General features: G+C 58.4%; 2 protein-coding genes across 4 annotated transcripts; both read left to right on the top strand.

Annotated features, from left to right (window-relative positions):
* Positions 1-50879: 50879 nt before the first annotated feature.
* LOC129196567 (sperm-associated antigen 4 protein-like) lies at positions 50880-57069 on the top strand. 2 transcript variants are annotated; one of them, XM_054804289.1, is made up of 11 exons: positions 50880-51329; positions 51579-51663; positions 52232-52299; positions 52898-52959; positions 53147-53178; positions 53433-53526; positions 54112-54187; positions 54756-54868; positions 55442-55612; positions 55978-56067; positions 56877-57069. In XM_054804289.1, exons 1-11 carry the CDS (start codon positions 51047-51049, stop codon positions 57006-57008), a joined length of 1206 nt encoding a protein of 401 aa, XP_054660264.1. In that variant the 5' UTR covers positions 50880-51046; the 3' UTR covers positions 57009-57069. The 2 variants fall into 2 exon arrangements, with proteins under 2 accessions (XP_054660264.1, XP_054660266.1); XM_054804291.1 differs by lacking the exons at positions 50880-51329; positions 51579-51663 and adding an exon at positions 51686-52067.
* A 4882-nt stretch (positions 57070-61951) lies between these two features.
* LOC129196568 (sperm-associated antigen 4 protein-like) lies at positions 61952-68153 on the top strand. 2 transcript variants are annotated; one of them, XM_054804292.1, is made up of 11 exons: positions 61952-62413; positions 62663-62747; positions 63316-63383; positions 63982-64043; positions 64231-64262; positions 64517-64610; positions 65196-65271; positions 65840-65952; positions 66526-66696; positions 67062-67151; positions 67961-68153. In XM_054804292.1, exons 1-11 carry the CDS (start codon positions 62131-62133, stop codon positions 68090-68092), a joined length of 1206 nt encoding a protein of 401 aa, XP_054660267.1. In that variant the 5' UTR covers positions 61952-62130; the 3' UTR covers positions 68093-68153. The 2 variants fall into 2 exon arrangements, with proteins under 2 accessions (XP_054660267.1, XP_054660268.1); XM_054804293.1 differs by lacking the exons at positions 61952-62413; positions 62663-62747 and adding an exon at positions 62763-63151.
* Positions 68154-68694: the final 541 nt, after the last annotated feature.

Below are 68694 nucleotides of genomic sequence, written 5' to 3'. Positions count from 1 at the left end.
CGGCCCTCGCACAGACCCACGCACATTGGGGCTGCGGGCTCGCCTACCGGAGCAAGGGCTCAACATAAAGCCTTACGTCACCCTCGTCAAAAAATCAGCTTCCATCCTCAAAACTGTAAACATCCAGCCCCTGCTCCCAGGCCAAAGCTGACAGCCCCAAAAGGCCTGTCTGCCCTGAAACCTCCCTCAGCGGCCCTCGCACAGACCCACTCACATTGGGGCTGCGGGCTCGCCTACCGGAGCAAGGGCTGAACATAGCGCCTTATGTCACCCTCGTCAAAAAATCAGCTTCCATCCTCAAAACTGTAAACGTCCAGCCCCTGCTCCCAGGCCAAAGCTGCCAGCCCCAAAAGGCCTGCCTGCCATAAAACCTCCCTCAGCGGCCCTCGCACAGACCCACTCACATTGGGGCTGCGGGATCACCTATTGGAGCAAGGGCTCAACATAAAGCCTTACGTCACCCTCGTCAAAAAATCAGCTTCCATCCTCAAAACTGTAAACGTCCAGCCCCTGCTCCCAGGCCAAAGCTGACAGCCCCGAAAGGGCTGCCTGCCCTGAAACCTCCCTCAGCGGCCCTCTCAGAGACCCACTCACATTGGGGCTGCGGGCTCGCCTAGCCGAGCAAGGGCTCAACATAGCGCCTTATGTCACTCTCAACCAAAATCAGCATTCACGATCAAAACGGCAAAAGTCCAGCCCCTGCTCCCAGGCCAAAGCTGCCAGCCCCAAAAGGCCTGCCTGCCCTGAAACCTCCCTCAGCGGCCCTCGCACAGACCCACTCACATTGGGGCTGCGGGATCACCTATTGGAGCAAGGGCTCAACATAAAGCCTTACGTCACCCTTGACCAAAATCAGCTTCCATCCTCAAAACGGTAAACATCCAGCCCCTGCTCCCAGGCCAAAGCTGACAGCCCCAAAAGGGCTGCCTGCCCTGAAACCTCCCTCAGCGGCCCTCGCACAGACCCACTCACATTGGGGCTGCGGGCTCGCCTACCGGAGCAAGGGCTCAACCGATAGCTTTATGTCACCCTCGTCATAAAATCAGCTTCCATCCTCAAAACTGTAAACGTCCAGCCCCTGCTCCCAGGCCAAAGCTGACAGCCCCAAAAGGCCTGCCTGCCCTGAAACCTCCCTCAGCGGCCCTCGCACAGACACACTCACATTGGGGCTGCGGGCTCGCCTACCGGAGCAAGGGCTCAACAGAGAGCTTTATGTCACCCTCGTCAAAAAATCAGCTTCCATCCTCAAAACTGTAAACGTCCAGCCCCTGCTCCCAGGCCAAAGCTGACAGCCCCAAAAGAGCTGCCTATCCTGAAACCTCCCTCAGCGGCCCTCGCACAGACCCACTCACATTGGGGCTGCGGGCTCGCCTATTGCAACAAGGGGGCAACATAGCGCCTTATGTCACTCTCAACCAAAATCAGCTTGCATGCTCAAAACTGTAAACGTCCAGCCCCTGCTCCCAGGCCAAAGCTGACAGCCCCAAAAGGCCTGTCTGCCATAAAACCTCCCTCAGCGGCCCTCGCACAGACCCACTCACACTGGGGCTGCGGGCTCGCCTACCGGAGCAAGGGCTCAACCGATAGCTTTATGTCACCCTCGTCAAAAAATCAACTTCCATCCTCAAAACTGTAAACGTCCAGCCCCTGCTCCCAGGCCAAAGCTGACAGCCCCAAAACGGCTCCCTGTCCTGAAACCTCCCTCAGTGGCCCTCGCACAGACCCACTCACATTGGGGCTGCGGGCTCGCCTAGCCGAGCAAGGGCTCAACATAGCGCCTTATGTCACTCTCAACCAAAATCAGCATTCACGATCAAAACTGTAAACGTCCAGCCCCTGCTCCCAGGCCAAAGCTGCCAGCCCCAAAAGGCCTGCCTGCCCTGAAACCTCCCTCAGCGGCCCTCGCACAGACACACTCACATTGGGGCTGCGGGCTCGCCTACCGGAGCAAGGGCTGAACATAGCGCCTTATGTCACCCTCGTCAAAAAATCAGCTTCCATCCTCAAAACGGTAAACGTCCAGCCCCTGCTCCCAGGCCAAAGTTGACAGCCCCAAAAGGCCTGCCTATCCTGAAACCTCCCTCAGCGGCCCTCGCACAGACCCACTCACATTGGGGCTGTGGGCTCACCTATTGCAACAAGGGGGCAACATAGCGCCTTATGTTACTCTCAACCAAAATCAGCATTCACGATCAAAACTGTAAACGTCCAGCCCCTGCTCCCAGGCCAAAGCTGACAGCCCCAAAAGGCCTGCCTGCCCTGAAACCTCCCTCAGCGGCCCTCACACAGACCCACTCACATTGGGGCTGCGGGCTCGCCTACCGGAGCAAGGGCTGAACATAGCGCCTTATGTCACCCTCGTCAAAAAATCAGCTTCCATCCTCAAAACTGTAAACGTCCAGCCCCTGCTCCCAGGCCAAAGCTGACAGCCCCAAAAGGCCTGTCTGCCCTGAAACCTCCCTCAGCGGCCCTCGCACAGACCCACTCACATTGGGGCTGCGGGCTCGCCTACCGCAGCAAGGGCTCAACCGATAGCTTTATGTCACCCTCGTCAAAAAATCATCTTCCATCCTCAAAACTGTAAACGTCCAGCCCCTGCTCCCAGGCCAAAGCTGACAGCCCCAAAAGGCCTGCCTGCCCTGAAACCTCCCTCAGCGGCCCTCGCACAGACCCACTCACATTGGGGTTGCGGGCTCGCCTACCGGAGCAAGGGCTCAACCGATAGCTTTATGTCACCCTCGTCATAAAATCAGCTTGCATGCTCAAAACTGTAAACGTCCAGCCCCTGCTCCCAGGCCAAAGCTGACAGCCCCAAAAGGCCTGCCTGCCCTGAAACCTCCCTCAGCGGCCCTCGCACAGACCCACTCACATTGGGGCTGCGGGCTCGCCTACCGGAGCAAGGGCTCAACAGAGAGCTTTATGTCACCCTCGTCAAAAAATCAGCTTCCATCCTCAAAACTGTAAACGTCCAGCCCCTGCTCCCAGGCCAAAGCTGACAGCCCCAAAAGGCCTGTCTGCCATAAAACCTCCCTCAGCGGCCCTCGCACAGACCCACTCACACTGGGGCTGCGGGATCACCTATTGGAGCAAGGGCTCAACATAAAGCCTTACGTCACCCTCGTCAAAAAATCAGCTTCCATCCTCAAAACTGTAAACGTCCAGCCCCTGCTCCCAGGCCAAAGCTGACAGCCCCAAAACGGCTCCCTGTCCTGAAACCTCCCTCAGTGGCCCTCTCAGAGACCTACTCACACTGGGGCTGCGGGCTCGCCTAGCCCAGCAAGGGCTCAACATAGCGCCTTATGTCACTCTCAACCAAAATCAGCATTCACGATCAAAACGGCAAAAGTCCAGCCCCTGCTCCCAGGCCAAAGCTGCCAGCCCCAAAAGGCCTGTCTGCCCTGAAACCTCCCTCAGCGGCCCTCGCACAGACCCACTCACATTGGGGCTGCGGGCTCGCCTACCGGAGCAAGGGCTGAACATAGCGCCTTATGTCACCCTCGTCAAAAAATCAGTTTCCATCCTCAAAACGGTAAACGTCCAGCCCCTGCTCCCAGGCCAAAGCTGCCAGCCCCAAAAGGCCTGTCTGCCATAAAACCTCCCTCAGCGGCCCTCGCACAGACCCACTCACATTGGGGCTGTGGGCTCACCTATTGCAACAAGGGGGCAACATAGAGCCTTATGTCACTCTCAACCAAAATCAGCTTGCATGCTCAAAACTGGAAACGTCCAGCCCCTGCTCCCAGGCCAAAGCTGACAGCCCCAAAATGGCTCCCTGTCCTGAAACCTCCCTCAGTGGCCCTCTCAGAGACCCACTCACATTGGGGCTGCGGGATCACCTATTGGAGCAAGGGCTCAACATAAAGCCTTACGTCACCCTTGACCAAAATCAGCTTCCATTCTCAAAACGGTAAACGTCCAGCCCCTGCTCCCAGGCCAAAGCTGACAGCCCCAAAAGGCCTGCCTGCCCTGAAACCTCCCTCAGCGGCCCTCGCACAGACCCACTCACATTGGGGCTGCGGGATCACCTATTGGAGCAAGGGCTCAACATAAAGCCTTATGTCACCCTCGTCAAAAAATCAGCTTCCATCCTCAAAACTGTAAACGTCCAGCCCCTGCTCCCAGGCCAAAGCTGACAGCCCCAAAAGAGCTGCCTATCCTGAAACCTCCCTCAGCGGCCCTCGCACAGACCCACTCACATTGGGGCTGTGGGCTCACCTATTGCAACAAGGGGGAAACATAGAGCCTTATGTCACTCTCAACCAAAATCAGCTTGCATGCTCAAAACTGTAAACGTCCAGCCCCTGCTCCCAGGCCAAAGCTGACAGCCCCAAAAGGCCTGTCTGCCATAAAACCTCCCTCAGCGGCCCTCGCACAGACCCACTCACATTGGGGCTGCGGGATCACCTATTGGAGCAAGGGCTCAACATAAAGCCTTACGTCACCCTCGTCAAAAAATCAGCTTCCATCCTCAAAACTGTAAACGTCCAGCCCCTGCTCCCAGGCCAAAGCTGACAGCCCCAAAACGGCTCCCTGTCCTGAAACCTCCCTCAGTGGCCCTCGCACAGACCTACTCACACTGGGGCTGCGGGCTCGCCTAGCCGAGCAAGGGCTCAACATAGCGCCTTATGTCACTCTCAACCAAAATCAGCATTCACGATCAAAACGGCAAAAGTCCAGCCCCTGCTCCCAGGCCAAAGCTGCCAGCCCCAAAAGGCCTGTCTGCCCTGAAACCTCCCTCAGCAGCCCTCGCACAGACCGACTCACATTGGGGCTGCGGGCTCGCCTACCGGAGCAAGGGCTGAACATAGCGCCTTATGTCACCCTCGTCAAAAAATCAGCTTCCATCCTCAAAACGGTAAACGTCCAGCCCCTGCTCCCAGGCCAAAGTTGACAGCCCCAAAAGGCCTGCCTATCCTGAAACCTCCCTCAGCGGCCCTCGCACAGACCCACTCACATTGGGGCTGTGGGCTCACCTATTGCAACAAGGGGGCAACATAGCGCCTTATGTCACTCTCAACCAAAATCAGCATTCACGATCAAAACGGCCAAAGTCCAGCCCCTGCTCCCAGGCCAAAGCTGACAGCCCCAAAAGGCCTGCCTGCCCTGAAACCTCCCTCAGCGGCCCTCACACAGACCCACTCACATTGGGGCTGCGGGCTCGCCTACCGGAGCAAGGGCTGAACATAGCGCCTTATGTCACCCTCGTCAAAAAATCAGCTTCCATCCTCAAAACGGTAAACGTCCAGCCCCTGCTCCCAGGCCAAAGCTGACAGCCCCAAAAGGCCTGTCTGCCATAAAATCTCCCTCAGCGGCCCTCGCACAGACCCACTCACATTGGGGCTGCGGGCTCGCCTACCGGAGCAAGGGCTCAACCGATAGCTTTATGTCACCCTCGTCAAAAAATCAGCTTCCATCCTCAAAACTGTAAACGTCCAGCCCCTGCTCCCAGGCCAAAGCTGCCAGCCCCAAAAGGCCTGTCTGCCCTGAAACCTCCCTCAGCGGCCCTCGCACAGACCCACTCACATTGGGGCTGCGGGCTCGCCTACCGGAGCAAGAGCTCAACCGATAGCTTTATGTCACCCTCGTCATAAAATCAGCTTCCATCCTCAAAACTGTAAACGTCCAGCCCCTGCTCCCAGGCCAAAGCTGCCAGCCCCAAAAGGCCTGCCTGCCCTGAAACCTCCCTCAGCGGCCCTCGCACAGACCCACTCACATTGGGGCTGCGGGCTCGCCTACCGGAGCAAGGGCTCAACAGAGAGCTTTATGTCACCCTCGTCAAAAAATCAGCTTCCATCCTCAAAACTGTAAACGTCCAGCCCCTGCTCCCAGGCCAAAGCTGACAGCCCCAAAAGAGCTGCCTGCCCTGAAACCTCCCTCAGCGGCCCTCGCACAGACCCACTCACATTGGGGCTGTGGGCTCACCTATTGCAACAAGGGGGCAACATAGAGCCTTATGTCACTCTCAACCAAAATCAGATTCCATCCTCAAAACGGTAAACGTCCAGCCCCTGCTCCCAGGCCAAAGCTGCCAGCCCCAAAAGAGCTGCCTGCCCTGAAACCTCCCTCAGCGGCCCTCGCACAGACCCACTCACATTGGGGCTGCGGGCTCGCCTACCGGAGCAAGGGCTCAACCGATAGCTTTATGTCACCCTCGTCATAAAATCAGCTTCCATCCTCAAAACTGTAAACGTCCAGCCCCTGCTCCCAGGCCAAAGCTGACAGCCCCAAAAGGCCTGCCTGCCCTGAAACCTCCCTCAGCGGCCCTCGCACAGACCCACTCACATTGGGGCTGCGGGCTCGCCTACCGGAGCAAGGGCTGAACATAGCGCCTTATGTCACCCTCGTCAAAAAATCAGCTTCCATCCTCAAAACTGTAAACGTCCAGCCCCTGCTCCCAGGCCAAAGCTGACAGCCCCAAAAGGCCTGCCTGCCCTGAAACCTCCCTCAGCGGCCCTCGCACAGACCCACTCACATTGGGGCTGCGGGCTCGCCTACCGGAGCAAGGGCTCAACCGATAGCTTTATGTCACCCTCGTCATAAAATCAGCTTCCATCCTCAAAACTGTAAACGTCCAGCCCCTGCTCCCAGGCCAAAGCTGACAGCCCCAAAAGGCCTGTCTGCCATAAAACCTCCCTCAGCGGCCCTCGCACAGACCCACTCACATTGGGGCTGCGGGATCACCTATTGGAGCAAGGGCTCAACATAAAGCCTTACGTCACCCTCGTCAAAAAATCAGCTTCCATCCTCAAAACTGTAAACGTCCAGCCCCTGCTCCCAGGCCAAAGCTGACAGCCCCAAAACGGCTCCCTGTCCTGAAACCTCCCTCAGTGGCCCTCTCACAGACCAACTCACACTGGGGCTGCGGGCTCGCCTAGACGAGCAAGGGCTCAACATAGCGCCTTATGTCACTCTCAACCAAAATCAGCATTCACGATCAAAACGGCAAAAGTCCAGCCCCTGCTCCCAGGCCAAAGCTGCCAGCCCCAAAAGGCCTGTCTGCCCTGAAACCTCCCTCAGCGGCCCTCGCACAGACCCACTCACATTGGGGCTGCGGGCTCGCCTACCGGAGCAATGGCTGAACATAGCGCCTTATGTCACCCTCGTCAAAAAATCACCTTCCATCCTCAAAACTGTAAACGTCCAGCCCCTGCTCCCAGGCCAAAGCTGACAGCCCCAAAAGAGCTGCCTATCCTGAAACCTCCCTCAGCGGCCCTCGCACAGACCCACTCACATTGGGGCTGTGGGCTCACCTATTGCAACAAGGGGGCAACATAGAGCCTTATGTCACTCTCAACCAAAATCAGCTTGCATGCTCAAAACTGTAAACGTCCAGCCCCTGCTCCCAGGCCAAAGCTGACAGCCCCAAAAGGCCTGTCTGCCCTGAAACCTCCCTCAGCGGCCCTCGCACAGACCCACTCACATTGGGGCTGCGGGATCACCTATTGGAGCAAGGGCTCAACATAAAGCCTTACGTCACCCTCGTCAAAAAATCAGCTTCCATCCTCAAAACTGTAAACATCCAGCCCCTGCTCCCAGGCCAAAGCTGACAGCCCCAAAACGGCTCCCTGTCCTGAAACCTCCCTCAGTGGCCCTCTCACAGACCCACTCACACTGGGGCTGCGGGCTCGCCTAGCCGAGCAAGGGCTCAACATAGCGCCTTATGTCACTCTCAACCAAAATCAGCATTCACGATCAAAACGGCAAAAGTCCAGCCCCTGCTCCCAGGCCAAAGCTGCCAGCCCCAAAAGGCCTGTCTGCCCTGAAACCTCCCTCAGCGGCCCTCGCACAGACCCACTCACATTGGGGCTGCGGGCTCGCCTACCGGAGCAAGGGCTGAACATAGCGCCTTATGTCACCCTCGTCAAAAAATCAGCTTCCATCCTCAAAACGGTAAACGTCCAGCCCCTGCTCCCAGGCCAAAGCTGCCAGCCCCAAAAGGCCTGTCTGCCATAAAACCTCCCTCAGCGGCCCTCGCACAGACCCACTCACATTGGGGCTGTGGGCTCACCTATTGCAACAAGGGGGCAACATAGCGCCTTATGTCACTCTCAACCAAAATCAGCATTCACGATCAAAACGGCAAAAGTCCAGCCCCTGCTCCCAGGCCAAAGCTGCCAGCCCCAAAAGGCCTGCCTGCCCTGAAACCTCCCTCAGCGGCCCTCGCACAGACCCACTCACATTGGGGCTGCGGGCTCGCCTACCGGAGCAAGGGCTCAACATAAAGCCTTACGTCACCCTTGACCAAAATCAGCTTCCATCCTCAAAACGGTAAACGTCCAGCCCCTGCTCCCAGGCCAAAGCTGACAGCCCCAAAAGGCCTGTCTGCCATAAAACCTCCCTCAGCGGCCCTCGCACAGACCCACTCACATTGGGGCTGCGGGATCACCTATTGGAGCAAGGGCTCAACATAAAGCCTTACGTCACCCTTGACCAAAATCAGCTTCCATCCTCAAAACTGTAAACGTCCAGCCCCTGCTCCCAGGCCAAAGCTGACAGCCCCAAAAGGCCTGTCTGCCCTGAAACCTCCCTCAGCGGCCCTTGCACAGACCCACTCACATTGGGGCTGCGGGCTCGCCTACCGGAGCAAGGGCTCAACAGAGAGCTTTATGTCACCCTCGTCAAAAAATCAGCTTCCATCCTCAAAACTGTAAACGTCCAGCCCCTGCTCCCAGGCCAAAGCTGACAGCCCCAAAAGGCCTGTCTGCCCTGAAACCTCCCTCAGCGGCCCTTGCACAGACCCACTCACATTGGGGCTGCGGGCTCGCCTACCGGAGCAATGGCTGAACATAGCGCCTTATGTCACCCTCGTCAAAAAATCACCTTCCATCCTCAAAACTGTAAACGTCCAGCCCCTGCTCCCAGGCCAAAGCTGACAGCCCCAAAAGAGCTGCCTATCCTGAAACCTCCCTCAGCGGCCCTCGCACAGACCCACTCACATTGGGGCTGTGGGCTCACCTATTGCAACAAGGGGGCAACATAGAGCCTTATGTCACTCTCAACCAAAATCAGCTTGCATGCTCAAAACTGTAAACGTCCAGCCCCTGCTCCCAGGCCAAAGCTGACAGCCCCAAAAGGCCTGCCTGCCCTGAAACCTCCCTCAGCGGCCCTCGCACAGACCCACTCACATTGGGGCTGCGGGATCACCTATTGGAGCAAGGGCTCAACATAAAGCCTTACGTCACCCTCGTCAAAAAATCAGCTTCCATCCTCAAAACTGTAAACATCCAGCCCCTGCTCCCAGGCCAAAGCTGACAGCCCCAAAACGGCTCCCTGTCCTGAAACCTCCCTCAGTGGCCCTCTCAGAGACCTACTCACATTGGGGCTGCGGGCTCGCCTAGCCGAGCAAGGGCTCAACATAGCGCCTTATGTCACTCTCAACCAAAATCAGCATTCACGATCAAAACGGTAAACGTCCAGCCCCTGCTCCCAGGCCAAAGCTGCCAGCCCCAAAAGGCCTGTCTGCCCTGAAACCTCCCTCAGCGGCCCTCGCACAGACCCACTCACATTGGGGCTGCGGGCTCGCCTACCGGAGCAAGGGCTGAACATAGCGCCTTATGTCACCCTCGTCAAAAAATCAGCTTCCATCCTCAAAACGGTAAACGTCCAGCCCCTGCTCCCAGGCCAAAGCTGCCAGCCCCAAAAGGCCTGTCTGCCATAAAACCTCCCTCAGCGGCCCTCGCACAGACCCACTCACATTGGGGCTGTGGGCTCACCTATTGCAACAAGGGGGCAACATAGCGCCTTATGTCACTCTCAACCAAAATCAGCATTCACGATCAAAACGGCAAAAGTCCAGCCCCTGCTCCCAGGCCAAAGCTGCCAGCCCCAAAAGGCCTGCCTGCCCTGAAACCTCCCTCAGCGGCCCTCGCACAGACCCACTCACATTGGGGCTGCGGGCTCGCCTACCGGAGCAAGGGCTCAACATAAAGCCTTACGTCACCCTTGACCAAAATCAGCTTCCATCCTCAAAACGGTAAACGTCCAGCCCCTGCTCCCAGGCCAAAGCTGACAGCCCCAAAAGGCCTGTCTGCCATAAAACCTCCCTCAGCGGCCCTCGCACAGACCCACTCACATTGGGGCTGCGGGATCACCTATTGGAGCAAGGGCTCAACATAAACCTTACGTCACCCTTGACCAAAATCAGCTTCCATCCTCAAAACTGTAAACGTCCAGCCCCTGCTCCCAGGCCAAAGCTGACAGCCCCAAAAGGCCTGTCTGCCCTGAAACCTCCCTCAGCGGCCCTTGCACAGACCCACTCACATTGGGGCTGCGGGCTCGCCTACCGGAGCAAGGGCTCAACAGAGAGCTTTATGTCACCCTCGTCAAAAAATCAGCTTCCATCCTCAAAACTGTAAACGTCCAGCCCCTGCTCCCAGGCCAAAGCTGACAGCCCCAAAAGAGCTGCCTGTCCTGAAACCTCCCTCAGCGGCCCTCGCACAGACCCACTCACATTGGGGCTGTGGGCTCACCTATTGCAACAAGGGGGCAACATAGAGCCTTATGTCACTCTCAACCAAAATCAGCTTGCATGCTCAAAACTGGAAACGTCCAGCCCCTGCTCCCAGGCCAAAGCTGACAGCCCCAAAAGGCCTGTCTGCCATAAAACCTCCCTCAGCGGCCCTCGCACAGACCCACTCACATTGGGGCTGCGGGATCACCTATTGGAGCAAGGGCTCAACATAAAGCCTTATGTCACTCTTGACCAAAATCAGCTTCCATCCTCAAAACTGTAAACGTCCAGCCCCTGCTCCCAGGCCAAAGCTGACAGCCCCAAAAGGCCTGCCTGCCCTGAAACCTCCCTCAGCGGCCCTCGCACAGACCCACTCACATTGGGGCTGCGGGCTCGCCTACCGGAGCAAGGGCTCAACAGAGAGCTTTATGTCACCCTCGTCAAAAAATCAGCTTCCATCCTCAAAACTGTAAACGTCCAGCCCCTGCTCCCAGGCCAAAGCTGACAGCCCCAAAAGAGCTGCCTATCCTGAAACCTCCCTCAGCGGCCCTCGCACAGACCCACTCACACTGGGGCTGTGGGCTCACCTATTGCAACAAGGGGGCAACATAGAGCCTTATGTCACTCTCAACCAAAATCAGCTTGCATGCTCAAAACTGTAAACGTCCAGCCCCTGCTCCCAGGCCAAAGCTGACAGCCCCAAAAGGCCTGCCTGCCCTGAAACCTCCCTCAGCGGCCCTCACACAGACCCACTCACATTGGGGCTGCGGGCTCGCCTACCGGAGCAAGGGCTCAACAGATAGCTTTATGTCACCCTCGTCAAAAAATCAGCTTCCATCCTCAAAACTGTAAACATCCAGCCCCTGCTCCCAGGCCAAAGCTGACAGCCCCAAAAGGCCTGCCTGCCCTGAAACCTCCCTCAGCGGCCCTCGCACAGACCCACTCACATTGGGGCTGCGGGCTCGCCTACCGGAGCAAGGGCTCAACATAAAGCCTTATGTCACCCTCGTCAAAAAATCAGCTTCCATCCTCAAAACTGTAAACGTCCAGCCCCTGCTCCCAGGCCAAAGCTGACAGCCCCAAAAGGCCTGCCTGCCCTGAAACCTCCCTCAGCGGCCCTCGCACAGACCCACTCACATTGGGGCTGCGGGCTCGCCTACCGGAGCAAGGGCTCAGCATAGAGCCTTACGTCACTCTTGACCAAAATCAGCATCCATCCTCAAAACTGTAAACGTCCAGCCCCTGCTCCCAGGCCAAAGCTGACAGCCCCAAAAGAGCTGCCTATCCTGAAACCTCCCTCAGCGGCCCTCGCACAGACCCACTCACATTGGGGCTGTGGGCTCACCTATTGCAACAAGGGGGCAACATAGAGCCTTATGTCACTCTCAGCCAAAATCAGCTTGCATGCTCAAAACTGTAAACGTACAGCCCCTGCTCCCAGGCCAAAGCTGACAGCCCCAAAACGGCTCCCTGTCCTGAAACCTCCCTCAGTGGCCCTCTCAGAGACCTACTCACATTGGGGCTGCGGGATCACCTATTGGAGCAAGGGCTCAACATAAAGCCTTACGTCACCCTCATCAAAAAATCAGCTTCCATCCTCAAAACTGTAAACGTCCAGCCCCTGCTCCCAGGCCAAAGCTGACAGCCCCAAAAGGCCTGCCTGCCCTGAAACCTCCCTCAGCGGCCCTCGCATAGACCCACTCACATTGGGGCTGTAGGCTCACCTATTGCAACAAGGGGGCAACATAGAGCCTTATGTCACTCAACCAAAATCAGCTTGCATGCTCAAAACTGTAAACGTTCAGCCCCTGCTCCCAGGCCAAAGCTGACAGCCCCAAAAGAGCTGCCTGCCCTGAAACCTCCCTCAGCGGCCCTCGCACAGACCCACTCACATTGGGGCTGCGGGATCACCTATTGGAGCAAGGGCTCAACATAAAGCCTTACGTCACCCTCGTCAAAAAATCAGCTTCCATCCTCAAAACTGTAAACGTCCAGCCCCTGCTCCCAGGCCAAAGCTGCCAGCCCCAAAAGGCCTGCCTGTCCTGAAACCTCCCTCAGTGGCCCTCTCAGAGACCTACTCACACTGGGGCTGCGGGCTCGCCTAGCCGAGCAAGGGCTCAACATAGCGCCTTATGTCACTCTCAACCAAAATCAGCATTCACGATCAAAACGGCAAAAGTCCAGCCCCTGCTCCCAGGCCAAAGCTGACAGCCCCAAAAGGCCTGCCTGCCATAAAACCTCCCTCAGCGGCCCTCGCACAGACCCACTCACATTGGGGCTGTGGGCTCACCTATTGCAACAAGGGGGCAACATAGAGCCTTATGTCACTCTCAACCAAAATCAGCTTCCATCCTCAAAACTGTAAACGTCCAGCCCCTGCTCCCAGGCCAAAGCTGACAGCCCCAAAAGGCCTGTCTGCCATAAAATCTCCCTCAGCGGCCCTCGCACAGACCCACTCACATTGGGGCTGCGGGCTCGCCTACCGGAGCAAGGGCTCAACAGATAGCTTTATGTCACCCTCGTCAAAAAATCAGCTTCCATCCTCAAAACTGTAAACGTCCAGCCCCTGCTCCCAGGCCAAAGCTGACAGCCCCAAAAGGCCTGCCTGCCCTGAAACCTCCCTCAGCGGCCCTCGCACAGACCCACTCACATTGGGGCTGCGGGATCACCTATTGGAGCAAGGGCTCAACATAGCGCCTTATGTCACCCTCGTCAAAAAATCAGCTTCCATCCTCAAAACTGTAAACGTCCAGCCCCTGCTCCCAGGCCAAAGCTGACAGCCCCAAAAGGGCTCCCTGTCCTGAAACCTCCCTCAGTGGCCCTCTCAGAGACCTACTCACACTGGGGCTGCGGGCTCGCCTAGCCGAGCAAGGGCTCAACATAGCGCCTTATGTCACTCTCAACCAAAATCAGCATTCACGATCAAAACGGTAAAAGTCCAGCCCCTGCTCCCAGGCCAAAGCTGCCAGCCCCAAAAGGCCTGTCTGCCCTGAAACCTCCCTCAGCGGCCCTCGCACAGACCCACTCACATTGGGGCTGCGGGATCACCTATTGGAGCAAGGGCTCAACATAAAGCCTTACGTCACCCTCGTCAAAAAATCAGCTTCCATCCTCAAAACTGTAAACATCCAGCCCCTGCTCCCAGGCCAAAGCTGACAGCCCCAAAACGGCTCCCTGTCCTGAAACCTCCCTCAGTGGCCCTCTCAGAGACCTACTCACATTGGGGCTGCGGGCTCGCCTACTGGAGCAAGGGCTCAACATAGCGCCTTATGTCACTCTCAACCAAAATCAGCATTCACGATCAAAACGGTAAAAGTCCAGCCCCTGCTCCCAGGCCAAAGCTGACAGCCCCAAAAGGCCTGCCTGCCCTGAAACCTCCCTCAGCGGCCCTCGCACAGACCCACTCACATTGGGGCTGCGGGATCACCTATTGGAGCAAGGGCTCAACATAAAGCCTTATGTCACTCTTGACCAAAATCAGCTTCCATCCTCAAAACTGTAAACGTCCAGCCCCTGCTCCCAGGCCAAAGCTGACAGCCCCAAAAGGCCTGCCTGCCCTGAAACCTCCCTCAGCGGCCCTCGCACAGACCCACTCACATTGGGGCTGCGGGCTCGCCTACCGGAGCAAGGGCTCAACAGAGAGCTTTATGTCACCCTCGTCAAAAAATCAGCTTCCATCCTCAAAACTGTAAACGTCCAGCCCCTGCTCCCAGGCCAAAGCTGACAGCCCCAAAAGAGCTGCCTATCCTGAAACCTCCCTCAGCGGCCCTCGCACAGACCCACTCATACTGGGGCTGTGGGCTCACCTATTGCAACAAGGGGGCAACATAGAGCCTTATGTCACTCTCAACCAAAATCAGCTTGCATGCTCAAAACTGTAAACGTCCAGCCCCTGCTCCCAGGCCAAAGCTGACAGCCCCAAAAGGCCTGCCTGCCCTGAAACCTCCCTCAGCGGCCCTCACACAGACCCACTCACATTGGGGCTGCGGGCTCGCCTACCGGAGCAAGGGCTCAACAGATAGCTTTATGTCACCCTCGTCAAAAAATCAGCTTCCATCCTCAAAACTGTAAACATCCAGCCCCTGCTCCCAGGCCAAAGCTGCCAGCCCCAAAAGGCCTGCCTGCCCTGAAACCTCCCTCAGCGGCCCTCGCACAGACCCACTCACATTGGGGCTGCGGGCTCGCCTACCGGAGCAAGGGCTCAACATAGCGCCTTATGTCACCCTCGTCAAAAAATCAGCTTCCATCCTCAAAACTGTAAACGTCCAGCCCCTGCTCCCAGGCCAAAGCTGACAGCCCCAAAAGGCCTGCCTGCCCTGAAACCTCCCTCAGCGGCCCTCGCACAGACCCACTCACATTGGGGCTGCGGGCTCGCCTACCGGAGCAAGGGCTCAGCATAGAGCCTTACGTCACTCTTGACCAAAATCAGCATCCATCCTCAAAACTGTAAACGTCCAGCCCCTGCTCCCAGGCCAAAGCTGACAGCCCCAAAAGGCCTGCCTATCCTGAAACCTCCCTCAGCGGCCCTCGCACAGACCCACTCACATTGGGGCTGTGGGCTCACCTATTGCAACAAGGGGGCAACATAGAGCCTTATGTCACTCTCAGCCAAAATCAGCTTGCATGCTCAAAACTGTAAACGTCCAGCCCCTGCTCCCAGGCCAAAGCTGACAGCCCCAAAACGGCTCCCTGTCCTGAAACCTCCCTCAGTGGCCCTCTCAGAGACCTACTCACATTGGGGCTGCGGGATCACCTATTGGAGCAAGGGCTCAACATAAAGCCTTACGTCACCCTCATCAAAAAATCAGCTTCCATCCTCAAAACTGTAAACGTCCAGCCCCTGCTCCCAGGCCAAAGCTGACAGCCCCAAAAGGCCTGCCTGCCCTGAAACCTCCCTCAGCGGCCCTCGCATAGACCCACTCACATTGGGGCTGTAGGCTCACCTATTGCAACAAGGGGGCAACATAGAGCCTTATGTCACTCAACCAAAATCAGCTTGCATGCTCAAAACTGTAAACGTTCAGCCCCTGCTCCCAGGCCAAAGCTGACAGCCCCAAAAGAGCTGCCTGCCCTGAAACCTCCCTCAGCGGCCCTCGCACAGACCCACTCACATTGGGGCTGCGGGATCACCTATTGGAGCAAGGGCTCAACATAAAGCCTTACGTCACCCTCGTCAAAAAATCAGCTTCCATCCTCAAAACTGTAAACGTCCAGCCCCTGCTCCCAGGCCAAAGCTGACAGCCCCAAAACGGCTCCCTGTCCTGAAACCTCCCTCAGTGGCCCTCTCAGAGACCTACTCACATTGGGGCTGCGGGCTCGCCTAGCCGAGCAAGGGCTCAACATAGCGCCTTATGTCACTCTCAACCAAAATCAGCATTCACGATCAAAACGGCAAAAGTCCAGCCCCTGCTCCCAGGCCAAAGCTGACAGCCCCAAAAGGCCTGCCTGCCATAAAACCTCCCTCAGCGGCCCTCGCACAGACCCACTCACATTGGGGCTGCGGGCTCACCTATTGCAACAAGGGGGCAACATAGAGCCTTATGTCACTCTCAACCAAAATCAGCTTCCATCCTCAAAACTGTAAACGTCCAGCCCCTGCTCCCAGGCCAAAGCTGACAGCCCCAAAAGGCCTGTCTGCCATAAAATCTCCCTCAGCGGCCCTCGCACAGACCCACTCACATTGGGGCTGCGGGCTCGCCTACCGGAGCAAGGGCTCAACAGATAGCTTTATGTCACCCTCGTCAAAAAATCAGCTTCCATCCTCAAAACTGTAAACGTCCAGCCCCTGCTCCCAGGCCAAAGCTGACAGCCCCAAAAGGCCTGCCTGCCCTGAAACCTCCCTCAGCGGCCCTCGCACAGACCCACTCACATTGGGGCTGCGGGATCACCTATTGGAGCAAGGGCTCAACATAGCGCCTTATGTCACCCTCGTCAAAAAATCAGCTTCCATCCTCAAAACTGTAAACGTCCAGCCCCTGCTCCCAGGCCAAAGCTGACAGCCCCAAAACGGCTCCCTGTCCTGAAACCTCCCTCAGTGGCCCTCTCAGAGACCTACTCACACTGGGGCTGCGGGCTCGCCTAGCCGAGCAAGGGCTCAACATAGCGCCTTATGTCACTCTCAACCAAAATCAGCATTCACGATCAAAACGGTAAAAGTCCAGCCCCTGCTCCCAGGCCAAAGCTGACAGCCCCAAAAGGCCTGCCTGCCCTGAAACCTCCCTCAGCGGCCCTCGCACAGACCCACTCACATTGGGGCTGCGGGATCACCTATTGGAGCAAGGGCTCAACATAAAGCCTTACGTCACCCTCGTCAAAAAATCAGCTTCCATCCTCAAAACTGTAAACATCCAGCCCCTGCTCCCAGGCCAAAGCTGACAGCCCCAAAACGGCTCCCTGTCCTGAAACCTCCCTCAGTGGCCCTCTCAGAGACCTACTCACACTGGGGCTGCGGGCTCGCCTAGCCGAGCAAGGGCTCAACATAGCGCCTTATGTCACTCTCAACCAAAATCAGCATTCACGATCAAAACGGTAAAAGTCCAGCCCCTGCTCCCAGGCCAAAGCTGACAGCCCCAAAAGGCCTGCCTGCCCTGAAACCTCCCTCAGCGGCCCTCGCACAGACCCACTCACATTGGGGCTGCGGGATCACCTATTGGAGCAAGGGCTCAACATAAAGCCTTATGTCACTCTTGACCAAAATCAGCTTCCATCCTCAAAACTGTAAACGTCCAGCCCCTGCTCCCAGGCCAAAGCTGACAGCCCCAAAAGGCCTGCCTGCCCTGAAACCTCCCTCAGCGGCCCTCGCACAGACCCACTCACATTGGGGCTGCGGGCTCGCCTACCGGAGCAAGGGCTCAACAGAGAGCTTTATGTCACCCTCGTCAAAAAATCAGCTTCCATCCTCAAAACTGTAAACGTCCAGCCCCTGCTCCCAGGCCAAAGCTGACAGCCCCAAAAGAGCTGCCTATCCTGAAACCTCCCTCAGCGGCCCTCGCACAGACCCACTCACACTGGGGCTGTGGGCTCACCTATTGCAACAAGGGGGCAACATAGAGCCTTATGTCACTCTCAACCAAAATCAGCTTGCATGCTCAAAACTGTAAACATCCAGCCCCTGCTCCCAGGCCAAAGCTGACAGCCCCAAAAGGCCTGCCTGCCCTGAAACCTCCCTCAGCGGCCCTCGCACAGACCCACTCACACTGGGGCTGCGGGCTCGCCTACCGGAGCAAGGGCTCAACATAGTGCCTTATGTCACCCTCGTCAAAAAATCAGCTTCCATCCTCAAAACTGTAAACGTCCAGCCCCTGCTCCCAGGCCAAAGCTGACAGCCCCAAAAGGCCTGCCTGCCCTGAAACCTCCCTCAGCGGCCCTCGCACAGACCCACTCACATTGGGGCTGCGGGCTCGCCTACCGGAGCAAGGGCTCAGCATAGAGCCTTACGTCACTCTTGACCAAAATCAGCATCCATCCTCAAAACTGTAAACGTCCAGCCCCTGCTCCCAGGCCAAAGCTGACAGCCCCAAAAGAGCTGCCTATCCTGAAACCTCCCTCAGCGGCCCTCGCACAGACCCACTCATACTGGGGCTGTGGGCTCACCTATTGCAACAAGGGGGCAACATAGAGCCTTATGTCACTCTCAGCCAAAATCAGCTTGCATGCTCAAAACTGTAAACGTACAGCCCCTGCTCCCAGGCCAAAGCTGACAGCCCCAAAACGGCTCCCTGTCCTGAAACCTCCCTCAGTGGCCCTCTCAGAGACCTACTCACATTGGGGCTGCGGGATCACCTATTGGAGCAAGGGCTCAACATAAAGCCTTACGTCACCCTCATCAAAAAATCAGCTTCCATCCTCAAAACTGTAAACGTCCAGCCCCTGCTCCCAGGCCAAAGCTGACAGCCCCAAAAGGCCTGCCTGCCCTGAAACCTCCCTCAGCGGCCCTCGCATAGACCCACTCACATTGGGGCTGTAGGCTCACCTATTGCAACAAGGGGGCAACATAGAGCCTTATGTCACTCAACCAAAATCAGCTTGCATGCTCAAAACTGTAAACGTTCAGCCCCTGCTCCCAGGCCAAAGCTGACAGCCCCAAAAGAGCTGCCTGCCCTGAAACCTCCCTCAGCGGCCCTCGCACAGACCCACTCACATTGGGGCTGCGGGATCACCTATTGGAGCAAGGGCTCAACATAAAGCCTTACGTCACCCTCGTCAAAAAATCAGCTTCCATCCTCAAAACTGTAAACGTCCAGCCCCTGCTCCCAGGCCAAAGCTGACAGCCCCAAAAGGCCTGCCTGTCCTGAAACCTCCCTCAGTGGCCCTCTCAGAGACCTACTCACACTGGGGCTGCGGGCTCGCCTAGCCGAGCAAGGGCTCAACATAGCGCCTTATGTCACTCTCAACCAAAATCAGCATTCACGATCAAAACGGCAAAAGTCCAGCCCCTGCTCCCAGGCCAAAGCTGACAGCCCCAAAAGGCCTGCCTGCCATAAAACTTCCCTCAGTGGCCCTCGCACAGACCCACTCACATTGGGGCTGCGGGCTCACCTATTGCAACAAGGGGGCAACATAGAGCCTTATGTCACTCTCAACCAAAATCAGCTTCCATCCTCAAAACTGTAAACGTCCAGCCCCTGCTCCCAGGCCAAAGCTGACAGCCCCAAAAGGCCTGTCTGCCATAAAACCTCCCTCAGCGGCCCTCGCACAGACCCACTCACATTGGGGCTGCGGGCTCGCCTACCGGAGCAAGGGCTCAACAGATAGCTTTATGTCACCCTCGTCAAAAAATCAGCTTCCATCCTCAAAACTGTAAACGTCCAGCCCCTGCTCCCAGGCCAAAGCTGACAGCCCCAAAAGGCCTGCCTGCCCTGAAACCTCCCTCAGCGGCCCTCGCACAGACCCACTCACATTGGGGCTGCGGGATCACCTATTGGAGCAAGGGCTCAACATAGCGCCTTACGTCACCCTCGTCAAAAAATCAGCTTCCATCCTCAAAACTGTAAACGTCCAGCCCCTGCTCCCAGGCCAAAGCTGACAGCCCCAAAACGGCTCCCTGTCCTGAAACCTCCCTCAGTGGCCCTCTCACAGACCTACTCACACTGGGGCTGCGGGCTCGCCTAGCCGAGCAAGGGCTCAACATAGCGCCTTATGTCACTCTCAACCAAAATCAGCATTCACGATCAAAACGGTAAAAGTCCAGCCCCTGCTCCCAGGCCAAAGCTGACAGCCCCAAAAGGCCTGCCTGCCCTGAAACCTCCCTCAGCGGCCCTCGCACAGACCCACTCACATTGGGGCTGCGGGATCACCTATTGGAGCAAGGGCTCAACATAAAGCCTTACGTCACCCTCGTCAAAAAATCAGCTTCCATCCTCAAAACTGTAAACGTCCAGCCCCTGCTCCCAGGCCAAAGCTGACAGCCCCAAAACGGCTCCCTGTCCTGAAACCTCCCTCAGTGGCCCTCGCACAGACCTACTCACACTGGGGCTGCGGGCTCGCCTAGCCGAGCAAGGGCTCAACATAGCGCCTTATGTCACTCTCAACCAAAATCAGCATTCACGATCAAAACGGTAAAAGTCCAGCCCCTGCTCCCAGGCCAAAGCTGACAGCCCCAAAAGGCCTGCCTGCCCTGAAACCTCCCTCAGCGGCCCTCGCACAGACCCACTCACATTGGGGCTGCGGGATCACCTATTGGAGCAAGGGCTCAACATAAAGCCTTACGTCACCCTCGTCAAAAAATCAGCTTCCATCCTCAAAACTGTAAACATCCAGCCCCTGCTCCCAGGCCAAAGCTGACAGCCCCAAAACGGCTCCCTGTCCTGAAACCTCCCTCAGTGGCCCTCGCACAGACCTACTCACATTGGGGCTGCGGGCTCGCCTACTGGAGCAAGGGCTCAACATAGCGCCTTATGTCACTCTCAACCAAAATCAGCATTCACGATCAAAACGGCAAAAGTCCAGCCCCTGCTCCCAGGCCAAAGCTGACAGCCCCAAAAGGCCTGCCTGCCCTGAAACCTCCCTCAGCGGCCCTCGCACAGACCCACTCACATTGGGGCTGCGGGCTCGCCTACCGGAGCAAGGGCTCAACATAGTGCCTTATGTCACTCTTGACCAAAATCAGCTTCCATCCTCAAAACTGTAAACGTCCAGCCCCTGCTCCCAGGCCAAAGCTGACAGCCCCAAAAGGCCTGCCTGCCCTGAAACCTCCCTCAGCGGCCCTCGCACAGACCCACTCACATTGGGGCTGCGGGCTCGCCTACCGGAGCAAGGGCTCAACAGAGAGCTTTATGTCACCCTCGTCAAAAAATCAGCTTCCATCCTCAAAACTGTAAACGTCCAGCCCCTGCTCCCAGGCCAAAGCTGACAGCCCCAAAAGAGCTGCCTATCCTGAAACCTCCCTCAGCGGCCCTCGCACAGACCCACTCACACTGGGGCTGTGGGCTCACCTATTGCAACAAGGGGGCAACATAGAGCCTTATGTCACTCTCAACCAAAATCAGCTTGCATGCTCAAAACTGTAAACATCCAGCCCCTGCTCCCAGGCCAAAGCTGACAGCCCCAAAAGGCCTGCCTGCCCTGAAACCTCCCTCAGCGGCCCTCGCACAGACCCACTCACATTGGGGCTGCGGGCTCGCCTACCGGAGCAAGGGCTCAACATAGTGCCTTATGTCACCCTCGTCAAAAAATCAGCTTCCATCCTCAAAACTGTAAACGTCCAGCCCCTGCTCCCAGGCCAAAGCTGACAGCCCCAAAAGGCCTGCCTGCCCTGAAACCTCCCTCAGCGGCCCTCGCACAGACCCACTCACATTGGGGCTGCGGGCTCGCCTACCGGAGCAAGGGCTCAGCATAGAGCCTTACGTCACTCTTGACCAAAATCAGCATCCATCCTCAAAACTGTAAACGTCCAGCCCCTGCTCCCAGGCCAAAGCTGACAGCCCCAAAAGAGCTGCCTATCCTGAAACCTCCCTCAGCGGCCCTCGCACAGACCCACTCACATTGGGGCTGTGGGCTCACCTATTGCAACAAGGGGGCAACATAGAGCCTTATGTCACTCTCAGCCAAAATCAGCTTGCATGCTCAAAACTGTAAACGTCCAGCCCCTGCTCCCAGGCCAAAGCTGACAGCCCCAAAACGGCTCCCTGTCCTGAAACCTCCCTCAGTGGCCCTCGCACAGACCCACTCACATTGGGGCTGCGGGATCACCTATTGGAGCAAGGGCTCAACATAAAGCCTTACGTCACCCTCATCAAAAAATCAGCTTCCATCCTCAAAACTGTAAACGTCCAGCCCCTGCTCCCAGGCCAAAGCTGACAGCCCCAAAAGGCCTGCCTGCCCTGAAACCTCCCTCAGCGGCCCTCGCACAGACCCACTCACATTGGGGCTGTAGGCTCACCTATTGCAACAAGGGGGCAACATAGAGCCTTATGTCACTCAACCAAAATCAGCTTCCATCCTCAAAACTGTAAACATCCAGCCCCTGCTCCCAGGCCAAAGCTGACAGCGCCAAAAGAGCTTCCTATCCTGAAACCTCCCTCAGCGGCCCTTGCACAGACCCACTCACATTGGAGCTGTGGGATCACCTATTGGAGCAAGGGCTCAACATAAAGCCTTACGTCACCCTCGTCAAAAAATCAGCTTCCATCCTCAAAACTGTAAACGTCCAGCCCCTGCTCCCAGGCCAAAGCTGACAGCCCCAAAAGGCCTGCCTGCCATAAAACCTCCCTCAGTGGCCCTCGCACAGACCTACTCACACTGGGGCTGCGGGCTCGCCTAGCCGAGCAAGGGCTCAACATAGCGCCTTATGTCACTCTCAACCAAAATCAGCATTCACGATCAAAACGGCAAAAGTCCAGCCCCTGCTCCCAGGCCAAAGCTGACAGCCCCAAAAGGCCTGCCTGCCATAAAACCTCCCTCAGCGGCCCTCGCACAGACCCACTCACATTGGGGCTGCGGGCTCACCTATTGCAACAAGGGGGCAACATAGAGCCTTATGTCACTCTCAACCAAAATCAGCTTCCATCCTCAAAACTGTAAACGTCCAGCCCCTGCTCCCAGGCCAAAGCTGACAGCCCCAAAAGGCCTGTCTGCCATAAAACCTCCCTCAGCGGCCCTCGCACAGACCCACTCACATTGGGGCTGCGGGCTCGCCTACCGGAGCAAGGGCTCAACAGATAGCTTTATGTCACCCTCGTCAAAAAATCAGCTTCCATCCTCAAAACGGTAAAAGTCCAGCCCCTGCTCCCAGGCCAAAGCTGACAGCCCCAAAAGGCCTGCCTGCCCTGAAACCTCCCTCAGCGGCCCTCGCACAGACCCACTCACATTGGGGCTGCGGGATCACCTATTGGAGCAAGGGCTCAACATAGCGCCTTATGTCACCCTCGTCAAAAAATCAGCTTCCATCCTCAAAACTGTAAACGTCCAGCCCCTGCTCCCAGGCCAAAGCTGACAGCCCCAAAACGGCTCCCTGTCCTGAAACCTCCCTCAGTGGCCCTCGCACAGACCTACTCACACTGGGGCTGCGGGCTCGCCTAGCCGAGCAAGGGCTCAACATAGCGCCTTATGTCACTCTCAACCAAAATCAGCATTCACGATCAAAACGGTAAAAGTCCAGCCCCTGCTCCCAGGCCAAAGCTGACAGCCCCAAAAGGCCTGCCTGCCCTGAAACCTCCCTCAGCGGCCCTCGCACAGACCCACTCACATTGGGGCTGCGGGATCACCTATTGGAGCAAGGGCTCAACATAAAGCCTTATGTCACTCTTGACCAAAATCAGCTTCCATCCTCAAAACTGTAAACGTCCAGCCCCTGCTCCCAGGCCAAAGCTGACAGCCCCAAAAGGCCTGCCTGCCCTGAAACCTCCCTCAGCGGCCCTCGCACAGACCCACTCACATTGGGGCTGCGGGCTCGCCTACCGGAGCAAGGGCTCAACAGAGAGCTTTATGTCACCCTCGTCAAAAAATCAGCTTCCATCCTCAAAACTGTAAACGTCCAGCCCCTGCTCCCAGGCCAAAGCTGACAGCCCCAAAAGAGCTGCCTATCCTGAAACCTCCCTCAGCGGCCCTCGCACAGACCCACTCACACTGGGGCTGTGGGCTCACCTATTGCAACAAGGGGGCAACATAGAGCCTTATGTCACTCTCAACCAAAATCAGCTTGCATGCTCAAAACTGTAAACGTCCAGCCCCTGCTCCCAGGCCAAAGCTGACAGCCCCAAAAGGCCTGCCTGCCCTGAAACCTCCCTCAGCGGCCCTCGCACAGACCCACTCACATTGGGGCTGCGGGCTCGCCTACCGGAGCAAGGGCTCAACAGATAGCTTTATGTCACCCTCGTCAAAAAATCAGCTTCCATCCTCAAAACTGTAAACATCCAGCCCCTGCTCCCAGGCCAAAGCTGCCAGCCCCAAAAGGCCTGCCTGCCCTGAAACCTCCCTCAGCGGCCCTCGCACAGACCCACTCACATTGGGGCTGCGGGCTCGCCTACCGGAGCAAGGGCTCAACATAGTGCCTTATGTCACCCTCGTCAAAAAATCAGCTTCCATCCTCAAAACTGTAAACGTCCAGCCCCTGCTCCCAGGCCAAAGCTGACAGCCCCAAAAGGCCTGCCTGCCCTGAAACCTCCCTCAGCGGCCCTCGCACAGACCCACTCACATTGGGGCTGCGGGCTCGCCTACCGGAGCAAGGGCTCAGCATAGAGCCTTACGTCACTCTTGACCAAAATCAGCATCCATCCTCAAAACTGTAAACGTCCAGCCCCTGCTCCCAGGCCAAAGCTGACAGCCCCAAAAGAGCTGCCTATCCTGAAACCTCCCTCAGCGGTCCTCGCACAGACCCACTCACATTGGGGCTGTGGGCTCACCTATTGCAACAAGGGGGCAACATAGAGCCTTATGTCACTCTCAGCCAAAATCAGCTTGCATGCTCAAAACTGTAAACGTCCAGCCCCTGCTCCCAGGCCAAAGCTGACAGCCCCAAAACGGCTCCCTGTCCTGAAACCTCCCTCAGTGGCCCTCTCAGAGACCTACTCACATTGGGGCTGCGGGATCACCTATTGGAGCAAGGGCTCAACATAAAGCCTTACGTCACCCTTGACCAAAATCAGCTTCCATCCTCAAAACTGTAAACGTCCAGCCCCTGCTCCCAGGCCAAAGCTGACAGCCCCAAAAGGCCTGCCTGCCCTGAAACCTCCCTCAGCGGCCCTCGCATAGACCCACTCACATTGGGGCTGTGGGCTCACCTATTGCAACAAGGGGGCAACATAGAGCCTTATGTCACTCAACCAAAATCAGCTTGCATGCTCAAAACTGTAAACGTTCAGCCCCTGCTCCCAGGCCAAAGCTGACAGCCCCAAAAGAGCTGCCTGCCCTGAAACCTCCCTCAGTGGCCCTCGCACAGACCCACTCACATTGGGGCTGCGGGCTCACCTATTGCAACAAGGGGGCAACATAGAGCCTTATGTCACTCTCAACCAAAATCAGCTTCCATCCTCAAAACTGTAAACGTCCAGCCCCTGCTCCAGGCCAAAGCTGACAGCCCCAAAAGAGCTGTCTGCCCTGAAACCTCCCTCAGCGGTCCTCGCACAGACCCACTCACATTGGGGCTGTGGGCTCACCTATTGCAACAAGGGGGCAACATAGAGCCTTATGTCACCCTCGTCAAAAAATCAGCTTCCATCCTCAAAACTGTAAACGTCCAGCCCCTGCTCCCAGGCCAAAGCTGACAGCCCCAAAACGGCTGCCTGTCCTGAAACCTCCCTCAGCGGCCCTCTCAGAGACCCACTCACATTGGGGCTGCGGGATCACCTATTGGAGCAAGGGCTCAACATAAAGCCTTACGTCACCCTCGTCAAAAAATCAGCTTCCATCCTCAAAACTGTAAACGTCCAGCCCCTGCTCCCAGGCCAAAGCTGACAGCCCCAAAAGGCCTGCCTGCCCTGAAACCTCCCTCAGCGGCCCTCGCATAGACCCACTCACATTGGGGCTGCGGGCTCGCCTAGCCGGCAAGGGCTCAACATAGCGCCTTATGTCACTCTCAACCAAAATCAGCATTCACGATCAAAACGGTAAACGTCCAGCCCCTGCTCCCAGGCCAAAGCTGACAGCCCCAAAAGGCCTGTCTGCCCTGAAACCTCCCTCAGCGGCCCTCGCACAGACACTCACATTGGGGCTGCGGGATCACCTATTGGAGCAAGGGCTCAACATAGAGCCTTACGTCACCCTCGTCAAAAAATCAGCTTCCATCCTCAAAACTGTAAACGTCCAGCCCCTGCTCCCAGGCCAAAGCTGACAGCCCCAAAAGGCCTGTCTGCCCTGAAACCTCCCTCAGTGGCCCTCGCACAGACCCCCTCACATTGGGGCTGCGGGCTCGCCTACCGGAGCAAGGGCTCAACATAGCGCCTTATGTCACCCTCGTCAAAAAATCAGCATTCACGATCAAAACGGTAAACGTCCAGCCCCTGCTCCCAGGCCAAAGCTGACAGCCCCAAAAGGCCTGCCTGCCCTGAAACCTCCCTCAGCGGCCCTCGCACAGACCCACTCACATTGGGGCTGCGGGATCACCTATTGGAGCAAGGGCTCAACATAGCGCCTTATGTCACCCTCGTCAAAAAATCAGCTTCCATCCTCAAAACTGTAAACGTCCAGCCCCTGCTCCCAGGCCAAAGCTGACAGCCCCAAAACGGCTCCCTGTCCTGAAACCTCCCTCAGTGGCCCTCGCACAGACCAACTCACACTGGGGCTGCGGGCTCGCCTAGCCGAGCAAGGGCTCAACATAGCGCCTTATGTCACTCTCAACCAAAATCAGCATTCACGATCAAAACGGTAAAAGTCCAGCCCCTGCTCCCAGGCCAAAGCTGACAGCCCCAAAAGGCCTGTCTGCCCTGAAACCTCCCTCAGCGGCCCTCGCACAGACCCACTCACATTGGGGCTGCGGGATCACCTATTGGAGCAAGGGCTCAACATAAAGCCTTACGTCACCCTCGTCAAAAAATCAGCTTCCATCCTCAAAACTGTAAACATCCAGCCCCTGCTCCCAGGCCAAAGCTGACAGCCCCAAAACGGCTCCCTGTCCTGAAACCTCCCTCAGTGGCCCTCTCAGAGACCTACTCACATTGGGGCTGCGGGCTCGCCTACTGGAGCAAGGGCTCAACATAGCGCCTTATGTCACTCTCAACCAAAATCAGCATTCACGATCAAAACGGTAAACGTCCAGCCCCTGCTCCCAGGCCAAAGCTGACAGCCCCAAAAGGCCTGCCTGCCCTGAAACCTCCCTCAGCGGCCCTCGCACAGACCCACTCACATTGGGGCTGCGGGATCACCTATTGGAGCAAGGGCTCAACATAAAGCCTTATGTCACTCTTGACCAAAATCAGCTTCCATCCTCAAAACTGTAAACGTCCAGCCCCTGCTCCCAGGCCAAAGCTGACAGCCCCAAAAGGCCTGCCTGCCCTGAAACCTCCCTCAGCGGCCCTCGCACAGACCCACTCACATTGGGGCTGCGGGCTCGCCTACCGGAGCAAGGGCTCAACAGAGAGCTTTATGTCACCCTCGTCAAAAAATCAGCTTCCATCCTCAAAACTGTAAACGTCCAGCCCCTGCTCCCAGGCCAAAGCTGACAGCCCCAAAAGAGCTGCCTATCCTGAAACCTCCCTCAGCGGCCCTCGCACAGACCCACTCACACTGGGGCTGTGGGCTCACCTATTGCAACAAGGGGGCAACATAGAGCCTTATGTCACTCTCAACCAAAATCAGCTTGCATGCTCAAAACTGTAAACATCCAGCCCCTGCTCCCAGGCCAAAGCTGCCAGCCCCAAAAGGCCTGCCTGCCCTGAAACCTCCCTCAGCGGCCCTCGCACAGACCCACTCACATTGGGGCTGCGGGCTCGCCTACCGGAGCAAGGGCTCAACATAGTGCCTTATGTCACCCTCGTCAAAAAATCAGCTTCCATCCTCAAAACTGTAAACGTCCAGCCCCTGCTCCCAGGCCAAAGCTGACAGCCCCAAAAGGCCTGCCTGCCCTGAAACCTCCCTCAGCGGCCCTCGCACAGACCCACTCACATTGGGGCTGCGGGCTCGCCTACCGGAGCAAGGGCTCAGCATAGAGCCTTACGTCACTCTTGACCAAAATCAGCATCCATCCTCAAAACTGTAAACGTCCAGCCCCTGCTCCCAGGCCAAAGCTGACAGCCCCAAAAGAGCTGCCTATCCTGAAACCTCCCTCAGCGGCCCTCGCACAGACCCACTCACATTGGGGCTGTGGGCTCACCTATTGCAACAAGGGGGCAACATAGAGCCTTATGTCACTCTCAGCCAAAATCAGCTTGCATGCTCAAAACTGTAAACGTCCAGCCCCTGCTCCCAGGCCAAAGCTGACAGCCCCAAAACGGCTCCCTGTCCTGAAACCTCCCTCAGTGGCCCTCTCAGAGACCTACTCACATTGGGGCTGCGGGATCACCTATTGGAGCAAGGGCTCAACATAAAGCCTTACGTCACCCTCATCAAAAAATCAGCATTCATCCTCAAAACTGTAAACGTCCAGCCCCTGCTCCCAGGCCAAAGCTGACAGCCCCAAAAGGCCTGCCTGCCCTGAAACCTCCCTCAGCGGCCCTCGCATAGACCCACTCACATTGGGGCTGTAGGCTCACCTATTGCAACAAGGGGGCAACATAGAGCCTTATGTCACTCAACCAAAATCAGCTTGCATGCTCAAAACTGTAAACGTTCAGCCCCTGCTCCCAGGCCAAAGCTGACAGCCCCAAAAGAGCTGCCTGCCCTGAAACCTCCCTCAGCGGCCCTCGCACAGACCCACTCACATTGGGGCTGCGGGATCACCTATTGGAGCAAGGGCTCAACATAAAGCCTTACGTCACCCTCGTCAAAAAATCAGCTTCCATCCTCAAAACTGTAAACGTCCAGCCCCTGCTCCCAGGCCAAAGCTGCCAGCCCCAAAAGGCCTGCCTGTCCTGAAACCTCCCTCAGTGGCCCTCTCAGAGACCTACTCACACTGGGGCTGCGGGCTCGCCTAGCCGAGCAAGGGCTCAACATAGCGCCTTATGTCACTCTCAACCAAAATCAGCATTCACGATCAAAACGGCAAAAGTCCAGCCCCTGCTCCCAGGCCAAAGCTGACAGCCCCAAAAGGCCTGCCTGCCATAAAACTTCCCTCAGTGGCCCTCGCACAGACCCACTCACATTGGGGCTGCGGGCTCACCTATTGCAACAAGGGGGCAACATAGAGCCTTATGTCACTCTCAACCAAAATCAGCTTCCATCCTCAAAACTGTAAACGTCCAGCCCCTGCTCCCAGGCCAAAGCTGACAGCCCCAAAAGGCCTGTCTGCCCTGAAACCTCCCTCAGCGGCCCTCGCACAGACCCACTCACATTGGGGCTGCGGGCTCGCCTACCGGAGCAAGGGCTCAACAGATAGCTTTATGTCACCCTCGTCAAAAAATCAGCTTCCATCCTCAAAACTGTAAACGTCCAGCCCCTGCTCCCAGGCCAAAGCTGACAGCCCCAAAAGGCCTGCCTGCCCTGAAACCTCCCTCAGCGGCCCTCGCACAGACCCACTCACATTGGGGCTGCGGGATCACCTATTGGAGCAAGGGCTCAACATAGCGCCTTATGTCACCCTCGTCAAAAAATCAGCTTCCATCCTCAAAACTGTAAACGTCCAGCCCCTGCTCCCAGGCCAAAGCTGACAGCCCCAAAACGGCTCCCTGTCCTGAAACCTCCCTCAGTGGCCCTCGCACAGACCTACTCACACTGGGGCTGCGGGCTCGCCTAGCCGAGCAAGGGCTCAACATAGCGCCTTATGTCACTCTCAACCAAAATCAGCATTCACGATCAAAACGGTAAAAGTCCAGCCCCTGCTCCCAGGCCAAAGCTGACAGCCCCAAAAGGCCTGCCTGCCCTGAAACCTCCCTCAGCGGCCCTCGCACAGACCCACTCACATTGGGGCTGCGGGATCACCTATTGGAGCAAGGGCTCAACATAAAGCCTTACGTCACCCTCGTCAAAAAATCAGCTTCCATCCTCAAAACTGTAAACATCCAGCCCCTGCTCCCAGGCCAAAGCTGACAGCCCCAAAACGGCTCCCTGTCCTGAAACCTCCCTCAGTGGCCCTCTCAGAGACCCACTCACATTGGGGCTGCGGGCTCGCCTAGCCGAGCAAGGGCTCAACATAGCGCCTTATGTCACTCTCAACCAAAATCAGCATTCACGATCAAAACGGTAAAAGTCCAGCCCCTGCTCCCAGGCCAAAGCTGACAGCCCCAAAAGGCCTGCCTGCCCTGAAACCTCCCTCAGCGGCCCTCGCACAGACCCACTCACATTGGGGCTGCGGGATCACCTATTGGAGCAAGGGCTCAACATAAAGCCTTATGTCACTCTTGACCAAAATCAGCTTCCATCCTCAAAACTGTAAACGTCCAGCCCCTGCTCCCAGGCCAAAGCTGCCAGCCCCAAAAGGCCTGCCTGCCCTGAAACCTCCCTCAGCGGCCCTCGCACAGACCCACTCACATTGGGGCTGCGGGCTCGCCTACCGGAGCAAGGGCTCAACAGAGAGCTTTATGTCACCCTCGTCAAAAAATCAGCTTCCATCCTCAAAACTGTAAACGTCCAGCCCCTGCTCCCAGGCCAAAGCTGACAGCCCCAAAAGAGCTGCCTATCCTGAAACCTCCCTCAGCGGCCCTCGCACAGACCCACTCACACTGGGGCTGTGGGCTCACCTATTGCAACAAGGGGGCAACATAGAGCCTTATGTCACTCTCAACCAAAATCAGCTTGCATGCTCAAAACTGTAAACGTCCAGCCCCTGCTCCCAGGCCAAAGCTGACAGCCCCAAAAGGCCTGCCTGCCCTGAAACCTCCCTCAGCGGCCCTCACACAGACCCACTCACATTGGGGCTGCGGGCTCGCCTACCGGAGCAAGGGCTCAACAGATAGCTTTATGTCACCCTCGTCAAAAAATCAGCTTCCATCCTCAAAACTGTAAACATCCAGCCCCTGCTCCCAGGCCAAAGCTGACAGCCCCAAAAGGCCTGCCTGCCATAAAACCTCCCTCAGCGGCCCTCGCACAGACCCACTCACATTGGGGCTGCGGGCTCGCCTACCGGAGCAAGGGCTCAACATAGTGCCTTATGTCACCCTCGTCAAAAAATCAGCTTCCATCCTCAAAACTGTAAACGTCCAGCCCCTGCTCCCAGGCCAAAGCTGACAGCCCCAAAAGGCCTGCCTGCCCTGAAACCTCCCTCAGCGGCCCTCGCACAGACCCACTCACATTGGGGCTGCGGGCTCGCCTACCGGAGCAAGGGCTCAGCATAGAGCCTTACGTCACTCTTGACCAAAATCAGCATCCATCCTCAAAACTGTAAACGTCCAGCCCCTGCTCCCAGGCCAAAGCTGACAGCCCCAAAAGAGCTGCCTATCCTGAAACCTCCCTCAGCGGCCCTCGCACAGACCCACTCACATTGGGGCTGTGGGCTCACCTATTGCAACAAGGGGGCAACATAGAGCCTTATATCACTCTCAACCAAAATCAGCTTGCATGCTCAAAACTGTAAACGTCCAGCCCCTGCTCCCAGGCCAAAGCTGACAGCCCCAAAAGGCCTGCGTGCCCTGAAACCTCCCTCAGCGGCCCTCGCACAGACCCACTCACATTGGGGCTGCGGGCTCGCCTACCGGAGCATGGGCTGAACATAGCGCCTTATGTCACCCTCGTCAAAAAATCAGCTTCCATCCTCAAAACGGTAAACGTCCAGCCCCTGCTCCCAGGCCAAAGCTGACAGCCCCAAAAGGCCTGTCTGCCCTGAAACCTCCCTCAGCGGCCCTCGCACAGACCCACTCACATTGGGGCTGTGGGATCACCTATTGGAGCAAGGGCTCAACATAAAGCCTTACGTCACCCTCGTCAAAAAATCAGCTTCCATCCTCAAAACTGTAAACGTCCAGCCCCTGCTCCCAGGCCAAAGCTGACAGCCCCAAAAGAGCTGTCTGCCCTGAAACCTCCCTCAGCGGCCCTCGCACAGACCCACTCACATTGGGGCTGCGGGATCACCTATTGGAGCAAGGGCTCAACATAAAGCCTTACGTCACCCTTGACCAAAATCAGCATTCACGATCAAAACGGTAAAAGTCCAGCCCCTGCTCCCAGGCCAAAGCTGCCAGCCCCAAAAGGCCTGTCTGCCATAAAACCTCCCTCAGCGGCCCTCGCACAGACCCACTCACATTGGGGCTGCGGGATCACCTATTGGAGCAAGGGCTCAACATAAAGCCTTACGTCACCCTCGTCAAAAAATCAGCTTCCATCCTCAAAACTGTAAACGTCCAGCCCCTGCTCCCAGGCCAAAGTTGACAGCCCCAAAAGGGCTGCCTATCCTGAAACCTCCCTCAGCAGCCCTCTCAGAGACCTACTCACACTGGGGCTGCGGGCTCGCCTAGCCGAGCAAGGGCTCAACATAGCGCCTTATGTCACTCTCAACCAAAATCAGCATTCACGATCAAAACGGTAAAAGTCCAGCCCCTGCTCCCAGGCCAAAGCTGACAGCCCCAAAAGGCCTGTCTGCCATAAAACCTCCCTCAGCGGCCCTCGCACAGACCCACTCACATTGGGGCTGTGGGCTCGCCTACCGGAGCAAGGGCTCAACATAGCGCCTTATGTCACCCTCGTCATAAAATCAGCTTCCATCCTCAAAACTGTAAACGTCCAGCCCCTGCTCCCAGGCCAAAGCTGCCAGCCCCAAAAGGCCTGCCTGCCCTGAAACCTCCCTCAGCGGCCCTCGCACAGACCCACTCACATTGGGGCTGCGGGATCACCTATTGGAGCAAGGGCTCAACATAAAGCCTTACGTCACCCTTGACCAAAATCAGCTTCCATCCTCAAAACTGTAAACGTCCAGCCCCTGCTCCCAGGCCAAAGTTGCCAGCCCCAAAAGGCCTGTCTACCCTGAAACCTCCCTCAGCGGCCCTCGCACAGACCCACTCACATTGGGGCTGTGGGCTCACCTATTGCAACAAGGGGGCAACATAGAGCCTTATGTCACTCTCAACCAAAATCAACTTGCATGCTCAAAACTGAAAACGTCCAGTCCCTGCTCCCAGGCCAAAGCTGACAGCCCCAAAAGGCCTGCCTGCCCTGAAAACTCCCTCAGCGGCCCTCGCACAGACCCACTCACACTGGGGCTGCGGGATCACCTATTGGAGCAAGGGCTCAACATAAAGCCTTACGTCACCCTCGTCAAAAAATCAGCTTCCATCCTCAAAACTGTAAACGTCCAGCCCCTGCTCCCAGGCCAAAGCTGACAGCCCCAAAACGGCTGCCTGTCCTGAAACCTCCCTCAGTGGCCCTCTCAGAGACCTACTCACACTGGGGCTGCGGGCTCGCCTAGCCGAGCAAGGGCTCAACATAGCGCCTTATGTCACTCTCAACCAAAATCAGCATTCACGATCAAAACGGTAAAAGTCCAGCCCCTGCTCCCAGGCCAAAGCTGACAGCCCCAAAAGGCCTGTCTGCCATAAAACCTCCCTCAGCGGCCCTCGCACAGACCCACTCACATTGGGGCTGCGGGATCACCTATTGGAGCAAGGGCTCAACATAAAGCCTTACGTCACCCTTGACCAAAATCAGCTTCCAGCCTCAAAACGGTAAAAGTCCAGCCCCTGCTCCCAGGCCAAAGCTGACAGCCCCAAAAGGCCTTTCTGCCCTGAAACCTCCCTCAGCGGCCCTCGCACAGACCCACTCACATTGGGGCTGCGGGCTCGCCTACCGGAGCAAGGGCTGAACATAGCGCCTTATGTCACTCTTGACCAAAATCAGCTTCCATCCTCAAAACTGTAAACGTCCAGCCCCTGCTCCCAGGCCAAAGCTGACAGCCCCAAAAGGCCTGTCTGCCATAAAACCTCCCTCAGCGGCCCTCGCACAGACCCACTCACATTGGGGCTGCGGGATCACCTATTGGAGCAAGGGCTCAACATAAAGCCTTACGTCACCCTCGTCAAAAAATCAGCTTCCATCCTCAAAACTGTAAACGTCCAGCCCCTGCTCCCAGGCCAAAGCTGACAGCCCCAAAACGGCTGCCTGTCCTGAAACCTCCCTCAGTGGCCCTCTCAGAGACCTACTCACACTGGGGCTGCGGGCTCGCCTAGCCGAGCAAGGGCTCAACATAGCGCCTTATGTCACTCTCAACCAAAATCAGCATTCACGATCAAAACGGCAAAAGTCCAGCCCCTGCTCCCAGGCCAAAGCTGCCAGCCCCAAAAGGCCTGTCTGCCATAAAACCTCCCTCAGCGGCCCTCGCACAGACCCACTCACATTGGGGCTGCGGGATCACCTATTGGAGCAAGGGCTCAACATAAAGCCTTACGTCACCCTTGACCAAAATCAGCTTCCAGCCTCAAAACTGTAAACGTCCAGCCCCTGCTCCCAGGCCAAAGCTGACAGCCCCAAAAGGCCTTTCTGCCCTGAAACCTCCCTCAGCGGCCCTCGCACAGACCCACTCACATTGGGGCTGCGGGCTCGCCTACCGGAGCAAGGGCTGAACATAGCGCCTTATGTCACTCTCAACCAAAATCAGCTTCCAGCCTCAAAACTGTAAACGTCCAGCCCCTGCTCCCAGGCCAAAGCTGACAGCCCCAAAAGGCCTGCCTGCCATGAAACCTCCCTCAGCGGCCCTCGCACAGACCCACTCACATTGGGGCTGCGGGATCACCTATTGGAGCAAGGGCTCAACATAAAGCCTTACGTCACCCTTGTCAAAAAATCAGCTTCCATCCTCAAAACTGTAAACGTCCAGCCCCTGCTCCCAGGCCAAAGCTGACAGCCCCAAAACGGCTCCCTGTCCTGAAACCTCCCTCAGTGGCCCTCTCAGAGACCTACTCACACTGGGGCTGCGGGCTCGCCTAGCCGAGCAAGGGCTCAACATAGCGCCTTATGTCACTCTCAACCAAAATCAGCATTCACGATCAAAACGGCAAAAGTCCAGCCCCTGCTCCCAGGCCAAAGCTGCCAGCCCCAAAAGGCCTGCCTGCCCTGAAACCTCCCTCAGCGGCCCTCGCACAGACCCACTCACATTGGGGCTGTGGGCTCACCTATTGCAACAAGGGGACAACATAGAGCCTTATGTCACTCTCAACCAAAATCAGCTTGCATGCTCAAAACTGTAAACGTCCAGCCCCTGCTCCCAGGCCAAAGCTGACAGCCCCAAAAGGCCTGCCTGCCCTGAAACCTCCCTCAGCGGCCCTCGCACAGACCCACTCACATTGGGGCTGCGGGCTCGCCTAGCCGAGCAAGGGCTCAAAACAGAGCTTTATGTCACTCTCAACCAAAATCAGCATTCACGATCAAAACGGTAAAAGTCCAGCCCCTGCTCCCAGGCCAAAGCTGACAGCCCCAAAAGGCCTGCCTGCCCTGAAACCTCCCTCAGCAGCCCTCGCACAGACCCACTCACATTGGGGCTGCGGGCTCGCCTACCGGAGCAAGGGCTCAACATAGCGCCTTATGTCACTCTCAACCAAAATCAGCTTCCATCCTCAAAACTGTAAACGTCCAGCCCCTGCTCCCAGGCCAAAGCTGACAGCCCCAAAAGGCCTGCCTGCCCTGAAAACTCCCTCAGCGGCCCTCGCACAGACCCACTCACATTGGGGCTGTGGGCTCGCCTACCGGAGCAAGGGCTCAACAGAGAGCTTTATGTCACCCTCGTCAAAAAATCAGCTTCCATCCTCAAAACTGTAAACGTCCAGCCCCTGCTCCCAGGCCAAAGCTGACAGCCCCAAAAGGCCTGTCTGCCATAAAATCTCCCTCAGCGGCCCTCGCACAGACCCACTCACATTGGGGCTGCGGGCTCGCCTACCGGAGCAAGGGCTCAACAGATAGCTTTATGTCACCCTCGTCAAAAAATCAACTTCCATCCTCAAAACTGTAAACGTCCAGCCCCTGCTCCCAGGCCAAAGCTGACAGCCCCAAAAGGCCTGCCTGCCCTGAAACCTCCCTCAGCGGCCCTCGCACAGACCCACTCACATTGGGGCTGCGGGCTCGCCTACCGGAGCATGGGCTGAACATAGCGCCTTATGTCACCCTCGTCAAAAAATCAGCTTCCATCCTCAAAACGGTAAACGTCCAGCCCCTGCTCCCAGGCCAAAGCTGACAGCCCCAAAAGGCCTGTCTGCCATAAAACCTCCCTCAGCGGCCCTCGCACAGACCCACTCACATTGGGGCTGTGGGATCACCTATTGGAGCAAGGGCTCAACATAAAGCCTTACGTCACCCTTGACCAAAATCAGCTTCCATCCTCAAAACTGTAAACGTCCAGCCCCTGCTCCCAGGCCAAAGCTGCCAGCCCCAAAAGAGCTGTCTGCCCTGAAACCTCCCTCAGCGGCCCTCGCACAGACCCACTCACATTGGGGCTGTGGGCTCACCTATTGCAACAAGGGGGCAACATAGAGCCTTATGTCACTCTCAACCAAAATCAACTTGCATGCTCAAAACTGAAAACGTCCAGCCCCTGCTCCCAGGCCAAAGCTGACAGCCCCAAAACGGCTCCCTGTCCTGAAACCTCCCTCAGTGGCCCTCTCAGAGACCTACTCACACTGGGGCTGCGGGCTCGCCTAGCCGAGCAAGGGCTCAACATAGCGCCTTATGTCACTCTCAACCAAAATCAGCATTCACGATCAAAACGGTAAAAGTCCAGCCCCTGCTCCCAGGCCAAAGCTGACAGCCCCAAAAGGCCTGTCTGCCATAAAACCTCCCTCAGCGGCCCTCGCACAGACCCACTCACATTGGGGCTGTGGGCTCGCCTACCGGAGCAAGGGCTCAACAGAGAGCTTTATGTCACCCTCGACAAAAAATCAGCTTCCATCCTCAAAACTGTAAACGTTCAGCCCCTGCTCCCAGGCCAAAGCTGCCAGCCCCAAAAGGCCTGTCTGCCATAAAACCTCCCTCAGCGGCCCTCGCACAGACCCACTCACATTGGGGCTGCGGGATCACCTATTGGAGCAAGGGCTCAACATAAAGCCTTACGTCACCCTTGACCAAAATCAGCTTCCATCCTCAAAACTGTAAACGTCCAGCCCCTGCTCCCAGGCCAAAGCTGACAGCCCCAAAAGGCCTGCCTGCCCTGAAACCTCCCTCAGCGGCCCTCGCACAGACCCACTCACATTGGGGCTGCGGGCTCGCCTACCGGAGCAAGGGCTGAACATAGCGCCTTATGTCACCCTCGTCAAAAAATCAGCTTCCATCCTCAAAACGGTAAACGTCCAGCCCCTGCTCCCAGGCCAAAGCTGACAGCCCCAAAAGGCCTGCCTGCCCTGAAACCTCCCTCAGCGGCCCTCGCACAGACCCACTCACATTCGGGCTGCGGGCTCGCCTACTGGAGCAAGGGCTCAACATAAAGCCTTACGTCACCCTTGACCAAAATCAGCTTCCATCCTCAAAACTGTAAACGTCCAGCCCCTGCTCCCAGGCCAAAGCTGACAGCCCCAAAAGGCCTGCCTGCCCTGAAACCTCCCTCAGCGGCCCTCGCACAGACCCACTCACATTGGGGCTGCGGGCTCGCCTACCAGAGCAAGGGCTCAAAAGAGAGCTTTATGTCACTCTCAACCAAAATCAGCATTCACGATCAAAACGGTAAAAGTCCAGCCCCTGCTCCCAGGCCAAAGCTGCCAGCCCCAAAAGGCCTGCCTGCCCTGAAACCTCCCTCAGCGGCCCTCGCACAGACCCACTCACATTGGGGCTGCGGGCTCGCCTACCGGAGCAAGGGCTCAACATAGCGCCTTATGTCACTCTCAACCAAAATCAGCTTCCATCCTCAAAACTGTAAACGTCCAGCCCCTGCTCCCAGGCCAAAGCTGACAGCCCAAAAGGCCTGTCTGCCATAAAACCTCCCTCAGCGGCCCTCGCACAGACCCACTCACATTGGGGCTGTGGGCTCGCCTACCGGAGCAAGGGCTCAACAGAGAGCTTTATGTCACCCTCGTCAAAAAATCAGCTTCCATCCTCAAAACTGTAAACGTCCAGCCCCTGCTCCCAGGCCAAAGCTGACAGCCCCAAAAGGCCTGTCTGCCATAAAACCTCCCTCAGCGGCCCTCGCACAGACCCACTCACATTGGGGCTGCGGGATCACCTATTGGAGCAAGGGCTCAACATAAAGCCTTACGTCACCCTTGACCAAAATCAGCTTCCAGCCTCAAAACTGTAAACGTCCAGCCCCTGCTCCCAGGCCAAAGCTGACAGCCCCAAAAGGCCTGTCTGCCCTGAAACCTCCCTCAGCGGCCCTCGCACAGACCCACTCACATTGGGGCTGCGGGCTCGCCTACCGGAGCATGGGCTGAACATAGCGCCTTATGTCACCCTCGTCAAAAAATCAGCTTCCATCCTCAAAACGGTAAACGTCCAGCCCCTGCTCCCAGGCCAAAGCTGACAGCCCCAAAAGGCCTGTCTGCCATAAAACCTCCCTCCGCGGCCCTCGCACAGACCCACTCACATTGGGGCTGTGGGATCACCTATTGGAGCAAGGGCTCAACATAAAGCCTTACGTCACCCTTGACCAAAATCAGCTTGCATGCTCAAAACTGTAAACGTCCAGCCCCTGCTCCCAGGCCAAAGCTGACAGCCCCAAAAGGCCTGCCTGCCCTGAAACTTCCCTCAGTGGCCCTCTCAGAGATCTACTCACACTGGGGCTGCGGGCTCGCCTAGCCGAGCAAGGGCTCAAAACAGAGCTTTATGTCACTCTCAACCAAAATCAGCATTCATGATCAAAACGGTAAAAGTCCAGCCCCTGCTCCCAGGCCAAAGCTGCCAGCCCCAAAAGGCCTGCCTGCCCTGAAACCTCCCTCAGCGGCCCTCGCACAGACCCACTCACATTGGGGCTGCGGGCTCGCCTACCGGAGCAAGGGCTGAACACAGAGCTTTATGTCACCCTCGTCAAAAAATCAGCTTCCATCCTCAAAACTGTAAACGTCCAGCCCCTGCTCCCAGGCCAAAGCTGACAGCCCCAAAAGGCCTGTCTGCCCTGAAACCTCCCTCAGCGGCCCTCGCACAGACCCACTCACATTGGGGCTGCGGGCTCGCCTACCGGAGCATGGGCTGAACATAGCGCCTTATGTCACCCTCGTCAAAAAATCAGCTTCCATCCTCAAAACGGTAAACGTCCAGCCCCTGCTCCCAGGCCAAAGCTGACAGCCCCAAAAGGCCTGTCTGCCATAAAATCTCCCTCAGCGGCCCTCGCACAGACCCACTCACATTGGGGCTGCGGGCTCGCCTACCGGAGCAAGGGCTCAACAGATAGCTTTATGTCACCCTCGTCAAAAAATCAACTTCCATCCTCAAAACTGTAAACGTCCAGCCCCTGCTCCCAGGCCAAAGCTGACAGCCCCAAAAGGCCTGCCTGCCCTGAAACCTCCCTCAGCGGCCCTCGCACAGACCCACTCACATTGGGGCTGCGGGCTCGCCTACCGGAGCATGGGCTGAACATAGCGCCTTATGTCACCCTCGTCAAAAAATCAGCTTCCATCCTCAAAACGGTAAACGTCCAGCCCCTGCTCCCAGGCCAAAGCTGACAGCCCCAAAAGGCCTGTCTGCCATAAAACCTCCCTCAGCGGCCCTCGCACAGACCCACTCACATTGGGGCTGTGGGATCACCTATTGGAGCAAGGGCTCAACATAAAGCCTTACGTCACCCTTGACCAAAATCAGCTTCCATCCTCAAAACTGTAAACGTCCAGCCCCTGCTCCCAGGCCAAAGCTGCCAGCCCCAAAAGAGCTGTCTGCCCTGAAACCTCCCTCAGCGGCCCTCGCACAGACCCACTCACATTGGGGCTGTGGGCTCACCTATTGCAACAAGGGGGCAACATAGAGCCTTATGTCACTCTCAACCAAAATCAACTTGCATGCTCAAAACTGAAAACGTCCAGCCCCTGCTCCCAGGCCAAAGCTGACAGCCCCAAAACGGCTCCCTGTCCTGAAACCTCCCTCAGTGGCCCTCTCAGAGACCTACTCACACTGGGGCTGCGGGCTCGCCTAGCCGAGCAAGGGCTCAACATAGCGCCTTATGTCACTCTCAACCAAAATCAGCATTCACGATCAAAACGGCAAAAGTCCAGCCCCTGCTCCCAGGCCAAAGCTGACAGCCCCAAAAGGCCTGCCTGCCATAAAACTTCCCTCAGCGGCCCTCGCACAGACCCACTCACATTGGGGCTGCGGGATCACCTATTGGAGCAAGGGCTCAACATAAAGCCTTACGTCACCCTTGACCAAAATCAGCTTCCATCCTCAAAACTGTAAACGTCCAGCCCCTGCTCCCAGGCCAAAGCTGACAGCCCCAAAAGGCCTGTCTGCCATAAAACCTCCCTCAGCGGCCCTCGCACAGACCCACTCACATTGGGGCTGTGGGCTCGCCTACCGGAGCAAGGGCTCAACAGAGAGCTTTATGTCACCCTCGACAAAAAATCAGCTTCCATCCTCAAAACTGTAAACGTTCAGCCCCTGCTCCCAGGCCAAAGCTGCCAGCCCCAAAAGGCCTGTCTGCCATAAAACCTCCCTCAGCGGCCCTCGCACAGACCCACTCACATTGGGGCTGCGGGATCACCTATTGGAGCAAGGGCTCAACATAAAGCCTTACGTCACCCTTGACCAAAATCAGCTTCCATCCTCAAAACTGTAAACGTCCAGCCCCTGCTCCCAGGCCAAAGCTGACAGCCCCAAAAGGCCTGCCTGCCCTGAAACCTCCCTCAGCGGCCCTCGCACAGACCCACTCACATTGGGGCTGCGGGCTCGCCTACCGGAGCAAGGGCTGAACATAGCGCCTTATGTCACCCTCGTCAAAAAATCAGCTTCCATCCTCAAAACGGTAAACGTCCAGCCCCTGCTCCCAGGCCAAAGCTGACAGCCCCAAAAGGCCTGCCTGCCCTGAAACCTCCCTCAGCGGCCCTCGCACAGACCCACTCACATTCGGGCTGCGGGCTCGCCTACTGGAGCAAGGGCTCAACATAAAGCCTTACGTCACCCTTGACCAAAATCAGCTTCCATCCTCAAAACTGTAAACGTCCAGCCCCTGCTCCCAGGCCAAAGCTGACAGCCCCAAAAGGCCTGCCTGCCCTGAAACCTCCCTCAGCGGCCCTCGCACAGACCCACTCACATTGGGGCTGCGGGCTCGCCTACCAGAGCAAGGGCTCAAAAGAGAGCTTTATGTCACTCTCAACCAAAATCAGCATTCACGATCAAAACGGTAAAAGTCCAGCCCCTGCTCCCAGGCCAAAGCTGCCAGCCCCAAAAGGCCTGCCTGCCCTGAAACCTCCCTCAGCGGCCCTCGCACAGACCCACTCACATTGGGGCTGCGGGCTCGCCTACCGGAGCAAGGGCTCAACATAGCGCCTTATGTCACTCTCAACCAAAATCAGCTTCCATCCTCAAAACTGTAAACGTCCAGCCCCTGCTCCCAGGCCAAAGCTGACAGCCCAAAAGGCCTGTCTGCCATAAAACCTCCCTCAGCGGCCCTCGCACAGACCCACTCACATTGGGGCTGTGGGCTCGCCTACCGGAGCAAGGGCTCAACAGAGAGCTTTATGTCACCCTCGTCAAAAAATCAGCTTCCATCCTCAAAACTGTAAACGTCCAGCCCCTGCTCCCAGGCCAAAGCTGACAGCCCCAAAAGGCCTGTCTGCCATAAAACCTCCCTCAGCGGCCCTCGCACAGACCCACTCACATTGGGGCTGCGGGATCACCTATTGGAGCAAGGGCTCAACATAAAGCCTTACGTCACCCTTGACCAAAATCAGCTTCCAGCCTCAAAACTGTAAACGTCCAGCCCCTGCTCCCAGGCCAAAGCTGACAGCCCCAAAAGGCCTGTCTGCCCTGAAACCTCCCTCAGCGGCCCTCGCACAGACCCACTCACATTGGGGCTGCGGGCTCGCCTACCGGAGCATGGGCTGAACATAGCGCCTTATGTCACCCTCGTCAAAAAATCAGCTTCCATCCTCAAAACGGTAAACGTCCAGCCCCTGCTCCCAGGCCAAAGCTGACAGCCCCAAAAGGCCTGTCTGCCATAAAACCTCCCTCCGCGGCCCTCGCACAGACCCACTCACATTGGGGCTGTGGGATCACCTATTGGAGCAAGGGCTCAACATAAAGCCTTACATCACCCTTGACCAAAATCAGCTTGCATGCTCAAAACTGTAAACGTCCAGCCCCTGCTCCCAGGCCAAAGCTGACAGCCCCAAAAGGCCTGCCTGCCCTGAAACTTCCCTCAGTGGCCCTCTCAGAGATCTACTCACACTGGGGCTGCGGGCTCGCCTAGCCGAGCAAGGGCTCAAAACAGAGCTTTATGTCACTCTCAACCAAAATCAGCATTCATGATCAAAACGGTAAAAGTCCAGCCCCTGCTCCCAGGCCAAAGCTGACAGCCCCAAAAGGCCTGCCTGCCCTGAAACCTCCCTCAGCGGCCCTCGCACAGACCCACTCACATTGGGGCTGCGGGCTCGCCTACCGGAGCAAGGGCTGAACACAGAGCTTTATGTCACCCTCGTCAAAAAATCAGCTTCCATCCTCAAAACTGTAAACGTCCAGCCCCTGCTCCCAGGCCAAAGCTGACAGCCCCAAAAGGCCTGTCTGCCATAAAACCTCCCTCAGCGGCCCTCGCACAGACCCACTCACATTGGGGCTGCGGGATCACCTATTGGAGCAAGGGCTCATCATAAAGCCTTACGTCACCCTTGACCAAAATCAGCTTCCATCCTCAAAACTGTAAACGTCCAGCCCCTGCTCCCAGGCCAAAGCTGACAGCCCCAAAAGGCCTGCCTGTCCTGAAACCTCCCTCAGTGGCCCTCTCAGAGTTCTACTCACACTGGGGCTGCGGGCTCGCCTACCCGAGCAAGGGCTCAACATAGCGCCTTATGTCACTCTCAACCAAAATCAGCATTCACGATCAAAACGGTAAAAGTCCAGCCCCTGCTCCCAGGCCAAAGCTGACAGCCCCAAAAGGCCTGTCTGCCATAAAACCTCCCTCAGCGGCCCTCGCACAGACCCACTCACATTGGGGCTGTGGGCTCGCCTACCGGAGCAAGGGCTGAACATAGCGCCTTATGTCACTCTTGACCAAAATCAGCTTGCATGCTCAAAACGGTAAACGTCCAGCCCCTGCTCCCAGGCCAAAGCTGACAGCCCCAAAAGGCCTTTCTGCCCTGAAATCTCCCTCAGCGGCCCTCGCACAGACCCACTCACATTGGGGATGCGGGCTCGCCTACTGGAGCAAGGGCTCAACATACAGCCTTACGTCACCCTCGTCAAAAAATCAGCTTCCATCCTCAAAACTGTAAACGTCCAGCCCCTGCTCCCAGGCCAAAGCTGACAGCCCCAAAACGGCTCCCTGTCCTGAAACCTCCCTCAGTGGCCCTCTCAGAGACCTACTCACACTGTGGCTGCGGGCTCGCCTAGCCGAGCAAGGGCTCAACATAGCGCCTTATGTCACTCTTGAGGAAAATCAGCTTCCATCCTCAAAACTGTAAACGTCCAGCCCCTGCTCCCAGGCCAAAGCTGACAGCCCCAAAAGGCCTGTCTGCCCTGAAACCTCCCTCAGCGGCCCTCGCACAGACCCACTCACATTGGGGCTGCGGGCTCGCCTACTGGAGCAAGGGCTCAACATACAGCCTTACGTCACCCTCGTCAAAAAATCAGCTTCCATCCTCAAAACAGTAAACGTCCAGCCTCTGCTCCCAGGCCAAAGCTGACAGCCCCAAAAGGCCTGCCTGCCCTGAAACCTCCCTCAGCGTCCCTCACACAGACCCACTCACATTGGGGCTGTGGGCTCACCTATTGCAACAAGTGGGCAACATAGAGCCTTATGTCACTCTCAACCAAAATCAGCTTGCATGCTCAAAACTGTAAACGTCCAGCCTCTGCTCCCAGGCCAAAGCTGACAACCCCAAAAGGCCTGCCTGCCATAAAACCTCCCTCAGCGGCCCTCGCACAGACCCACTCACATTGGGGCTGTGGGATCACCTATTGGAGCAAGGGCTCAACATAAAGCCTTACGTCACCCTTGACCAAAATCAGCTTCCATCCTCAAAACTGTAAACGTCCAGCCCCTGCTCCCAGGCCAAAGCTGACAGCCCCAAAAGAGCTGTCTGCCCTGAAACCTCCCTCAGCAGCCCTCGCACAGACCCACTCACATTGGGGCTGTGGGCTCACCTATTGCAACAAGGGGGCAACATAGAGCCTTATGTCACTCTCAACCAAAATCAGCTTGCATGCTCAAAACTGTAAACGTCCAGCCCCTGCTCCCAGGCCAAAGCTGACAGCCCCAAAAGGCCTGTCTGCCCTGAAACCTCCCTCAGTGGCCCTCTCAGAGACCTACTCACACTGGGGCTGCGGGCTCGCCTAGCCGAGCAAGGGCTCAACATAGCGCCTTATGTCACTCTCAACCAAAATCAGCATTCACGATCAAAACGGTAAAAGTCCAGCCCCTGCTCCCAGGCCAAAGCTGCCAGCCCCAAAAGGCCTGTCTGCCATAAAACCTCCCTCAGCGGCCGTCACACAGGCCCACTCACATTGGGGCTGCGGGATCACCTATTGGAGCAAGGGCTCATCATAAAGCCTTACGTCACCCTTGACCAAAATCAGCTTCCATATTCAAAACGGTAAAAGTCCAGCCCCTGCTCCCAGGCCAAAGCTGACAGCCCCAAAAGGCCTGTCTGCCCTGAAACCTCCCTCAGCGGCCCTCGCACAGACCCACTCACATTGGGGCTGCGGGCTTGCCTACCGGAGCAAGGGCTGAACATAGCGCCTTATGTCACTCTCAACCAAAATCAGCATTCATGATCAAAACGGTAAAAGTCCAGCCCCTGCTCCCAGGCCAAAGCTGCCAGCCCCAAAAGGCCTGCCTGCCCTGAAACCTCCCTCAGCGGCCCTCGCACAGACCCACTCACATTGGGGCTGCGGGCTCGCCTACCGGAGCAAGGGCTGAACACAGAGCTTTATGTCACCCTCGTCAAAAAATCAGCTTCCATCCTCAAAACTGTAAACGTCCAGCCCCTGCTCCAAGGCCAAAGCTGACAGCCCCAAAACGGCTCCCTGTCCTGAAACCTCCCTCAGTGGCCCTCTCAGAGATCTACTCACACTGGGGCTGCGGGCTCGCCTAGCCGAGCAAGGGCTCAACATAGCGCCTTATGTCACTCTTGAGGAAAATCAGCTTCCATCCTCAAAACTGTAAACGTCCAGCCCCTGCTCCCAGGCCAAAGCTGACAGCCCAAAAGGCCTGTCTGCCATAAAACCTCCCTCAGCGGCCCTCGCACAGACCCACTCACATTGGGGCTGTGGGCTCGCCTACCGGAGCAAGGGCTCAACAGAGAGCTTTATGTCACCCTCGTCAAAAAATCAGCTTCCATCCTCAAAACTGTAAACGTCCAGCCCCTGCTCCCAGGCCAAAGCTGACAGCCCCAAAAGGCCTGTCTGCCATAAAACCTCCCTCAGCGGCCCTCGCACAGACCCACTCACATTGGGGCTGCGGGATCACCTATTGGAGCAAGGGCTCAACATAAAGCCTTACGTCACCCTTGACCAAAATCAGCTTCCAGCCTCAAAACTGTAAACGTCCAGCCCCTGCTCCCAGGCCAAAGCTGACAGCCCCAAAAGGCCTGTCTGCCCTGAAACCTCCCTCAGCGGCCCTCGCACAGACCCACTCACATTGGGGCTGCGGGCTCGCCTACTGGAGCATGGGCTGAACATAGCGCCTTATGTCACCCTCGTCAAAAAATCAGCTTCCATCCTCAAAACGGTAAACGTCCAGCCCCTGCTCCCAGGCCAAAGCTGACAGCCCCAAAAGGCCTGTCTGCCATAAAACCTCCCTCCGCGGCCCTCGCACAGACCCACTCACATTGGGGCTGTGGGATCACCTATTGGAGCAAGGGCTCAACATAAAGCCTTACGTCACCCTTGACCAAAATCAGCTTGCATGCTCAAAACTGTAAACGTCCAGCCCCTGCTCCCAGGCCAAAGCTGACAGCCCCAAAAGGCCTGCCTGCCCTGAAACTTCCCTCAGTGGCCCTCTCAGAGATCTACTCACACTGGGGCTGCGGGCTCGCCTAGCCGAGCAAGGGCTCAAAACAGAGCTTTATGTCACTCTCAACCAAAATCAGCATTCATGATCAAAACGGTAAAAGTCCAGCCCCTGCTCCCAGGCCAAAGCTGCCAGCCCCAAAAGGCCTGCCTGCCCTGAAACCTCCCTCAGCGGCCCTCGCACAGACCCACTCACATTGGGGCTGCGGGCTCGCCTACCGGAGCAAGGGCTGAACACAGAGCTTTATGTCACCCTCGTCAAAAAATCAGCTTCCATCCTCAAAACTGTAAACGTCCAGCCCCTGCTCCCAGGCCAAAGCTGCCAGCCCCAAAAGGCCTGTCTGCCATAAAACCTCCCTCAGCGGCCCTCGCACAGACCCACTCACATTGGGGCTGCGGGATCACCTATTGGAGCAAGGGCTCAACATAAAGCCTTACGTCACCCTTGACCAAAATCAGCTTCCATCCTCAAAACTGTAAACGTCCAGCCCCTGCTCCCAGGCCAAAGCTGACAGCCCCAAAACGGCTCCCTGTCCTGAAACCTCCCTCAGTGGCCCTCTCAGAGACCTACTCACACTGTGGCTGCGGGCTCGCCTAGCCGAGCAAGGGCTCAACATAGCGCCTTATGTCACTCTTGAGGAAAATCAGCTTCCATCCTCAAAACTGTAAACGTCCAGCCCCTGCTCCCAGGCCAAAGCTGACAGCCCCAAAAGGCCTGTCTGCCCTGAAACCTCCCTCAGCGGCCCTCGCACAGACCCACTCACATTGGGGCTGCGGGCTCGCCTACTGGAGCAAGGGCTCAACATACAGCCTTACGTCACCCTCGTCAAAAAATCAGCTTCCATCCTCAAAACAGTAAACGTCCAGCCTCTGCTCCCAGGCCAAAGCTGACAGCCCCAAAAGGCCTTTCTGCCCTGAAACCTCCCTCAGCGGCCCTCACACAGACCCACTCACATTGGGGCTGTGGGCTCACCTATTGCAACAAGTGGGCAACATAGAGCCTTATGTCACTCTCAACCAAAATCAGCTTGCATGCTCAAAACTGTAAACGTCCAGCCTCTGCTCCCAGGCCAAAGCTGACAACCCCAAAAGGCCTGCCTGCCATAAAACCTCCCTCAGCGGCCCTCGCACAGACCCACTCACATTGGGGCTGTGGGATCACCTATTGGAGCAAGGGCTCAACATAAAGCCTTACGTCACCCTTGACCAAAATCAGCTTCCATCCTCAAAACTGTAAACGTCCAGCCCCTGCTCCCAGGCCAAAGCTGACAGCCCCAAAAGAGCTGTCTGCCCTGAAACCTCCCTCAGCAGCCCTCGCACAGACCCACTCACATTGGGGCTGTGGGCTCACCTATTGCAACAAGGGGGCAACATAGAGCCTTATGTCACTCTCAACCAAAATCAGCTTGCATGCTCAAAACTGAAAACGTCCAGCCCCTGCTCCCAGGCCAAAGCTGACAGCCCCAAAACGGCTGCCTGCCCTGAAACCTCCCTCAGTGGCCCTCTCAGAGACCTACTCACACTGGGGCTGCGGGCTCGCCTAGCCGAGCAAGGGCTCAACATAGCGCCTTATGTCACTCTCAACCAAAATCAGCATTCACGATCAAAACGGTAAAAGTCCAGCCCCTGCTCCCAGGCCAAAGCTGCCAGCCCCAAAAGGCCTGTCTGCCATAAAACCTCCCTCAGCGGCCGTCACACAGGCCCACTCACATTGGGGCTGCGGGATCACCTATTGGAGCAAGGGCTCATCATAAAGCCTTACGTCACCCTTGACCAAAATCAGCTTCCATATTCAAAACGGTAAAAGTCCAGCCCCTGCTCCCAGGCCAAAGCTGACAGCCCCAAAAGGCCTGTCTGCCCTGAAACCTCCCTCAGCGGCCCTCGCACAGACCCACTCACATTGGGGCTGCGGGCTTGCCTACCGGAGCAAGGGCTGAACATAGCGCCTTATGTCACTCTCAACCAAAATCAGCATTCATGATCAAAACGGTAAAAGTCCAGCCCCTGCTCCCAGGCCAAAGCTGCCAGCCCCAAAAGGCCTGCCTGCCCTGAAACCTCCCTCAGCGGCCCTCGCACAGACCCACTCACATTGGGGCTGCGGGCTCGCCTACCGGAGCAAGGGCTGAACACAGAGCTTTATGTCACCCTCGTCAAAAAATCAGCTTCCATCCTCAAAACTGTAAACGTCCAGCCCCTGCTCCAAGGCCAAAGCTGACAGCCCCAAAACGGCTCCCTGTCCTGAAACCTCCCTCAGTGGCCCTCTCAGAGATCTACTCACACTGGGGCTGCGGGCTCGCCTAGCCGAGCAAGGGCTCAACATAGCGCCTTATGTCACTCTCAACCAAAATCAGCATTCACGATCAAAACGGTAAAAGTCCAGCCCCTGCTCCCAGGCCAAAGCTGACAGCCCCAAAAGGCCTGTCTGCCATAAAACCTCCCTCAGCGGCCCTCGCACAGACCCACTCACATTGGGGCTGTGGGCTCGCCTACCGGAGCAAGGGCTGAACATAGCGCCTTATGTCACTCTTGACCAAAATCAGCTTCCATCCTCAAAACGGTAAACGTCCAGCCCCTGCTCCCAGGCCAAAGCTGACAGCCCCAAAAGGCCTGTCTGCCCTGAAATCTCCCTCAGCGGCCCTCGCACAGACCCACTCACATTGGGGATGCGGGCTCGCCTACTGGAGCAAGGGCTCAACATACAGCCTTACGTCACCCTCGTCAAAAAATCAGCATTCATTCTCAAAACGGTAAACGTCCAGCCCCTGCTCCCAGGCCAAAGCTGCCAGCCCCGAAAGGCCTGTCTGCCATAAAACCTCCCTCAGCGGCCCTCGCACAGACCCACTCACATTGGGGCTGCGGGCTCACCTATTGCAACATGGGGGCAACATAGAGCCTTATGTCACCCTTGACCGAAATCAGCTTGCATGCTCAAAACTGTAAACGTCCAGCCCCTGCTCCCAGGCCAAAGCTGCCAGCCCCAAAAGGCCTGTCTGCCCTGAAACCTCCCTCAGCGGCCCTCGCACAGACCCACTCACATTGGGGCTGCGGGATCACCTACCGGAGCAAGGGCTGAACATAAAGCCTTACGTCACCCTTGACCAAAATCAGCTTCCATCCTCAAAACTGTAAACGTCCAGCCCCTGCTCCCAGGCCAAAGCTGACAGCCCCAAAAGGCCTGTCTGCCATAAAACCTCCCTCAGCGGCCCTTGCACAGACCCTCTCACATTGGGGCTGCGGGATCACCTACCGGAGCAAGGGCTGAACATAAAGCCTTACGTCACCCTTGACCAAAATCAGCTTCCATCCTCAAAACTGTAAACGTCCAGCCCCTGCTCCCAGGTGAAAGCTGCCAGCCCCAAAACGGGTACCTGGCCTGAAACCTCCCTCAGCGGCCGACGCACACCTCACTGACATTGGGGCTGCGGACTCGCCTGAACCCCGAAAGAGGCTAAAGACTGCCGTACTGTCCCTCTCGTCCTGAACGACAGTCCGGCCTTTAAACTGAAAAGGTCCAGCCCCTGCTCCCAGGCGAAAGCTGCCAGCCCCAAAAGGGATTCCTGGCCGCACAGAGGCTTGGCTGGGCAGAACCCCCTGGAGAAAGCACTCCTTGGGGTTGTCGGTGGGGTCGGCCTGCTGACCGCAGCAACCCAGCCTTTGCCCCGGGGGCTTGCTGGGTGAGCTTCTGCCCTGCACAGGCCCTGCTCCCGCCCCAGTTTAACCGGGCCGCTCCAGGCAGCGGAGGACTCCTGACAGCCTTCCCTTGGCATGCCGGCGCCTCTGGGTGCTGTGGCCGGCCCCTGGCCCGCGCTGCCATGCTGGGACCCTGGTACAGGCCGTGCTGCCCTCAGCGCAGCCTGCGCCCCTGCGCAGGGACCCTCCTGGCCCTGCAGGCCACTGCCGGACAAGGAAGGAGCACACTCCTCTGTTTCAAACTAGCAACGTGTCTTGGGTCTGGCTGAGATGGAGTTAATTTTCCCCACAGCAGCCCTCCTAGTGCTGTGCTGTGTATTGGTAGTTCGCAAGGCGTTGGTAACACACCAGCGTTTTGGCTACTACTGAGCAGCGCCGGCTGTCACGCACCAAGGCTGTCTCTCCAACATTTCTCCCCCCCTCAGCAGTAGGCTGGGGGTGGGCAAGATCTTGGGAGGGGACAGCGCCAGGAGAGCTGACCCCAAAGTGGCCAAAGGGAGATTCCGTGCCACGTGAGAAAGGGGAAGTCTGAGGGCCGGTGCAAGCAAAAGCGGGCGAGAGCAGAGGGTCCTTGTTAACCAGACATTCCGCTGGGCCCCTGACAGCACATCTGGGCTACTGGGTTTTTCTTCTTGGCCTACAAAACACTTGCGAGAGGAGAAACGCTGCTGGAAGCAGCTGTCCCATGGGGCGAGAGCAAAGCCCTCTTTCGAGCACCCTTTCTGGTTTCCCGGGGATGCCCAGGAGAGCTGGAAGCCCGCCCAGCAGGCCAGGCCAGGCCAGGCCAGGCAGTCGCCCGGCAGGGGAGCGTGGCAGGGTTTGGGGGGCCCACAGGCATGGGCTCCCACTGCCCAGGAGGGCGGCAGCCGTGTTGCCCCAGGGGAGCCCACAGGGTGTCCCCGCCCTGCTCAGCCGTGGGGAGCCCCAGCGTGACATCAGAGCCGCCATTGTGAGGTCAGAGCTAGCCGTCCGCAGAGCCCTGTGGTGCGCACGCAGGGGTCCCAGAGCTGCCGTGTGGCTGTTGCCCTGGGCAGGTGTGCTCCTGCTGGGGGCGGCTTTGGACTGCTGCCGCCGGAGCTGTTTTTGCCCGGGTAGCCAAACTGCTGGGGCTGAGGGGGAAGAACTGAGCAGGGAGCCTGCCTTTGCCCAGAGATGGCAAGAAGAAAGGCCTCCCGAGGAAGACGCCGAGGGGCCTCCAAAGTCTCCTTGGCGAATGAGGCTGACCAACAGCCGGCAGGGGAGGCAGCGGGGCCCAGCCGCTGCCAGATGAGTAGGTAGGAAGTGGGCTGCTTCTGCTCGGGGCATCAGGATAGGGTGGTAGCACGGATGCGGCCCGAGGGCGGCCAGTGGGGTGCGGAGCAGCGTGGAGAAGCCGACGGAGGTTTTCTGAAGGAGAGCCCCCCCCGTGGCTTGCGAAGCCCCCTTCTGTGGGGATGGCTCTCAGCTGAAAGCCTGGCTCGCTCCCCCAGCCAGAAGCCAGTGTGCAGCAGGGCCGTTTGGGGAAGCGGGAGCCTCGTGCTGCAGGGTTCGGAGTTCAGCCCTGCTGCACGGGGAGATTTTGCTGCACGGGGAGGCCAAGCCCCTGGGACCTGAGACTGGCCCCCTCGGGACGCTGAGGTGCAGTCCTGCCTGGCTGAGGGGGACAGCTGTGCAGGGAGGAGAGGGGTCGGGAGACCGCCAGCGCGCAGGGAAGAGGTGGGCACGGTGGGGGCGTGGTGGGGGACAGCAGCCTGTGCCCCCTCCGTCAACGGCCACTGCGAGATGCCTGCCAAGGGGCAGGGAGAGACGGGGTGACAATCGGGCTGTGCTGCCGGGTGGGCTTCCCGAGGCGGGGGACTGCTGCTGCCAGCTTGCTTCCTCTTCTGCCACCGCAGGCCTGTAAAGCAAAGGATGGGGAAAGGAGAAGGGGGGACCCCTGGAAGCAGCCCAGCTGTGCTGCCCTCCCTCGCTGCTGCTGGGACGGCCCGTCCTCTGGCAAGGGCCTCCGCTCAGGCTACTCCTGCCCGCCTCGCCTCCCGCGGCGTGGGGACAGTGGGCAGCCGGCTTTTGTCTTTTGCCTTCCACAGGAACCTTTGCATGGACGTAGAACTGCTGAGCCTCTCTTCGATGCCAAGTGCCGGCTCAGTCAGTCAGGGGCCTGCCAAGTGGCGCGACAAGGCCACAGAAAGTACACGTAAGCTCAGCACTGCTGCTTGCTGTGAAGTCCTCTGGGGTGAACCGGGAGAGCCGCGCTGTGCCAGAGCTCTGGCCAAATGTCCCAAGTGGCAGGAGAAGTGCAGGCTGCCCTGCTCTGTGCCCCAGGGAGGGAGCGCGTAGGACTCGGTGCCCGCCTCCCCACAGGGAGCTGAAAGACGCGTGGCCGGGCATCCTGGAGAGGAGACCTCAAGCGACGGGCCTAACTCTTCTCTGGTTTCTTTCCCAGGGATGGTCTTCAGCCGCCTTTGCCATCTGGCAGGTGCCCTTGTCTCCCTGTGGAGACATATGCTGAGCGCGTGCGTCTTCGCCGTGTACGTACTACGCGTTTCTGTGTGGACGGGAGGAGGAGAAAGGGGATGCCTGAGGGCCGGTGCGAGCAAAAGCGGGGGAGAGCAGAGGGTGTTCCCGAGCCAGCAGCCCGGGGCTCCCGCTCGGGCGCCGAAGCTCGTGCTGTGGCCGTTCTCAGGGAGAGCCAAGAGCAAAGCCCCTCGGCAGTCTCACCCCCACGTATTTGCCAAAGCCCCGAACTTTGGCTGCGGTAGCACAAACTGCCGCGTAGCCAGACGCTCGGGTGCAGAGCCAAGCCTCCGCAGGGGAAGGGTTTTCCCCGGCTCTGGAAGGAGAGCGCGCGGGTCTGGGAGGGCTCTGGGAGGAAAGCCGGACACGTGCCCCTGGAGCCCTTCCTTTGGGGAAGATCTGCCGGCTGTGTCGAAGGGTGTGGACAGAAATTGTGTTCCTCCTGGGCGCTGCTTTGTCAGCTCTCTGTCAGCAGCAGGCTTCCAAAACGGTGGCTTTTTGGCCTGAAAAGGGAAATCCACCTGTGAAGGGGTTTGTCCAAGACTCGGATCATTGACAGCCACAGGACTCCCTCTTTTTCAGGCAAAAGATGGCCCTGCGGAAGAAGAGGTTCTTGAAAGTCGTCTTCTTGTTGCTCCCAGTGGCTCTTGGTGAGTTTGCATGAGCAAACATCTGAGCGCGACAGCCTGACTGTGCTGGATGCCAGCTTTCAGCTGGCCCGCTTTCCTTTTTGGGCCAGCACGCGCGGAAGCTCCCGTGGCCCAAGGGCTTTCTGGGTATGTCCGTGGCTGGGACTGGCTTCCGGACTGCCAGTAAGACTGGTAGCCTCGCGGCCGTCCTGCTGCTCTGGCCGCTGCACCAAATGGCTTGCTTGGTCTGCAAGAGAAGGGCGTAGGTATTTCCAGGCCTGAACTGGGGATTCTCAGAGGGGAGGGGCCATGCACCGAGACGGAGAGGTCCCTCTCCTAGCCCATGCAGCCTGGTCTCGGTGCTCACTGAAGCAGTGAGGGCAAATGGGGAGTAGCTCCAGGGCACCGAGCACACCCGAAGATCATGGCTGTGCGGTCCCCTCAAGCCTGGGCTGATGGGTCCCAGTAAGAGGAGCGTCCTCTCTCTGCACCCCATGTTCCCCGCCTCCTCAGCTAACCTGCTGCCCCACCCCCATGGCAGCAGGGAGGCGACAACGCGACTGCAGGCATCGCTAGCAACCCCAGTACACTAACTGTCTCTTGGTGATGTGAATTGCAGCTGGTGTTTACCGCGGGACCTCATGGCCGGCATGGACAGTGCGGGGAAAGGGACCGATAGAGGTCGGTGACTCTTGTGGGACAGGCACCTCCTGCAAGGGAGCGTTGCTGACCGTGGCTGGATAAACCACGGGCTCCTCTGCTTCCACGCAGGGTGACGCAAAGGAGCAGCAGCTGGTGCCGTGTCTTCCTAGGGAAGCCTCGGCACCTCTGGTAGTGGATGCTCTAACGGAGCCTTTTTCCTTTTCAGGAGCCGACACGTGCGTCTGCAGCAGACCTAAAGTAAGAGCTGTTTCCTGAGCTCCAGCTGGGTCTGTGCAGAAGCATCAGCCGACCTTGTGCTACCTGCACTCATCTTCCTAAGAGCCAGGGCTCCCATGCTTCCCTGCTGCCTTTGCCTTTTGCTCAGCCGGGTGCAGAAGGGAAGCAGGAGCAAAGCAGGGAAAGCGCACGTCTCTCTCCTCCTTGCTGAGCTCAGATGCTCCCTAGAGGGGATGGGCCGCTCTCTGACAAGCTCTGCTTTCCCGTTCCTGCAGGAACTTGGGCGCTTTGTTGGCGGAGCAAACCCGAAAGATGCAGCTTCTGCTGGAGGAGGTGGCGCAGCTGAGGGTGGAGATCAGCAGTGCAAAGGTGATCCTGCAGTTTGGGGAAGGAGGCTTGGCTGGGCAGAACCCCCTGGAGAAAGCACTCCTTGGGGTTGTCGGTGGGGTCGGCCTGCTGACCGCAGCAACCCAGCCTTTGCCCCGGGGGCTTGCTGGGTGAGCTTCTGCCCTGCACAGGCCCTGCTCCCGCCCCAGTTTAACCGGGCCGCTCCAGGCAGCGGAGGACTCCTGACAGCCTTCCCTTAGCACGCCGGCGCCTCTGGCTGCTCTGGCCGAGCCCCTGAGGCAGCGGTGAGACCCCGGCACGCTCACGGGGCCAGCCATGGCTGGCAGGGCCTGAGCCCGTCTCCCGGCTGACCTGGAGAGCGTGGAGGCTGGGCAGGAGGGTGCGAGACCCTCGCCAACCCACCTCGGGGCCATGGCCGTGGCCACGGCCACAGATCCTGGTCCTCAGTCCTCGCGGCTCACGTCAGCAGCAGAAAGTCTTGCAGCTCTGTGGACAAGGCTTGCCTTGCATTTCTGACACTGACCCTTTGCCTCTGCGGGCGCTGGTAGCCACGCTGAACTGCCCGCTGATGCGGTCCTTTTCTCTGTGTGTTTATGGTGTTCCCAGGAAGTGAAGCAGGCAGCGTCCCAGACGGCTTGGGAAGCCTCCGTCGAGATGTCTGACTGGGCCCTGAAAAGCTCTGGTATGGACACAAGCAGCCCTGTCTCCTTGCCCTGCGCTTGTCTGTAACACTCCCCACAGGAGCCGGTGCTCCAGGCGCTGCTCTCCAAAGTGGGGGAGCTTAAATGCTTCATGGGGTCCAAGAGCAAGGCTGTGGCAGAGTGGCTCTCTCAGACTGCTCCCAGTGCTGCCCACAGCCTCCGCACGGGTGCCTCTGGCGCTGCCCCCGCACGTGTTCCTGTGCTGATGAAGGGGCTCTCTTCCGCTCCACTGCATTTGAAAAGGCAATGGCTGGGCCATCCTTTGCTGCCCACGCAGCAAGCCCTCAGCATTGGTCTGCTGTCATTCCCATGGGCGCCTGCTGTCTCCCAGAACGCTCAGGACCTTCTCCTCGTGGCGCTGTGAGAGAAACAGTCAATAGGCGCACGGATGCCATCATTCCCCCGCACCGCTGGGCACCCCCACCGGCGTGGTGATGAGGACAGGACCGACAGACGTGGAGCTGGCCAGCGGCGTCAGAAATAGTGCCTGAGCACCAAGTCCTCCTAGTCGGTGGCCTCTTGCAGTCATCTGCTCTCCCTTCCTTACAGGTGCCACCATCGACATGCAGAGAACTTCTGAGACCTACCACTGTCAAGAGCATTGGAGCTGCAGGGTTTTAAGCTTCTTCTACCCTGCCAAACCTCCTGATACTATTTTGCAGGTATTGGAGCAGAAATCCTCACGGAAGGTTTCCTTCCTTCCTGTGAGCAGTGGTACTGCTTAAGCCCACCGTGTTGATCAGGTTCCTGAAGCCAGAGCTCTAATGCAGGGCTCGGCTCGCTAGAAATCAGCGGTTCCCCTCAGGAGGGGAACGGAGCTGAACTGAGCTGAACTGCTGCGTCTTGCCCGCAGCCCTCTGCCACAGCTGGACGAGAGACTTTCTCCCTGGTGACCCCGTTTCCACACTCCTCCCTACGAGAGATGTTTTGGGGGCAGGAGGCGGGAGGTGGGGGGTGCCCTGCAGAGCCACTGGGCAGAGACGTGTTTCTGCTAGGCCCTTACTAGGATGGTTTCATCACCGGTATTCTCCTCTGCTCCGTAATACTGAGAGCCCCCTTTGTCGGGCAGGGAAGAAGGCCTCCTGCTTCTGTGCGTTTCCTCACACGCGCCTCATTTCCCGGCTGAAACAGACCCCATGGACACACCGACGCCTGTGCCTCAGGCTACATGGGCAGCTCCATGTGTCGGCCCCACCACTCTCTCACACTTCATTGCTCTCGCGTTCTGCTTGCAGCCAGATGTCTCCCAAGGAAACTGCTGGCCTTTACAAGGGCATCAGGGCCAGGTGGTCATCAGGTTGCCAGCACGAGTCCATCTGACTGGTGTCACTGTGCAGCACACCGTGGGCCAAGAAGTCTTTACGTCTCGGACCACGAGCAGCGCCCCCAGAGACATGGCTGTCTTTGTAAGTCTCTGCTGGGCGTTTCCGGTGGGGATGTGGCCCCGGGGGAAAGCCGGTCAGGGACGGGGTCTTGCTTGCTTTCGGGCATCCTTTGGGGTTTGTGTCCTGCTCTCTCCCGAGCACTGCAGTGCCCCAGCGGCATGCTTCAAGGGCCCTAGAGGTTTCATCCCTCTTAAGACTTGTTCTGGCCAAGCACCTGAGGGTTCTTGACCAAAACTCAAGGCGGAGACTAAGCTCCACCATAACCAGTGCCAGACTACGGCTGGAGCCCCAGGAGAGGCTGGGGAGGTAACAGGGCTGATCCAGCACATACGTTCCCTCTTTGTCGGGATGAGTCTGAGCTGCTGTCCTTGTGCTTTGCCCCCGAGGGAGTGGACACGGACAGAGAAGAGGAAACTCTCCTTGGGACGTTCACGTACAACATAGCAAAAGAGGCCATTCAGACCTTCCCTCTACAGGTACGATCCGCGCACGGGGGCAAGGTGCCAGGGAGCGGAACAGGTTTGCCTGCAAGTCCGTGGCAGGAAGAGCGTGACTGCTTTCTCCCTGGGCAGATGACCAATGGGGAGAGAGAGAAAGAGAGAGAGAGAGAGACCTGGCAGGGTTGGGAGGGCTGAGTAGCACGCGGTGGTGGTAGCAAAAGGCTAGCAAGGGCAGGGTCAGGCCCGTGAGAGCATGAGTGCCGAGAGATCCCCGGCAGCACCCACTGCCTTTGGCAGAGCCAGCTGCACACGCGGCCACTCCACCCAAGCAACGTCTTTGTGCCGTGGAGAAACAGGGACGCCTGGTGGCAAAAGCCATCGGGCAGCACCGTCGCTCCAGGTGGTGGCCTGCTGGTGGGCTGGACAGTGTCCTCTCCTCCCAGCATAGCGTGCCCCTTCTCTCCCGGTGCTCTGCTCTCACGCCTGCCAGGAGGAAAGCAGGCAGTGCGGACAGCGGGAGCGTGGTGGGGTTGCACACCAGCTGCCCCACGCATAGGAGCACCTCCCCGGCTTCTCAGTCGGCACAGGGCAAGCAGCAGAGGGAAGGGGCAGAGGGAAGGGAGACTGAGCCGAGCCCCAGCCGGGCTGGCATGCAGGGGATGCCAGGTGCCTTCCCCCTTCCCGTGTCCCCAGCTTCCCCAGCAGCGAGCCTCAGATTTCCACAGCCGCCCCCACCACCTTTCAGGAGCTTGCTCCTGAGCAGGAGCAGGGCTGGCAGGGGGAGATACGTTGGTGGCATTGGTGCTCTTAACACCCCCGTCTCCTTTTCCCTCGTTTCTTCACAGAACGCACCGGTTCCCAGAGCCTTTTCGTCTGTCAGGCTTCTTGTGAAGAGCAACTGGGGAAAACCAGCGTACACCTGCATTTATCGAGTGCAGGTTCACGGGAAGATGGCAAAACCAGAAAGCCTCAACTGAAAGCGGAGGCGGACAAAAAGAAGGACAAACATAATAAAGAAAAAAGCGTGGCAATTCAGATGGGCGTAGCAGATTTGTCTCCAAAGCGGGGTGCACAAGAAGCTCCATTGCGAGGAGGGCGGGAGGGTGTGGAAAATGTTAGAACTTCAACCTCATTTTTTCTTAAAAACGAGGAAGAGATTAAGCGTTCCTAAGATTTAATCCAGAGAGGAGAGGCCCAGCCTGGCACCGCTCCTTCTCCCGCCGCCCCGGGAGGCTCCGCAAGTGGCACCAGCCTAGGGCACGCAGGAGGGCTTCAGCTTGCAGCAGGGAGACTGCCACCCGTCCCCAGAGCAGGCTCCGCAGGAGCTCTCCCAGGAGCTCGGCCACTCTCTTCCCGGCATCTCAGGCAACGGCGCCCGCCAGGAGGTGACGGGCAGGGCCCCCCCGCCAGCCACTGCAGCGCCTTTCTCTGGCCCCGCCACACTCCGGCCCCGTTGCCCTTGTCCCAACAAGCCTTGGGACAGCTCCTTGGGGCGCCCAGGGCCGGGGTTAGCAGCTCCTGCCGTCCTTTCTCGATAGAGGAGAAAAAAGATTTTAGAACGGACACCAGAATGTGGTAAAAGTTTCGATGAAGTGAAGAGAAAACTGATGGAAGCCCCTGCACTAGGGCTCCCGAACTTGAGAAAGCCCTTTTTGGTTCTAAGAGACAAGAAGTGGCATGGGGGGTGCTGACACAGCATTTGGGAAGCTGGAAGTGGGATACTTTCCCAAACAACTGGATGAGGTCAGTAAAGGTTGGCCCGCCTGCTTGCGAGCAGTAGCGGCGACTGTAACCCTAATAGAGGAATCTCGAAAACTAACCCTGGGCCAACCAATTAGCGTATTTGTGCCTCATGCTCTATCGTCTCTCCTTGAAAATAAGGGACGTCACTGGATAGCCCCAAGTAGGTTAGCCAAATATCAAGCTGTGTTGTTAGAACAAGACGATGTCGTACTTTCTTGGACCTCCACCTTGAATCCTTACTCCCAATCACTGAGTCTGATGAACTGCAACATGCGTGTGTAACCACTGTTGAACAAGTGTATTCCAGCAGGCCGGACCTACAAGATGAGCCCCTACCTGATGTCGAAGCGGAGCTCTTCACCGACGGCGGCGGCAGCAGTTACGTGTGGGACACGGCGGGGCTGTGCTCCGTACGCCCTGTGTCCCCGCGCTGCCATGCTGGGACCCTGGTACAGGCCGTGCTGCCCTCAGATGTATGCGATGTTATACCCAGAGCGAGATTAAGACACAAACGAGGTCATATGGTGCTAACTGGCGGACTTTATTGAACAAAGTATTTATCAAGAAAGTAGCGATAGGAAAGGGAAAGAGAGAATAGAAAAGGAGGAAATTTAGCAAGCAGTCAGGATAGAGTTGCAAAAGATAGGCACCACCACGGATCCAGCGGCGTCCCGTTGGTCCGTAGTCTTCGTGTATTCCGGCGGTGAGAGTCCCCATCACCGTTTGACCGAGCGGTCTTTAATAGGGTATGCGGGAGGTCGTCCCCTCGACGACAGCACGGACTGCATACCTGCACATGCTCCGGACAGGCTGGGGTGGTCGCCCCTGTCTAGGCGTACCCCCACCACACCCCCAAAGCGACGGGACTGTTCTTTGACCCCTGTTGGTCTGCTCATGGCAACTGGGCTCAGCCAGTCCGGCGGGGAGTCTCGCAAAGAGCCTATCAGGGTTGCGAACAAGCTTTGTTCGGGTGGGCAAGATCTTGGGAGGGGACAAAGCCAGGAGAGCTGACCCAAAGTGACCAGGGGGAGATTCCGTAGCACGTGGCGTCTGCTCAGCAATACACCGCTCAGAAAGCTGTGTCCAGCCAAGACAGGATGAAAACCACGGCCTCTAAAAACTCCAGAGCCTGCAGGGACTGAGCTAATGGGAAACTGACCCTGGCCAGAAGGGCCAGACAGAAGCAAGACTTCGTTTCCCTCTCTGCAGCTGCCTAACAGACAGCGCTGCGCCCGCTACGCCGCCGGCGCCGTGGACCCGCGGGCTCTAGGACCCGGTGACCGACGCGGGCCGGGGCTTCGCGGCCTGAGCCCCGGTCCGCTAGCGAAGGCCCTCCCCCGGCTGCCGAGGCGCCGCGCTGCAGCGGAGGAGGCGGGAGAGTGCCACCGCACCCCCGGCACCGTGCGCTCGCCTGGTCCGCGTCAGCGGACGCTGGGGCTGCGGGCTTTCGTCTGCACAAAAAGGGTCCGAACATTGGATTACTATCCCACTCGCCCAAACTCAGCGTCCACCCTCCAAACCGAAAACGTCCAGCCCCTGCTCCCAGGCCAAAGGTGCCAGCCCCAAAACGGGCGCCCGACCTGAAACCTCCCTCAGCGGAACTTGCACAGCCCCATGGGGGGCACTGGGGCTGCGGGCTTGGGTTTCCACAGAAGTAGTCCAAATATCGCCTTCCGTCCCTCTCGCCCTCGACCAGCGTCCAGCCTCCAAACTGAAAACATCCAGCCCCTGCTCCCAAGCGAAAGGTGCCAGCCCCAAAACGGGTGCCTGGCCTGAAACCTCCCTCAGCAGCCCTTGTACAGGCCCACTGACGTTGGGGCAGCGGACTCGCCTAGCCACGCAAGGGGTCCGAAAACACCTTATGTCCCTCTCGCCCAAAATCTGCATCCAGCCTCCAAAGTGAAAATGTCCAGCCCCTGCTCCCAGGCGAAAGCTGCCAGCCCCAAAACGGGTGCCTGGCCTGAAACCTCCCTCAGCGGCCCTCGCACAGCCCCACAGACACTGGGGCTGCAGGCTTGCGTCTGCCCGGAAAGGGTCCTAACAGTGCCTTTCCATCCCCGTCGCCCAAAATCGGCGTCAGCCTCCCAACTGAAAATGTCCAGCCCCTGCTCCCAGGTGAAAGCTGCCAGCCCCAAAACGGGTACCTGGCCTGAAACCTCCCTCAGCGGCCGACGCACACCTCACTGACATTGGGGCTGCGGACTCGCCTGAACCCCGAAAGAGGCTAAAGACTGCCGTACTGTCCCTCTCGTCCTGAACGACAGTCCGGCCTTTAAACTGAAAAGGTCCAGCCCCTGCTCCCAGGCGAAAGCTGCCAGCCCCAAAAGGGATTCCTGGCCGCACAGAGGCTTGGCTGGGCAGAACCCCCTGGAGAAAGCACTCCTTGGGGTTGTCGGTGGGGTCGGCCTGCTGACCGCAGCAACCCAGCCTTTGCCCCGGGGGCTTGCTGGGTGAGCTTCTGCCCTGCACAGGCCCTGCTCCCGCCCCAGTTTAACCGGGCCGCTCCAGGCAGCGGAGGACTCCTGACAGCCTTCCCTTGGCATGCCGGCGCCTCTGGGTGCTGTGGCCGGCCCCTGGCCCGCGCTGCCATGCTGGGACCCTGGTACAGGCCGTGCTGCCCTCAGCGCAGCCTGCGCCCCTGCGCAGGGACCCTCCTGGCCCTGCAGGCCACTGCCGGACAAGGAAGGAGCACACTCCTCTGTTTCAAACTAGCAACGTGTCTTGGGTCTGGCTGAGATGGAGTTAATTTTCCCCACAGCAGCCCTCCTAGTGCTGTGCTGTGTATTGGTAGTTCGCAAGGCGTTGGTAACACACCAGCGTTTTGGCTACTACTGAGCAGCGCCGGCTGTCACGCACCAAGGCTGTCTCTCCAACATTTCTCCCCCCCTCAGCAGTAGGCTGGGGGTGGGCAAGATCTTGGGAGGGGACAGCGCCAGGAGAGCTGACCCCAAAGTGGCCAAAGGGAGATTCCGTGCCACGTGAGAAAGGGGAAGTCTGAGGGCCGGTGCAAGCAAAAGCGGGCGAGAGCAGAGGGTCCTTGTTAACCAGACATTCCGCTGGGCCCCTGACAGCACATCTGGGCTACTGGGTTTTTCTTCTTGGCCTACAAAACACTTGCGAGAGGAGAAACGCTGCTGGAAGCAGCTGTCCCATGGGGCGAGAGCAAAGCCCTCTTTCGAGCACCCTTTCTGGTTTCCCGGGGATGCCCAGGAGAGCTGGAAGCCCGCCCAGCAGGCCAGGCCAGGCCAGGCCAGGCAGTCGCCCGGCAGGGGAGCGTGGCAGGGTTTGGGGGGCCCACAGGCATGGGCTCCCACTGCCCAGGAGGGCGGCAGCCGTGTTGCCCCAGGGGAGCCCACAGGGTGTCCCCGCCCTGCTCAGCCGTGGGGAGCCCCAGCGTGACATCAGAGCCGCCATTGTGAGGTCAGAGCTAGCCGTCCGCAGAGCCCTGTGGTGCGCACGCAGGGGTCCCAGAGCTGCCGTGTGGCTGTTGCCCTGGGCAGGTGTGCTCCTGCTGGGGGCGGCTTTGGACTGCTGCCGCCGGAGCTGTTTTTGCCCGGGTAGCCAAACTGCTGGGGCTGAGGGGGAAGAACTGAGCAGGGAGCCTGCCTTTGCCCAGAGATGGCAAGAAGAAAGGCCTCCCGAGGAAGACGCCGAGGGGCCTCCAAAGTCTCCTTGGCGAATGAGGCTGACCAACAGCCGGCAGGGGAGGCAGCGGGGCCCAGCCGCTGCCAGATGAGTAGGTAGGAAGTGGGCTGCTTCTGCTCGGGGCATCAGGATAGGGTGGTAGCACGGATGCGGCCCGAGGGCGGCCAGTGGGGTGCGGAGCAGCGTGGAGAAGCCGACGGAGGTTTTCTGAAGGAGAGCCCCCCCCGTGGCTTGCGAAGCCCCCTTCTGTGGGGATGGCTCTCAGCTGAAAGCCTGGCTCGCTCCCCCAGCCAGAAGCCAGTGTGCAGCAGGGCCGTTTGGGGAAGCGGGAGCCTCGTGCTGCAGGGTTCGGAGTTCAGCCCTGCTGCACGGGGAGATTTTGCTGCACGGGGAGGCCAAGCCCCTGGGACCTGAGACTGGCCCCCTCGGGACGCTGAGGTGCAGTCCTGCCTGGCTGAGGGGGACAGCTGTGCAGGGAGGAGAGGGGTCGGGAGACCGCCAGCGCGCAGGGAAGAGGTGGGCACGGTGGGGGCGTGGTGGGGGACAGCAGCCTGTGCCCCCTCCGTCAACGGCCACTGCGAGATGCCTGCCAAGGGGCAGGGAGAGACGGGGTGACAATCGGGCTGTGCTGCCGGGTGGGCTTCCCGAGGCGGGGGACTGCTGCTGCCAGCTTGCTTCCTCTTCTGCCACCGCAGGCCTGTAAAGCAAAGGATGGGGAAAGGAGAAGGGGGGACCCCTGGAAGCAGCCCAGCTGTGCTGCCCTCCCTCGCTGCTGCTGGGACGGCCCGTCCTCTGGCAAGGGCCTCCGCTCAGGCTACTCCTGCCCGCCTCGCCTCCCGCGGCGTGGGGACAGTGGGCAGCCGGCTTTTGTCTTTTGCCTTCCACAGGAACCTTTGCATGGACGTAGAACTGCTGAGCCTCTCTTCGATGCCAAGTGCCGGCTCAGTCAGTCAGGGGCCTGCCAAGTGGCGCGACAAGGCCACAGAAAGTACACGTAAGCTCAGCACTGCTGCTTGCTGTGAAGTCCTCTGGGGTGAACCGGGAGAGCCGCGCTGTGCCAGAGCTCTGGCCAAATGTCCCAAGTGGCAGGAGAAGTGCAGGCTGCCCTGCTCTGTGCCCCAGGGAGGGAGCGCGTAGGACTCGGTGCCCGCCTCCCCACAGGGAGCTGAAAGACGCGTGGCCGGGCATCCTGGAGAGGAGACCTCAAGCGACGGGCCTAACTCTTCTCTGGTTTCTTTCCCAGGGATGGTCTTCAGCCGCCTTTGCCATCTGGCAGGTGCCCTTGTCTCCCTGTGGAGACATATGCTGAGCGCGTGCGTCTTCGCCGTGTACGTACTACGCGTTTCTGTGTGGACGGGAGGAGGAGAAAGGGGATGCCTGAGGGCCGGTGCGAGCAAAAGCGGGGGAGAGCAGAGGGTGTTCCCGAGCCAGCAGCCCGGGGCTCCCGCTCGGGCGCCGAAGCTCGTGCTGTGGCCGTTCTCAGGGAGAGCCAAGAGCAAAGCCCCTCGGCAGTCTCACCCCCACGTATTTGCCAAAGCCCCGAACTTTGGCTGCGGTAGCACAAACTGCCGCGTAGCCAGACGCTCGGGTGCAGAGCCAAGCCTCCGCAGGGGAAGGGTTTTCCCCGGCTCTGGAAGGAGAGCGCGCGGGTCTGGGAGGGCTCTGGGAGGAAAGCCGGACACGTGCCCCTGGAGCCCTTCCTTTGGGGAAGATCTGCCGGCTGTGTCGAAGGGTGTGGACAGAAATTGTGTTCCTCCTGGGCGCTGCTTTGTCAGCTCTCTGTCAGCAGCAGGCTTCCAAAACGGTGGCTTTTTGGCCTGAAAAGGGAAATCCACCTGTGAAGGGGTTTGTCCAAGACTCGGATCATTGACAGCCACAGGACTCCCTCTTTTTCAGGCAAAAGATGGCCCTGCGGAAGAAGAGGTTCTTGAAAGTCGTCTTCTTGTTGCTCCCAGTGGCTCTTGGTGAGTTTGCATGAGCAAACATCTGAGCGCGACAGCCTGACTGTGCTGGATGCCAGCTTTCAGCTGGCCCGCTTTCCTTTTTGGGCCAGCACGCGCGGAAGCTCCCGTGGCCCAAGGGCTTTCTGGGTATGTCCGTGGCTGGGACTGGCTTCCGGACTGCCAGTAAGACTGGTAGCCTCGCGGCCGTCCTGCTGCTCTGGCCGCTGCACCAAATGGCTTGCTTGGTCTGCAAGAGAAGGGCGTAGGTATTTCCAGGCCTGAACTGGGGATTCTCAGAGGGGAGGGGCCATGCACCGAGACGGAGAGGTCCCTCTCCTAGCCCATGCAGCCTGGTCTCGGTGCTCACTGAAGCAGTGAGGGCAAATGGGGAGTAGCTCCAGGGCACCGAGCACACCCGAAGATCATGGCTGTGCGGTCCCCTCAAGCCTGGGCTGATGGGTCCCAGTAAGAGGAGCGTCCTCTCTCTGCACCCCATGTTCCCCGCCTCCTCAGCTAACCTGCTGCCCCACCCCCATGGCAGCAGGGAGGCGACAACGCGACTGCAGGCATCGCTAGCAACCCCAGTACACTAACTGTCTCTTGGTGATGTGAATTGCAGCTGGTGTTTACCGCGGGACCTCATGGCCGGCATGGACAGTGCGGGGAAAGGGACCGATAGAGGTCGGTGACTCTTGTGGGACAGGCACCTCCTGCAAGGGAGCGTTGCTGACCGTGGCTGGATAAACCACGGGCTCCTCTGCTTCCACGCAGGGTGACGCAAAGGAGCAGCAGCTGGTGCCGTGTCTTCCTAGGGAAGCCTCGGCACCTCTGGTAGTGGATGCTCTAACGGAGCCTTTTTCCTTTTCAGGAGCCGACACGTGCGTCTGCAGCAGACCTAAAGTAAGAGCTGTTTCCTGAGCTCCAGCTGGGTCTGTGCAGAAGCATCAGCCGACCTTGTGCTACCTGCACTCATCTTCCTAAGAGCCAGGGCTCCCATGCTTCCCTGCTGCCTTTGCCTTTTGCTCAGCCGGGTGCAGAAGGGAAGCAGGAGCAAAGCAGGGAAAGCGCACGTCTCTCTCCTCCTTGCTGAGCTCAGATGCTCCCTAGAGGGGATGGGCCGCTCTCTGACAAGCTCTGCTTTCCCGTTCCTGCAGGAACTTGGGCGCTTTGTTGGCGGAGCAAACCCGAAAGATGCAGCTTCTGCTGGAGGAGGTGGCGCAGCTGAGGGTGGAGATCAGCAGTGCAAAGGTGATCCTGCAGTTTGGGGAAGGAGGCTTGGCTGGGCAGAACCCCCTGGAGAAAGCACTCCTTGGGGTTGTCGGTGGGGTCGGCCTGCTGACCGCAGCAACCCAGCCTTTGCCCCGGGGGCTTGCTGGGTGAGCTTCTGCCCTGCACAGGCCCTGCTCCCGCCCCAGTTTAACCGGGCCGCTCCAGGCAGCGGAGGACTCCTGACAGCCTTCCCTTAGCACGCCGGCGCCTCTGGCTGCTCTGGCCGAGCCCCTGAGGCAGCGGTGAGACCCCGGCACGCTCACGGGGCCAGCCATGGCTGGCAGGGCCTGAGCCCGTCTCCCGGCTGACCTGGAGAGCGTGGAGGCTGGGCAGGAGGGTGCGAGACCCTCGCCAACCCACCTCGGGGCCATGGCCGTGGCCACGGCCACAGATCCTGGTCCTCAGTCCTCGCGGCTCACGTCAGCAGCAGAAAGTCTTGCAGCTCTGTGGACAAGGCTTGCCTTGCATTTCTGACACTGACCCTTTGCCTCTGCGGGCGCTGGTAGCCACGCTGAACTGCCCGCTGATGCGGTCCTTTTCTCTGTGTGTTTATGGTGTTCCCAGGAAGTGAAGCAGGCAGCGTCCCAGACGGCTTGGGAAGCCTCCGTCGAGATGTCTGACTGGGCCCTGAAAAGCTCTGGTATGGACACAAGCAGCCCTGTCTCCTTGCCCTGCGCTTGTCTGTAACACTCCCCACAGGAGCCGGTGCTCCAGGCGCTGCTCTCCAAAGTGGGGGAGCTTAAATGCTTCATGGGGTCCAAGAGCAAGGCTGTGGCAGAGTGGCTCTCTCAGACTGCTCCCAGTGCTGCCCACAGCCTCCGCACGGGTGCCTCTGGCGCTGCCCCCGCACGTGTTCCTGTGCTGATGAAGGGGCTCTCTTCCGCTCCACTGCATTTGAAAAGGCAATGGCTGGGCCATCCTTTGCTGCCCACGCAGCAAGCCCTCAGCATTGGTCTGCTGTCATTCCCATGGGCGCCTGCTGTCTCCCAGAACGCTCAGGACCTTCTCCTCGTGGCGCTGTGAGAGAAACAGTCAATAGGCGCACGGATGCCATCATTCCCCCGCACCGCTGGGCACCCCCACCGGCGTGGTGATGAGGACAGGACCGACAGACGTGGAGCTGGCCAGCGGCGTCAGAAATAGTGCCTGAGCACCAAGTCCTCCTAGTCGGTGGCCTCTTGCAGTCATCTGCTCTCCCTTCCTTACAGGTGCCACCATCGACATGCAGAGAACTTCTGAGACCTACCACTGTCAAGAGCATTGGAGCTGCAGGGTTTTAAGCTTCTTCTACCCTGCCAAACCTCCTGATACTATTTTGCAGGTATTGGAGCAGAAATCCTCACGGAAGGTTTCCTTCCTTCCTGTGAGCAGTGGTACTGCTTAAGCCCACCGTGTTGATCAGGTTCCTGAAGCCAGAGCTCTAATGCAGGGCTCGGCTCGCTAGAAATCAGCGGTTCCCCTCAGGAGGGGAACGGAGCTGAACTGAGCTGAACTGCTGCGTCTTGCCCGCAGCCCTCTGCCACAGCTGGACGAGAGACTTTCTCCCTGGTGACCCCGTTTCCACACTCCTCCCTACGAGAGATGTTTTGGGGGCAGGAGGCGGGAGGTGGGGGGTGCCCTGCAGAGCCACTGGGCAGAGACGTGTTTCTGCTAGGCCCTTACTAGGATGGTTTCATCACCGGTATTCTCCTCTGCTCCGTAATACTGAGAGCCCCCTTTGTCGGGCAGGGAAGAAGGCCTCCTGCTTCTGTGCGTTTCCTCACACGCGCCTCATTTCCCGGCTGAAACAGACCCCATGGACACACCGACGCCTGTGCCTCAGGCTACATGGGCAGCTCCATGTGTCGGCCCCACCACTCTCTCACACTTCATTGCTCTCGCGTTCTGCTTGCAGCCAGATGTCTCCCAAGGAAACTGCTGGCCTTTACAAGGGCATCAGGGCCAGGTGGTCATCAGGTTGCCAGCACGAGTCCATCTGACTGGTGTCACTGTGCAGCACACCATGGGCCAAGAAGTCTTTACGTCTCGGACCACGAGCAGCGCCCCCAGAGACATGGCTGTCTTTGTAAGTCTCTGCTGGGCGTTTCCGGTGGGGATGTGGCCCCGGGGGAAAGCCGGTCAGGGACGGGGTCTTGCTTGCTTTCGGGCATCCTTTGGGGTTTGTGTCCTGCTCTCTCCCGAGCACTGCAGTGCCCCAGCGGCATGCTTCAAGGGCCCTAGAGGTTTCATCCCTCTTAAGACTTGTTCTGGCCAAGCACCTGAGGGTTCTTGACCAAAACTCAAGGCGGAGACTAAGCTCCACCATAACCAGTGCCAGACTACGGCTGGAGCCCCAGGAGAGGCTGGGGAGGTAACAGGGCTGATCCAGCACATACGTTCCCTCTTTGTCGGGATGAGTCTGAGCTGCTGTCCTTGTGCTTTGCCCCCGAGGGAGTGGACACGGACAGAGAAGAGGAAACTCTCCTTGGGACGTTCACGTACAACATAGCAAAAGAGGCCATTCAGACCTTCCCTCTACAGGTACGATCCGCGCACGGGGGCAAGGTGCCAGGGAGCGGAACAGGTTTGCCTGCAAGTCCGTGGCAGGAAGAGCGTGACTGCTTTCTCCCTGGGCAGATGACCAATGGGGAGAGAGAGAAAGAGAGAGAGAGAGAGACCTGGCAGGGTTGGGAGGGCTGAGTAGCACGCGGTGGTGGTAGCAAAAGGCTAGCAAGGGCAGGGTCAGGCCCGTGAGAGCATGAGTGCCGAGAGATCCCCGGCAGCACCCACTGCCTTTGGCAGAGCCAGCTGCACACGCGGCCACTCCACCCAAGCAACGTCTTTGTGCCGTGGAGAAACAGGGACGCCTGGTGGCAAAAGCCATCGGGCAGCACCGTCGCTCCAGGTGGTGGCCTGCTGGTGGGCTGGACAGTGTCCTCTCCTCCCAGCATAGCGTGCCCCTTCTCTCCCGGTGCTCTGCTCTCACGCCTGCCAGGAGGAAAGCAGGCAGTGCGGACAGCGGGAGCGTGGTGGGGTTGCACACCAGCTGCCCCACGCATAGGAGCACCTCCCCGGCTTCTCAGTCGGCACAGGGCAAGCAGCAGAGGGAAGGGGCAGAGGGAAGGGAGACTGAGCCGAGCCCCAGCCGGGCTGGCATGCAGGGGATGCCAGGTGCCTTCCCCCTTCCCGTGTCCCCAGCTTCCCCAGCAGCGAGCCTCAGATTTCCACAGCCGCCCCCACCACCTTTCAGGAGCTTGCTCCTGAGCAGGAGCAGGGCTGGCAGGGGGAGATACGTTGGTGGCATTGGTGCTCTTAACACCCCCGTCTCCTTTTCCCTCGTTTCTTCACAGAACGCACCGGTTCCCAGAGCCTTTTCGTCTGTCAGGCTTCTTGTGAAGAGCAACTGGGGAAAACCAGCGTACACCTGCATTTATCGAGTGCAGGTTCACGGGAAGATGGCAAAACCAGAAAGCCTCAACTGAAAGCGGAGGCGGACAAAAAGAAGGACAAACATAATAAAGAAAAAAGCGTGGCAATTCAGATGGGCGTAGCAGATTTGTCTCCAAAGCGGGGTGCACAAGAAGCTCCATTGCGAGGAGGGCGGGAGGGTGTGGAAAATGTTAGAACTTCAACCTCATTTTTTCTTAAAAACGAGGAAGAGATTAAGCGTTCCTAAGATTTAATCCAGAGAGGAGAGGCCCAGCCTGGCACCGCTCCTTCTCCCGCCGCCCCGGGAGGCTCCGCAAGTGGCACCAGCCTAGGGCACGCAGGAGGGCTTCAGCTTGCAGCAGGGAGACTGCCACCCGTCCCCAGAGCAGGCTCCGCAGGAGCTCTCCCAGGAGCTCGGCCACTCTCTTCCCGGCATCTCAGGCAACGGCGCCCGCCAGGAGGTGACGGGCAGGGCCCCCCCGCCAGCCACTGCAGCGCCTTTCTCTGGCCCCGCCACACTCCGGCCCCGTTGCCCTTGTCCCAACAAGCCTTGGGACAGCTCCTTGGGGCGCCCAGGGCCGGGGTTAGCAGCTCCTGCCGTCCTTTCTCGATAGAGGAGAAAAAAGATTTTAGAACGGACACCAGAATGTGGTAA

The sequence above is a fragment of the Grus americana genome, chromosome 25 (genome assembly GCF_028858705.1).
Source record: "Grus americana isolate bGruAme1 chromosome 25, bGruAme1.mat, whole genome shotgun sequence".
NCBI classification, from domain to species: Eukaryota; Metazoa; Chordata; class Aves; order Gruiformes; family Gruidae; genus Grus; species Grus americana.
This window is presented reverse-complemented; position numbering and strand designations above follow the sequence as displayed.

Bases quoted from the DNA above. Each gene is read 5' to 3' on its own strand.
- LOC129196567 (XM_054804289.1), top strand. From the start codon at position 51,047: ATGGGGAAAGGAGAAGGGGGGACCCCTGGAAGCAGCCCAGCTGTGCTG. The intron at 52,300-52,897 runs GTGAGTTTGCAT...TGTGAATTGCAG, and splicing joins GTTGCTCCCAGTGGCTCTTG to CTGGTGTTTACCGCGGGACC. The intron at 53,527-54,111 runs GTGATCCTGCAG...TGGTGTTCCCAG, and splicing joins TGGAGATCAGCAGTGCAAAG to GAAGTGAAGCAGGCAGCGTC.
- LOC129196568 (XM_054804292.1), top strand. From the start codon at position 62,131: ATGGGGAAAGGAGAAGGGGGGACCCCTGGAAGCAGCCCAGCTGTGCTG. The intron at 63,384-63,981 runs GTGAGTTTGCAT...TGTGAATTGCAG, and splicing joins GTTGCTCCCAGTGGCTCTTG to CTGGTGTTTACCGCGGGACC. The intron at 67,152-67,960 runs GTACGATCCGCG...GTTTCTTCACAG, and splicing joins TTCAGACCTTCCCTCTACAG to AACGCACCGGTTCCCAGAGC.